This window comes from the organism of the source record quoted next, unplaced genomic scaffold (assembly GCF_019419815.1).
Source record: "Pyrus x bretschneideri cultivar Hongxiangsu unplaced genomic scaffold, Pyrus_bretschneideri_v1 Contig76, whole genome shotgun sequence".
Classification (NCBI taxonomy): domain Eukaryota; kingdom Viridiplantae; phylum Streptophyta; class Magnoliopsida; order Rosales; family Rosaceae; genus Pyrus; species Pyrus x bretschneideri.
The window spans coordinates 370803-442891 of record NW_025999816.1 but is presented as its reverse complement, the minus strand read 5'-3'; the positions used below and the strand labels follow the sequence as shown (position 1 = coordinate 442891).

The 72089-nt window shown below is 38.1% G+C and overlaps 4 protein-coding genes and 2 pseudogenes across 9 annotated transcripts; 2 read left to right on the top strand and 4 right to left on the bottom strand.

Moving 5' to 3' along the window:
- The first annotated feature begins 485 nt into the window (after positions 1-485).
- LOC103961759 (heavy metal-associated isoprenylated plant protein 44-like) lies at positions 486-1547 on the top strand. Its single transcript, XM_009374350.3, has 3 exons — positions 486-645; positions 947-1019; positions 1164-1547. Exons 1-3 carry the CDS (start codon positions 640-642, stop codon positions 1367-1369), a joined length of 285 nt encoding a protein of 94 aa, XP_009372625.1. The 5' UTR covers positions 486-639; the 3' UTR covers positions 1370-1547.
- Positions 1548-9528: 7981 nt separating this feature from the next.
- LOC103961761 (short-chain dehydrogenase/reductase family 42E member 1) lies at positions 9529-12556 on the top strand. 2 transcript variants are annotated; one of them, XM_048574885.1, is made up of 5 exons: positions 9529-9865; positions 10018-10357; positions 10720-11000; positions 11202-11398; positions 11933-12556. In XM_048574885.1, exons 1-5 carry the CDS (start codon positions 9676-9678, stop codon positions 12377-12379), a joined length of 1455 nt encoding a protein of 484 aa, XP_048430842.1. In that variant the 5' UTR covers positions 9529-9675; the 3' UTR covers positions 12380-12556. The 2 variants fall into 2 exon arrangements, with proteins under 2 accessions (XP_048430842.1, XP_048430841.1); XM_048574884.1 differs by having other exon boundaries at positions 10018-10360; positions 10723-11000.
- A 250-nt stretch (positions 12557-12806) lies between these two features.
- Positions 12807-17316, bottom strand: LOC103961760 (AT-hook motif nuclear-localized protein 10). Its single transcript, XM_009374351.3, has 6 exons — positions 17160-17316; positions 15934-16543; positions 15228-15280; positions 14356-14487; positions 13639-13800; positions 12807-13458 (listed from the first exon to the last, which is right to left on the bottom strand). The coding sequence occupies exons 2-6, from the start codon at positions 16460-16462 to the stop codon at positions 13219-13221; spliced, it is 1116 nt and encodes a 371-aa protein (XP_009372626.2). The 5' UTR covers positions 16463-16543; positions 17160-17316; the 3' UTR covers positions 12807-13218.
- Positions 17317-40114: 22798 nt separating this feature from the next.
- On the bottom strand, positions 40115-45010 carry LOC103942319 (RNA-binding protein 24-A). 5 transcript variants are annotated; one of them, XM_009352509.3, is made up of 11 exons: positions 44634-45010; positions 44268-44480; positions 44011-44134; positions 43554-43683; positions 43326-43372; positions 43185-43242; positions 42852-42888; positions 42493-42730; positions 41820-41927; positions 41590-41686; positions 40115-40657 (listed from the first exon to the last, which is right to left on the bottom strand). In XM_009352509.3, exons 1-9 carry the CDS (start codon positions 44634-44636, stop codon positions 41833-41835), a joined length of 945 nt encoding a protein of 314 aa, XP_009350784.2. In that variant the 5' UTR covers positions 44637-45010; the 3' UTR covers positions 40115-40657; positions 41590-41686; positions 41820-41832. The 5 variants fall into 5 exon arrangements, with proteins under 5 accessions (XP_009350784.2, XP_009350783.2, XP_048430869.1 ...); XM_009352508.3 differs by lacking the exon at positions 44634-45010 and having other exon boundaries at positions 44268-44507; XM_048574912.1 differs by lacking the exons at positions 41820-41927; positions 44634-45010 and having other exon boundaries at positions 44268-44507.
- A 752-nt stretch (positions 45011-45762) lies between these two features.
- LOC103942320 lies at positions 45763-50181 on the bottom strand (annotated as a pseudogene).
- Positions 50182-50867: 686 nt separating this feature from the next.
- On the bottom strand, positions 50868-62967 carry LOC103961803 (annotated as a pseudogene).
- Positions 62968-72089: the final 9122 nt, after the last annotated feature.

Genomic DNA, 72089 nt, shown 5'->3' with positions numbered 1-72089 from the left:
AAAAAAAGAAAGAAGACAATATTCAAAGAAAACACGAAAATGACAACCAGTTATCATATGGTTAAATAGATTTAAATTCAAGTGTGCTTTTTAAGATAATCTTTAAAAAAAGACTTAAAAATTAGACAATTCAGATTATTGAAATACTATGAAAGCTCTCCAAACATTGTATATGCATGCCGCAGGATTTCACTGGTTGATGATTTTCCCTTGAGACAATCCCCATTGTTCCTAGTTCCTAATCCCTAATTCCTATGTCCTATAAGCGAAAGAAAAGAATAAGGGAAAAAAGAAAGGTAAGTTGGACGGTCAAAGGCAATAATTCCCTAGAAGCTTGAGCTTCTTGTTCTGGGATGAGGATGGGGGTTAATTTTGAAAAAGCAAAGCAAACAAAGCAGATGATGGTTTTGTGGGGAGTACTAAAAACCAGCATCACTCACTTTATTACTGTTTCCCTGTCCCCCGGCCCTCGCCCTCCCCCTCCTCCGGGTATAAAATGCCCTGCGCTCTATCTCTATTGATATTTAGGTTCCCCATTCTTTCCTTCTATACCAATTGAAAATATTATATATTCTCAAGCATCATATACATACATCATCAGTTAATCATTTCCAGTCTGCAAAAGTATCTCTCTCGACAATGGAGGTAATTACATAACAACGTATTTTTATTGCTCGATACTCGGTTATTGATCTAATCATCTAAAAAATCTGTTCTTGCCCACCATTTGGTTAATTTTAAGGAAACCATAACCACACACATTTTTGCACCCCTTACGCACTACTGGTTAATCCTGTTCATTTTATTTTTTTTGTTGATTTATTCAATCACACTGTTAAAAATAAAGAGGTGTGTAGAACAAGAAACGACTTGTACGGTTATCATTTCACTTATAAGGTTATTCCCCTTCAAGTCTTGTTAATTTTACAGTAATTTGACTTTGCAGACAGTGGAATTGAAGGTGGAGATGGTTGGCATACATGAGAAGCGACTTAGAAAATGCCTTTCAAAATTGAGAGGTAGTCCATCAACCTTCATGCATTGCATTACTCATACATATAGTGATTACGTAGGTAGTTTATAGTACAATTAATATTTAATTGACTTATTAATTACTTGGTAATATTAGTGGTGAATGTGATTCATTTGATTGCATGGTGCAGGGATAGAAAAGGTGGAAGTAGACGCATACAGTCAGAAGGTGGTGGTAACAACAGCCGCAGGATATCTGCACAGAAACAAATTACTGAAAGCGATCAAGAGAGGAGGACTGAAAGCCGATTTCTGGTCTCCACAAAACGAGCTCCTCTCTGCTTACGCCAGCGCCAGTTATGGAAGCTTGATCAGATTCAACAACTTCAACTTCTAGAATTTACAACTTCCTTTTCTTTTTCTTTTTCTCTTTATTGCAAGTTAAGAAAAGGAGTGCCTATATATAAATATGGGTGATACATTTAAATAGATATAGATCGAGCGAGTGAGAAATTATATTTAGGTTAGTGCTATTTACACAAAAAATTTAGCTCTTACACGCTTTTGTTAATTTATATCATTTGATCTTATTTAATTTATTCGATTTAACAGTTGAAAATTAAAAAAATGTGCGTGGATAATATATCCTATCTTTATGCATTCAAAAATTAATTATAATACATAGCTTTTTTCTTCAACTCTTTTTCATTAACAGCGAGCACGATTATAAAAATACCCTGACGGTAAGCAAGTCGAAACAAAGAAAAAGTAATAAGCCACCACTTCTGGGCACGATAACAAATAGAGAGAACCAAAAGCATCATCCATCTGTATTAGCCGAGGAGTCCCAATATAAAAGGTAAGCTAGGAAGATTAAAATTTTAAATTAAATTTATAAATTAAATGATGTGTTATTAATAGAAAATAAGTATGTTAATCAATATTTAAGTAATAATCCAATCATCAACAACCACATCATTTAGTTTACAAAATTTAATTTAGAAATTAATTTAGTCTCACTAGCTTACCCCTACATAAAATGCACAACAAAGTTGAAAAAACAAACACAAGTAAGAATAAAAAACATCATCCAGAATCTTCCACTGCGAACAAAATTTAGGTGAGATGTAAAGGAAAAGTGAAATTAAGGAAAATAATATTAATAAAAGCAATTAATAAACATACCAAAGGAATATAGTGCTTTGTAGCAACAAAGCAAACTGCCAAATATAAGAATACATTACTCCGGTAATAAGTATTTGAGTGAACAAAAAAATGTTGAAAAATGAGTAATTCCAAGTTCCAACAACCTTTTAATTCAATTGAAATGATATGTTTTTGAACATTTTTCTGTTACAAATTATTGTATAGAGCATAATTAGCATCTTATAGTTATATATTGGTTGCCAATGTACTAGAAAGTCTCAGTGGCTTTCTTATTCCAGATCCACGATAAGACTTGTTATTGATAGGCTTTTGTTCTATAGCAGCACCTTTGAAAGGGATTTTTTTTTTCATTTGAAAGTTAAAAGGTCTAGGTAAGTAATTGGAATAGTCATAATTCAGTGTTACATTTAAAATTGAATTGTAATTTTGCGTCTCGTTTCATAAACTCTATTTTCCAATGTTATAGGTTAAATAATGGAAGAAAAATATCATGACTGTTCCCTACTTGATTTTCCATTCTTGCCGGGATGGGATGATCATATTGGTTCTGTAATTGAAAATGAGCTTGTTTTTGTGGTTAAAGAGGTAGTCACTACCCTACTCAGATGGATTGAGGAGCCACACAACGACATTTTGGATCCTAACTCGGGCCACATGTCTAAGATACTTAAGTTTTTTTTTATTAGGATGTTCTCATTGGTTGTTCGTATTTAGAGTCCCAAAACATCTTTGACTCTCCATGGAACACCAAAAATGTTTTAAAATTTTAAATACGAACAACCAATGAGGACATCCCTAATAAAAAATTTAAGCATCCTAAACATGTGGCCCGAGTTGGAATCCAAAATCCCATTGAAGTAGAGTAGTGACCTTTGTCGCCACAAATACGAGCTCATTCTTAGTTACGGAACCAATAACCTTTAAAAGGTTCTCATGGTGACATTTGCTACTATATGATCATCCCATCCCTGCAACTTGCAAGATGGAAAATCAAGTAGGGAACAATCACAGTCTTTTTCTTCGATTCTTTAACCTATAACATTAAAAAATACAGTTTATGAAACGAGACAAAAATTATAATTCAGTTTTAAACGTAACACTGGATTGTGACTATTCCAATTACTTACTTAGACCTTTTAACTTGCAAATGAAAAAGAAAAAAAAAATCCCTTTGAAATGTGTTGCTATAGAACAAAAGCCTATCAATAACAAGTCTTATCATGGATGTAACATCCCATATCGCCCAGGGGAGTGATCCTTAAATGTATATTCACATCTCTACCTAGCACGAGGCCTTTTGGGAGCTCACTAGTTTCGGGTTCCGTAGGAACTCTGAAGTTAAGCGAGAAGGGGGCTAGAGCAATCCCATGATGGGTGACCCAATGGGAAGTTGCTCGTGAGTTCCCAAAAACAAAACCATGAGGAAATAGTAAGCCCAAAGCGGACAATATCGTGCTACGGTGGTGGAGCGGGCCCGGGAAGTGATTCGCCCCGGGCCGGCATGTGACAGTTTGGTATCAGAGCCAATCCCTGGCCGGAAGTGTGCCGACGAGGACGTCGGGCCCCTAAGGGGGGTGGATTGTAACATCTCACATCGCCCAGGGGAGTGATCCTTAAATGTATATTCACATCTCTACCTAGCACGAGGCCTTTTGGGAACTCATTGGCTTCGGGTTCCGTAGGAACTCCGAAGTTAAGCGAGAAGGGGGCTAGAGCAATCCCATGATGGATGACCCATTGGGAAGTTGCTCGTGAGTTCCCAAAAACAAAACCGTGAGGGAATGGTAAGCCCAAAGCGGACAATATCGTGCTACGGTGGTGGAGCGGGCCCGGGAAGTGATCCGCCCGGGGTGGGATGTGACAATGGATCTGGAATAAGAATGCCACTGAGACTTCCTAGTACATTGGCAACCAATATATACCTATAAGATGCTAATTATGCTCCATACAATAATTTGTAACAGAAAAATGTTCAAGAACATATCATTTTGATTGAATTAAAAGATTGTTGGAACTTGGAATTACTCAGTTTCAACGTTTGTTTGTTCACGCAAACACTTATTACCGGAGTGATGTATTCTCATATATGATAGTTTGTTTTGTTGCTACAAAGCACTATAATAATTTGGTATGTTTATTAATTGCTTTTATTAATATTATTTTCCTTAATTCCACTTTTCCTTTACGTTTCTCTTAAATTTTTTTCGCAATGAAAGACTTTGGACGATGTTTTTGATTCTTAATTGTGTTTGTTTTTTTTTCCAACTTTGTTGTGCATTTTCATGGCATACACAAGTTTATAATAAAAAAAAGTTATTAGGAGAAGAATTTAAAGGTAACACCAATTTATTTGTCTTTTACCTTTTTTGTTTCTGATTTTAAGTCATTGTTATGTGAATGTGTTGCTATTTGCAGGTCACCAGACACCTAAATTTTGCAAGCAGGCAAGCTGATGCACATTATTTTTGAATATCCGGAGTACCAAGGGTGATGCGCGAGGGATTTGGGCGTAATTGTTGTCTTCTCGAGGTTTTGGGATCATCAGCTTGTTACTCGAGAGGACAACAATTAAGCCCAAATCCCTCACACATCACCCTCGGTACTCCGGATATTCAAAAATAATATGCATCAGCATGCCTGCTTGCAGATTTTAGGTGTTTGGTGACTACAATCAACAACACATTCACATAACAATCACTAAAGTTCAGAAACAAAAAAGGTAAACATAAATAAATTGATGTTACCTTTAAATTCTTGTGCTAATAACTTTTTTTACTATAAACTTATGTATGCCATGAAAATGCACAACAAAGTCGAAAAAACAAACACAAACACAAGTAAGAATAAAAAACATCATCGAGAATCTTCCAATGCGAAAAAAATTTACGAAACACGTAAAGGAGAAGTGAAATTAAGGAAAATAATATTAAAAGCAATTAATAAACATACCAAAGGATTATAGTGCTTTGTAGCAACAAAACAAACTGTCAAATATGAGAATACATACAAACAAATGTTGAAAATGAGTAATTCCAAGTTCCAACAACCTTTTAATTCAATTGAAATGATATGTTCTTAAACATTTTTCTGTTACAAATTATTGTATAGAGCATAATTAGCATCTTATAGGTATATATTGGTTGCCAATGTACTAGGAAGTCTCAGTGGCATTCTTATTACAGATCCATGATAAGACTTGTTATTGATAGGCTTTTGTTCCATAGCAGCATCTTTCAAAGGGATTTTTTTTCATTTGTAAGTTAAAAAGTTTAGGTAAGTAATTGGAATAGTCATAATCTAGTGTTACGTTTAAAATTAAATTGTAATTTTACATCTCGTTTCATAAACTGTATTTTCCAATGTTATAGGTTAAATAATCGAAGAAAAATACCGTGACTGTTCCTTACTTGATTTTCCATTCTTGATGGGATAGGATGATCATATAGTAGCAAATGTCACCATGAGAACCTTTTAAGATTATTGGTTCTGTAATTGACAATGAGCTTGTTTTTGTGGTTATAGAGGTAGTCACTACCCTACTTAGATGGATTGATAAGCCACACAACGACATTTTGGATCCTAACTCAAGTCACATGTTTAAGATACTTAATTTTTTGTTAGGATGTCCTCAATGGTTGTTCGTATGTAGAGTCCCAAAACATTTTTGACTCTCCATGGAACACCAAAAATGTTTTGAAACTTTAAATACGAATAACCAATGAGGACATTCCAAATAAAAAATTTAAGCATCTTAGACATGTGGCCCAAGTTGGAATCCAAAATATCTAAGATGCTTAAGTATTTAAAGTTTTAAAACATGTCTACTAAAAAATTTAACAATATTTTGGATTCCAACTCGGGCCTCATATCTAAGATGCTTAAATTTTTTATTAGACACGTTTTAAAACTTTAAATACTTAAGCATCTTAGACATGTGGCCTGAGTTAGGATCCAAAATGTCGTTGTGTGGCTCAACAATCCATCTGAGTAGGGTAGTGACTACCTCTATAACCACAAAAACAAGCTTATTGGAAATCTATCCTCAAAGATTCTAAATCAACAGTGACACGTGGTGCGACAACATTAGTTAAAAATCTTTTCTAAAATCTATCCTTAACGATTCTAAACTGGTAACGACATGTGGCTCGAAGGAATTGGATAAAAATCTTATCGAAATCTATCACAAAAAATTGTACTTTCAGATAAAGACATTTAGCATGACAAGATCGATTAAAAATCCTATCCTAAATTACAAAATAAAAATATTTTTTTTATTATTTTATAAAATAAAAAATACTAATATTTTAATATGAATTGATTGAGCTATTCAGTATAGGGATGAAAATGCAGTAGGTAATTACTGTTCATTAAAAGCAGTTATTATTCACTTAAGGGGATTGAAGTACCTACCGCTAATGAGAACTTTTACGCATTGTAACTGCTCTTAAAGAAAAAACATGGGGAATGCTTTCCCATAAATTGCTTTTCGCAAAACGAAACGGAGCCTAAGAGCTACATTCAACTATATTTCATTAGTTGACGCGATAAACACTATTTTAAAATTTGTTAAACTATTTATTTTCTTAATAAATTTTAAAATATAATTAAAATTAGCATTAGTTTTAGTTCATACAACTGTATAGGAAAATGACAGATTAAACAAAAATAAAAAATGAAAACTATTGAAAGTGTTACGGTTTTTGGGTAAATAATCAATGAAGAATTGAAAGCGTATCTACTAATGTGATACAGCTGCCCACATCAATTTCTTACTCTTTTACTCCTACGTCACAGAAATATTTGCTAAACAAAAATAATAACAATATCAAAGACCCAGAACAAAGCAGATTCCAAGTGCACCCCAGCACTAAAACAAAATAAAATATAAGATTCATAGGATATAAATAAAACCCAATTAAATTTATTTAAGAATTTAAGAATTTAGAATGGAAAAGGAAGGAAAGGTTACCCAAAGCATCCAATTGTTGCTTCTTGGAAAAACCAGGTGGTCTGCCTCTTGATTTCTTGGTGGAAGTGGAATTGGGTGGTGGTGAGGCAGAACCTCCTCCAAAAGGAAGGGCAGGAGCAGGAGGAGAAAATGCTCCACCACTGGGCTGGGTGACGGTCACAGGCGGGGCTCATGGTGATAGAGCCAATGACATTGTGCCATCTCGCCCATACTTCCTGGGCCTCCCTCTCTTCTTCTTCATAGGCTCAGTACCCATGTTCATGTTAAGCCCAGCAGCAGCAGCAGCAGCAGCAGTGGCCATAACTGCACCCTCTCCGGCGCCCCCTGCACAACAGCACCTCCGCCGGAAGCGGCGGCTGAGGACTGATAAGCAGGTGAGGTGGCAGCGGCGACAGGTTTGTAGAGAGCGGAGCCGCCGTCAGGACTGAAGTTCCACCGCATGCTCTGAATGGCGGACTCTGACTGAAGAGGACTTTTCTGCAGAAACGGCTCCCTACTGGTCATCACTCCCGTCTCAGATCCTGACATTTTTTCTTTTCTTCTTCTTATTTTATTTTATTTTATTTTTAAATTCGCAATTTTCGCTTGTACTAAAATTCCATCAAACCAAAATCCCTGAAAAAAAAAAGCAGATCAGTACAAAGAAATTTACCATTTCCTTATCACCGCAATTTACAAACCCTAATCTACATTCTACACACATAACGAATAAATAAATAAATAAAAGTTTTCTTTCAAACAGAAATTAGTATTATTCAATTTAGTATCTGAATTCTTCAAGAACCAGTAAAACAAAATGGAAAACCAAAGTAGAAGCAGAAGAAGAAGATGGTGGTAGATTCGAAGTAAGCTCATTCTGCCAAAAGTATCTAAACCCTAACCCTGACAGCAACTACCCGTCAATCTGGGAGTAAAAACCAAAAGCCCAACTTAATTTACACAACCAACAACAAACCCTAATAACTTCCAGAATTACAAGACCTGGAAAAAAAATTACATTTGCTTTTTTTTTTTTTTCAAATATCAGCACAGATCAAGCAAAATTCAGCATTTTACTTCCACCACAATTTGTTTTTTTAGAAAAATAAGATATATTTTTTGCCAATTTACAGTGAAAGAATCATTAAGAAAATTCAGTAAAAATTAAGGAAAATCGAAAACTAAGCCCAAAAAATACTTTCGACTTACCAATAATTCAGAAAAATTAGGGCGACACGCAAATAAGCCCTTTTTCTAAGAAATGCGAATATTTGGTTATATTTTAATTTGCATATTTTCTTAAGGAATTGTTATTGACATCCTAAAATTTTTATTCTATACTCCAAACTTTCTATATTTAGAAATAAAAATACACCTGTGAGGAGTATAGAATGAAAATTTGGAGTACCTAAAACTTCCCATTTTTTAAACTATGAAGAAGGATAGAGAGATAGATTTGAGAGATTTTGATTTTAGTATGTGATTTCTTAGGATGGATGATGGATTATATGGAGAAAAAAGAAAGAATTAAGTTATAGATAATGTCACGTGACACGCTGTGATTTGTTAAAAATATTATCGAAATCTATTCTCAAAGATTCTAAACAGACAATAACATCTGGCGCGGTGGGATTGGTTAAAAGTCTTATCAAAAATCTATGTTGAACAATTCTAAAAAGGTAATAACACACGGCTTGATGGAATTGGATAAAAATCTTTCGAAATCTATTTGAACTATATATACTTTCGGATAAAGACACATGACGTAACGAAATCTATTAAAAATCCTATCCAAAATTACAAAATAAAAATATTTTTTATTATTTTATAAAATAAAAAATACTAATATTTTAATATAAATTACATGAGCTATTCAGTGTAGGGTGAAGATGCAATAGACAATTATTATTCAATAAAGTTAGTTATTCACTTGAGGGGATTTAATTACATATTACTAATGGGATAAGGATCCCTGCCGAATCCTCTTTGTGGGGATCCCGAAGATCAAATAATCATGTCTGTTCATTATACATCGTGCGATCAAAAATTATTTCAAATTCAAAATTTAATATAAATAGTACCTAACGAAAACTGATTACGATGAATTGACATAATTACTTGATCCCATGATCCCCAAAAGAGGATTCGACGGAGATCTTGATCCTTGCTAATGAGAGCCTTTACGCATTGGAATTGCGCTTCAGAAAAAACATGGGGAATGCTTTCGCATATTCAGCTATATTTCATTAGTGAAAAACACTATTTTAAAATTTGTTAAACAATTTATTTTCTTAATAAATTTTAAAATATAATTAAAATTATCATTAGTTTTAGTTCATACCACTGTATAGGAAAATGACAGATTAAACAAAAATAAAAAATGAAAACTATTTGAAAGTGTTTTTGGGTAAATAATCAATGAAGAATTGAAAGCATACAGACTCGCCACATCAATTTCTTTTGTTGTGATCTGATTTCTCACTTTTATTGTGATCTGAGTTGGGAGTTGGGAGTTCTGATTCGATTAAACAATCTTACTCATTCACTCTTACAGAAGAGAGAGAGAGAGAGTGAGAGTGAGAGAGAAGATGCACCTGAGCGAGAACGAAGGCATAGAGGGCAACACTTTTGTGGTCAGCGGTGGGTTGGGCTTCGTAGGCTCCGCACTCTGCTTGGAGCTGCTCCGGAGAGGTGCTCACCAAGTCCGAGCCTTTGATCTCCGCACAGCTTCTCCTTGGTCCGATCGCCTCCGCCAGCACGGCGTCCACTGCGTCCAAGGTTTAGTCTTCCTCCCAATTCTAATTTCGTTTCTTTTTCCCTTCTCTTTTTTCTTAATCTAATAACCATTTCGTTTTCAGTTCCTGTTTTCACTTTTGGGTTTTATTGGAAGTTTTTATATTTATGAAAACGTATGAATTATGAATGTGTAGGGGATGTAACCCAGAAAAAGGATGTGGAAAAAGCTCTGCGGGGAGCAGACTGTGTGTTCCACCTTGCTTCGTATGGCATGTCAGGAAAAGAAATGCTGCAGTTCGGTCGTGTCGATGAGGTCAACATAAATGGAACCTGCCATATCTTGGACGCGTGTCTCGAGTTCGGGATTCAAAGGCTTGTTTATGTGAGCACATATAATGTTGTGTTTGGGGGACGGGAGATTGTCAATGGGAACGAGGCCTTGCGCTATTTCCCTATGGACAACCATGTCGATCCATATGGCCGGAGTAAATCAATTGCCGAGCAGTTGGTCTTAAAGTACAATGCTCGTCCTTTCAAGTAAGTAAGTATTTTCAATTGCAATCGTTCTTAATGTCTTATTCCAGTAAGTGTTCGATAGTGTTTGTTAGTAAGGACACTCTAGTGTACTTGGAATTTGTTTGTCTTAGGTTCAGTGTACGAGAAACGAGCAAGAGATGGTGTTGGTTACTTTATGGTCATTCTAGTGTGATGGGAATTTGTGTCTTAGGATATGTGTGTTAACGAAAGAGTGTTGTATTCGCGACACAACCTTTTCTGTGCGTGATGAATTTGTTTAACTTAGGATATGTGCGCGAAGGAGTGTTGTATTCGCTTCTCCCATAATTATTTTATCGTAGCTTGATTATATATTGAGGACTGGTTGTTTCAATCTCATATAGGAAGAAGACTGGGAAGTGTCTTTATACCTGTGCAGTTCGTCCAGCTGCTATCTATGGACCAGGTGAAGAAAGGCACTTTCCAAGGATAGTGTCTCTGGCAAAGTTAGGCCTGATTCTGTTCAAAATTGGCGAACCAAATGTGAAAACAGACTGGATTTATGTGGATAATCTAGTACTTGCGCTGATAATGGCAAGCATGGGACTTTTGGATGACATTCCTGGGAAAAATAAAGAAGGGCATCCCATAGCTGCTGGCCAGCCCTATTTTGTGTCTGACGGTAACAACGCAGCCCTTACATTATCTCTATTAATTTAGTTGCTTTTATTTCTCATCCTGTTAACTGGTTTGCCAATACGGATAAGTTTAAAAGTCTTAAGAGTCTAGATACATATTATTGTACTAAAATCTCTCTTTCTTAGACATTATGAGTAATATTATTATCTGAAATGTAAAAGGAAAAAACCAACCTTTCTTACAGGGTCTCCAGTCAACAGCTTTGAGTTCATCCGACCTTTGCTGAGAAGCTTGAAATATGACCTACCTAATGCTTCTTTGTCTGTACCTCGTGCGCTTCTTTTGGGAAGGGTTTTCTGGGCAGTCTATACTCTATTATATCCATGGTTGAATCGATGGTGGCTTCCGCAGCCTTTCATCCTTCCTGCTGAAGTTTACAAGGTTTGCTTATTCCTTCCTTTTCTAGTGTTTGGCTGAATAGATTTGGTTAATGCATATATCCATTCAAAATTCTACCCTCTCAATTTTCAACAATAAGGTCTGCAATGGAGAGGGTTAATATAATTTTGGTTTAAGTCGAAAAGACTGTCCATCTAGCACACATGACTTCCCTCGTCTTAATTATAATTTCTGATTCACCGGACCGTATTTACTTGTTCACTGTTTGAAGTGATACCGTGGTTACGTTCTTTTATCTCAAGGGCGTGGCAAGCTTCTATATCCTGATTATCAGTTTCTCTTGGCTATATTGGTTCATCCCGAGAGAAATCAAGCTCTAAGAAATAGCGTGACTCGAATCATATGAGAAAACCATCAATTGATTAAAGGGACACCTCACACTCAGATATTTTTGTTAGTTTGGACGTGGTATTATTGATTGAGACTGTACATCTATATCGTATGTAGACACGTGTTGTGAATCCAATTATTTTTATTCAGTCACTGCCAACATTTGCTGAATTCGTTATATTACAGGTTGGCGTTACACATTACTTCTCTTTCCTTAAGGCTAAGGAGGAACTTGGATATGTCCCAATGGTGACTCCTCGAGAGGGCATGGCTGCTACAATCTCGTACTGGCAAGAGAGGAAACGGAAAACTCTGGATGGCCCAACAATTTACACATGGCTATTTTGTGTGATCGGAATGGCCACGCTGTTTTGTGCTGCTTATTTGCCAGACATTGGGCCAGTGCCACTCTTCAGAGCTATTAGCCTCTTCGTCTTCCGGTCAATGCGAGTATTAAGGATTGCATTCCTTGTAGCTGCAGCACTACACATCGTAGAGGGTGTGTACGCGTGGCACCTGGCCAAAAGGGTGGACCCAGCTAACTCAAGAGGATGGTTTTGGCAGACATTTGCGCTTGGGTTTTTCTCCTTACGTTTTCTGTTGAAGAGAGCCCGGAAGGCAGGAGCTCCTTAATCAGCAGCATGCCTGCAGTGTAGTACAATTGTATGACGGTGGTTTTATGTATGTGTTGTGTAAAAGAACATGGCCTCCATGACTTGAGAGGTAGAAAAACAGCTATGTTTCCGAAGAAAGTTGAAGCAATACTATTCTCTTCGTTTCCAAGTTTCCGAAGCCGGAAACAAATGCAAATGACTCTTGTTTTTGGTTCCTTTAAGCATTCACATTTGTTTCTCGTGGTAGGAGAAAATAAAACTGAAGTTACTTAGGAGCAGGGATTGGATAGAAATTTCAACAATTTTAAGTTCATGACAAGGACATGCGCGGACGACTCTTAATCGTTGATTCAGGTGAAGCTCACAATATGGGCAATGATCATTTCTAATAACTTCACACGACGTGTAAATAAAATTAAAGCAAGAAAGGGATAGAGGGGAAAAAATAAAATTAAAGCATATTACATTAGAGAACAGGTCGAAGTTGAGCAGGATAATCCAAGGGTCAACAAAGATTACAACAAGCGAAACGCGTGATAAACTAGATCACTAACTCATCCTAATTAATCATTAATCTTAATAATTAAGTCCTACAATCACAAGACTTAATCTACTTTCTAATTCACACACACCTCTTGCTACCTGGTTGACACTTTTCAGCCGGCCATTTCTCCTCTATAAGGTCAAGCTGCAAAGTATTCTACATTCCTTATTCTACTAGTCATACAACACACGGCGCTGAAACTACAACGGGTTCCTGCCCTATAGACTCGAATAAAGTTAAGAAAAACAACATCCGCTGATCATGCCTACTGCACAAATTAGTGAAAAGGCCTGCCTCGAGTTTTACCAAACCGTTCACTTCCATGGCATGCTTGACATGCCTTGCGGGTTATTGTTATTGCAGGTTCCTGTGCTCTGGTTAAGCGGACTTCCAGGCCCGCCTGAAGATTCACTGAGAGTTCCACGTGACTGGGAGCTACTTGCCCCTGTTGGCCCACTGCCCGGATCAAACTTCGGTGCTACAGATGAAGGCTCCATTTGGTTTGCCGTCTTTGATTCTTTCCGACCATCTGCAGCAAAACTTCCGACTACCACCTGCAATGGATTGGGAATCCCCAAAATCACTGATTCTATTATGGAAAATAAAATATGGCTCGTACTATGTCTAGATTCAAAATTTATAAACCCACACGTCATGGAAAATCTTCCAACATGCTCCATTTCCTTCAACTATTAATTTTCACATAACAAGTACAAACTAAAAATAAAACATACCTGAACAGGGCAGGCAGCAGTCAGAAGACCTGCCACACCCCCACCTAAAACTCGGCCATCTGGGCCAGATAACGACACACTTAAGCCCCCAGTTCTACTCCGTTGACCACCAATTTCAGATAGAAGAAACGAGCCTGAGAGTGACAGAATTTCAAACCTCCCCTGCATATGAAAATTCATATGATAAAACGGAATTAGCAGGAGAGAACTCATAGGTAGAAATTATACAAACGATGAACCCAATCCCCATGGTAATTACCAAATGATTAACAGAAATTTAATGATAATTACTCATGGAAAAACAATAACTTTGGCGTTTAACTCAATTTTGTGACGAATTGTGACACATACTGAATCTTACATCTGACTGAAGAGCAAACAAGCTTTTAATTACATGCTCCTAGAGGGGAACCCAGATAGTAACTATTTCATTAATTTAAACCTTCGGTGTTCCAAAGTTCTCAAACCAAACTTAAATAATCATGTCAGAACATGGCGACATAAACTCATCAGTATAGGCGTAGTCATGTATCGTAACATAAACACAACTGTTCCGAGAGAGACTTGGAATATTAATCCACAGTAAATGCTCCCAGAGAACAGCTATTGAGGCCCAGCATACAACAAAACTGTATGAAAAAGTCAACGTATCATATGTAAAGGTTCAACTTGGATACAAGGAAGGGCCAACAGACAAGACAAAGCAATCTTACAAACCTCATATGTTACAGTTCCACCAGATGTGGCCGGTTGGCGAAGAGTCACATTAGAGATGGCTCCAGTTGCAGACAAGATGCAAACAGCTCTAGGACCATTCTGAGAGAATGACATTATTTTTGACCATACATCCTGAAAGGTTAAATGCATCAAAATTTAAATTCAATATAGTGTAATCAACTAGAAAAATGACGAGTATGCCATCCAAACAATAAAGCAGGTGCGCATGTAAAATTAGCGACATTCAATCATATTAGCTGCTAGCTCACTGATGATGAGCTCTTGAGGTGGGATCTGACCATGACATGGCAAATGATACCCTCAGGAGAACTTTGTGATTAAAGTTCTAAATTCCCAGAAAATTGTGAAGGAAAGCATAATACTCCGATGGCCCAATTACTCCCTAAATAGTAAATCTAGATGTTCAGTTCCTATGTTATGCAAATTTAAGAAACCGGAATTATTTGAATTTGGAACTAAATATTTGAATTAAATGTACCAAGCATTGCCAACCATTGGAACTAAATATCGTTAATTGCAACAGACGAAGCAGTCAGAACTTCAGTTGACAGAAAAAAGGAGCTTAACAAGATTCAGTGAGTGATAAATCACACATGCATTTACCGTATCGAAGGACATGCATAATCAGTCAAATAAAGAAGTTCATAATAAGAAAGAGATCAGCTACTCAGGATATAGAGAACATGGAAACTGTAAGGACAAGAACTAGTTTAAAGTCGCAGAGAGATATATTATGCAATCAAATAAAATTTCTAGCTCAAAAACTACTCAGACTAAGCATGGATGCATTGATGATCAACCAGGGAATACGAAAACAAAGTTATTAAAGAAAGAAAAGGGCAAGTAGAAACCTCCCCAGCTTTTACAGTGATAACATGTGGCGTAAATCCAAATCCCGGAGATCCTACAAACAGTAAAACAAAGTAAACCATAGTACAGTAATCATTATATAGTTATTTGCAGCGAAAAAGCAACATTAAAATTGGCCTTAGAAAGGGAAACATTAAAACAAGATCCATAGCCACTGGATGCATGCATCTATAAGTTATATAATGAACCAGTAAAACAAATTTTGTTTAGTTGACAATACAGCAATCCAGGGCAGATAAGTAAATTTGATATATAAGAATCTCAAGCATACCACCTTTGTTGTACCCCTTTCTATTTATTAAAGGCCATCCGCAAATATATCCCTTATTATTAAATCCATTCATTTGCTGTCAGAAACCCAAACGGGAACAACTTCCAGATTTCCATACAGATGATATTAAGTAAAAAATTACAAAAAAGTACATACAACTAAGTTTTTTCGTATCTGGATACATAAAACCAAGTCAAAGCCACTGTAAAGTTGGCTGAAACCCCAACCTACGTCACAGAAAATTTGCCAAACAAAAATAATAACAATATCAAAGACCCAGAACAAAGCAGATTCCAAACGCACCCCAGCACTAAAACAAAATAAAATATAAGATTCATAGGATATAAATAAAACCCAATTGAATTTAAAATTTTAAGAATTTAAGAATTTAGAATGGAAAAGGAAGGAAAGGATACCCAAAGCATCCAGTTGTTGCTTCTTGGAAGAACCAGGTGGTCTGCCTCTTGATTTCTTGGTGGAAGTGGAAGTGGGTGGTGGTGAGGCAGAACCTCCTCCAGGAGGGGCAGGGGCAGGAGGGAGAGGAGGAGGAGAAAATGCTCCACCACTGGGCTGGGTGACGGTCACAGGCGGGGCTGATGGTGATAGAGCCAATGCCATTGTGCCATCTGGCCCATACTTCCTGGGCCTCCCTCTCTTCTTCTTCATAGGCTCAGTACCCGTGTTCATGTTAAGCCCAGCAGCAGCAGCAGGGGCCATAACTGCAGCCTCTCCGGCGCCCCCCGGCACAACAGCACCTCCGCCGGAAGCGGCGGCTGAGGACTGATAAGCAGGTGAGGTGGCGGCGGCGACAGGTTTGTAGAGAGCGGAGCCGCCGTCAGGACTGAAGTTCAACCGCATGCTCTGAATGGCGGACTGTGACTGAAGAGTACTTTTCTGCAGAAACGGCTCCCTACTAGTCATCACTCCCGTCTCAGATCCTGACATTTTTTCTTTTTTCTTTTAATTTAATTTTTTTTATATATTCGCAATTTTCACTGGTACTAAAATTCCATCAAACCAAAACTCCTGAAACACAATTAAAAAAGAAAAAGAAAAAGCAGATCAGTACAAAGAAATTTACCATTTTCTTATCACCACAATTTACAAACCCTAATCTACATTATACACACTAAATGAATAAATAAATAAATAAAAACTTTTCTTTCAAACAGAAATTGTTATTCAATTTATCTGAATTTTTCAAGAACAGTAAAACAAAAATGAAAACCAAAGCAGAAGCAGAAGAAGAAGATGGTGTTAGATTCCAAGTAAGCTCATTCTGCCAAAAGTATCTAAACCCTAACCCTGACAGCAACTACCCACCAATCTGGGAGTAAAAACCAAAAGCCCAACTTAATTTACACAACCAACAACAAACCCTAATAACTTCCAGAATTACATGACCTGGAAAAAAAATTACATTTGCTTTTTTTTTCAAGTATCAGAACAGATCAAGCAAAATATTTTAACATTAAAGCTTAAACGAAACAAAATTCAGCATTTTACTTCCACCAACGAACAATTTGTTTTTTAGAAAAATAAGATATATTTTTTGCCAATTTACAGTGAAAGAATCATTAAGAAAATACAGTGAAAATAAAGGAAAATAAAAAAATAAGCCCAAAAAATACGTTCGACTTACCAATAATTCAGAAAAATTACGGCGACGCGCAAATTCTAGGGTTCCGGACCGAAAACACAGAGGGGCTCCGAAGCCCTTTTTCTAAGAAATGCGAGAAATCTGAATATTTGGTTATATTTTAATTCGGATATTTTTTATTTTCTTTTTATTTCGTGCCTTTTCCTCTACGGACTTTTATTAGAAATTAGTCACTTGCACACGCCAAAACGTGTGTCAATTGATCTTTTATTTTTATGTTAAATTATATATTTTTATTTTTAAATTAAAATATTTTTTCCTTATTTCAAATAATAGTAATAAAATAAAGATTATTTCCAACTTTTGAATTAATATTTAAAAATTCAATATATACTAAAACTGAAAAACAACTGAAATGCTGTTCATAAGCACAATGTTCGTTCAATTTTGCCCTCACATACTTAACCAAATTTCGATTTTGTCCCTCGGATTTCTTTTTTATTTTATTTTTCTTCCTTCTCCCCTCTTTCGCTTCCCTCTCGCTCGATCCTTTTTGCTTTTGGTCATTCTTTATCTCCTCCTTCGCCAAACCACAATGCCGTTTCTTCTCATCGTCGACGTCCCCCACCTCGGCGACCTCGCCATCACCCGACGAGCTTCCTTTCACCGTCTCGACAGCGCACCTCACCCAGCTCGATTCACTAACTCTGAGGAAGACTCTCAGAAATCCAAAAGAAAAAAATTAGCTTGGTTTTGATCTCTTAATTTGGGTTGTGTAGATTTGGTTTGATCTCTTAATTTGTGTTGTGCAAATTTTGTTTGAACTAATTTGGGTTGGGCAGCGGAAGCAAATAATTATTTGAATGAATTAATTTAGCTTGGTTCGTGCATATTTCGTTTGAATTAATGTGGATTATAGATATTTCGTTTGAACCGACTGTCACTAGATTTTGTTTGAAATTAATTTGGGTATTTTCAAAGGAACGAATGTTAGTTGGTGGCTGTCATGAGATCATGGATTTTTCTTTATTTATTTATTGGTAATATTTATACTTCCTAAGATTTGGATTTATGTTTGGTAGTTTTCTGATTCATGTTTGTATTTTGATTTTTGAATTGCAATTTGTAGGTATGTGAATCGTAAGTTTAGCATTTCAAGGCATATAGGATACGAACTTTATGTTGATAAATAGTTAGGTGGGATTAGAGGAGACAGTTGGTGAAGGAAATTGGGATTGAATTTGGTTCGCAGCGAATCAAGTCGTTTTTAGTGAAACCCTTTTCTTGGTTTGCTTATACTTTTCATTGGAAAGGTTTTTACTATTTTTATGTGTGAGTTCAATTGTTTAGATTTACCCAAATCATATATTGCAAGGCGGCTTCCTTATAGTTTGTGTTAGGCTAACTATTTGAACTGTCTACCAAATCTTTTGCATGTAAATAGTATGTACGTACACATCAATTATTATCTTTTGTATGAAAATAGTACTTTATACAAAAAATTTATATGATTTTTAATCTTGCAGCATCGCGTGGGTATCATTTGCCAGTTTTAATTTAAATACAATTTGCTGCTTCAATGGTGTTGGGTAAAACTTTTAGCCCTAAATTATTAAGGAATGAAATTTATGCTAAATTATGTCCATTAAAGTACTTTAAAAAAAAAAAATTAGGTAGGCCATCATAATTTAACTTTATGAATGTTTTAAAGTAATGTTTAATTTTAAAACATTTAGATTTCGATAAATAATGAAAAATTACTAAATTGATTTTTTTTAGTACGACGATATATTTTACACTCAGGGAATGGTGAGTTGATTAAGTCACACAATACGCAGCTTAATTTGACATCAAATTAGGTCATCTACAATATTTGAATCTAAGACCCCTTACTTACAAATTAAGAGTAATACCACTAGACATATGTATTGAGTGGCAAAGAGACTATTTTTAGAAACAAAGTGTTGCACTTCGCCGTTGATTAACTTTTGGACCGTTAGATTTTATTTTTTTTACCTTTAGATTTGATCACATTTGATATCACCCCTTGAATTCAATGTACTTATAAATTCAAAATTTAAAATTAAATACTTTTTAATCTGAGTTGTTAGAGCATCCAACGGTCCAAGAATCTATGACGTTCAATCAAAATAAAGCAATCAGGATTGCACATGGGTAGTGAAAACACCTTCATGCTGGGCCCCACTTCCCCTCAACGTTGTCCCCTTTTCCTTGCATTTGGCACGTTTTCTTGCTTTTAGCGCGTCAATCTTTTGCACTCTCTCTTTGTCTAAGTGCGTCTATGCACACATTGGGTCAGACTTTTATAACTAAGCATCTTTCTTGGGTTAAATTTGCCAAAAAATTAAAAAAAAAAATCAAATTTTAATCCAAAATTTATTTTTGGCCGAAAGTTGGAGCAACCTGGGGGGTTAACATCTAAATTTTAGGTTTGGTGAATTTGTTTGAAAATTATTATTTTAGACGTAACTAATTAATTTTTTTAAATTTTAAAGTTCTAATTAAGAAAAAGACAAAATTTAATATTTTGAATATTTTATTATTTTTGTCCTTTCCCTTAATATACAGAGAAGCAAGTAAAAGCCAAGGCCTAATTTGCAGTTTTGCATTCGTACAAAAATAAATAAATAATTTAATTTGCATTTACTCTCCAACGCCTTCATTGCCATCTGCTTTTTCTTTGGTTGACCATCCATCAATTCCTTTTGAAATTGAAATATTTGTTTACTGCCTACGTGGTCCTTCAAATCAAGCGAGTATCTTGCATTTCTTGCACTCCACTATCAACTCTCAACCTATTTGGATGTCTTCTTTTTTTCTTTTTTCTTTTTTTTTATTTGTTGGCAAATGTGACTTCATCAACAACCCAACATCTATACAAAATAGGAGGCTCAATTACAAGTCCAGGACAAAATAAAAATAAGACCTCCAAGCAAAACAAAGCCCAAACAGGAAACAAAAAATGAAAAACTAATGGAAACACCCTAGAAAACTTTCATTTAACCATAAGAACAAATAATTTTAAAAATGGCAAGGTTGCCCTTGAAAACCTTTTGACAGAAAAAGGCAAAACTATCCCAATCTCCAACATCCATTGAAAGGCACATGCTCTTCATCAAAGCAAATACAAATGACAAAGTTATGGGCTCCAGGAAACAAGCTGACACACCCCGATCGAGATCAGGACATGCTGACTTTCACGTGGAAGTGACGTAACTATGTGCACAGTGCGGAAGCTAATAAATAATAATAAAAGTACGAAAAAAAAAAAAACCAGCTATGCACAACGTAAGAACATACATGTGCAAGCGTAAGTGAAAAACAAATTCAGAGCACGGAAGACCTAATGCAGTCCGAGAGAAACAATACTACATAGACACACCCAAAGGTGGTCCTACACTGGTGATAATCTGTCAGATATGCAGGGGAAATCCTCTGGGGAGCCACCAAAATTGCTAGCCAACTAGAACCTGGAGGGGCGCAAAACAAAAAGCGTGAGTGGGCAAAAACAAAGCTTTCCAAAAACCATTTCATAAACAAAGTTCTAACCCCTTGCCATAAAACCTGTATACTTCCCAGAAATATAATATACATATATATAAATCATGCTCGGAAATATGCCATGTCAAATGCCTCTAAATAGAATGCAAGTGCTCAGGAAATGTCAAATCAATGCCATGTAATCTGTCAGCCAGAGTCACCTAACGTGACTTGTACGGCTGAATCTAGAGCTCAAATATCCATCTCACTAAATATACCTGCACACGAGTCGGAACCACCTAAAGTGTTTTGTACGATAGGACTGGGTGTAATATAAGTACGCTCAAGTGCTACGATCACGTGAAGGCTGGACGAATAATCGCGGGTCACCTACGAGTCGGAACCACCTAAAGTGGTCTATACGACAGGACTGTGCACCTAACTTGGATCCAAGATGAGCGTGTGGTGCGGGAGGTGAACTTCACGTGAAGGATTGTGACCAACTCTGGGTGGGAGCACTAACACCGGGGGTGCAGGTTATGAGCTCTCTATGCATCTCAAATCACTACTGAACATAAGCATAAACCATACTCACCTGGCACTTATCTGTGCGCCCACAACACCAACATACAGATATATATATATATATATATATATATGCTACTAATAATGGATAAACAAACGGCAAACATAATGCATGGCATATAAATGTATAAACGTTTCCATTCACTTTCTGGGAAAAACGTAAGTATATAGGTATATACGGAAAACCAAAAGCCCACTCACTGATATGTAGAAGGGTCGTAACCCCCTTACCTCGAGTGACCGCGCTCGTCCTCGGGATAGGTCTCACCTATATGCGTAACAACTATAAAAACGTTAATTTTAAAGTACATAACCAACATCACGAAATAACTTCTCATACAATACTCAAATGGGGTGTATGAATACACCAACGTGATCTACTTAACCTCAGGAACATCCCCATATTTTTAGAAAATTTTTCCAACGCCGCACGCGCCGGCCAAGGCACGGCCACACACGCCGCCCACGCGCAGGCACGTGCCTGGCACACTGACGGCGTCAGTTAATGCCGTCAGGAATATTCTGTTAAATCTAACTGATGCTGTTAACGCCGTTAGGAATATTCCGTCCAAACTGACGGAATATTCCGTCATCTTCTCCGGCCAAACTCCGTCGCCGTCGCTGGCGCTGGAAAACCGGGAAATTTTTAAAACCTTGTATCTTCGTTTTTCAACCAAATTTCACAAAATTGGTACCAAAATGAAGCTTACAACAAGAGGAACAAATCCATACCACTTTCAAGCACTAAAACCCACTGAATCTCGCCAGGAACACCACCAACTCTGGCCAAACTTGTAACTCACGATCCCGACGTCCAAAACCTTTAAACGAACCACCCTGAGCCTCCTAAGGACCTCACCAAGCTTCCTACAAGCTTGAAATTTCCAAAAACGCAAGAATTAACATGTGCATGAACAGTGACCAAATCGGGGGATCCCGAGTTCGACGTGAAAACGAAGGTATCCTTACTTGAAATGGGTATGGTTGAACTTCTAAGGACCTCACGAGCACGAATATGTAATTTATTTCCTCGATCTGTGAAGGGTTCAATGGTTTTGGGTGTCGTCCGTACAAAAAGAATAGGAAAAGGAGAGAAAGAGAGCTCGGGACAGGGCAGAGGGAATAGGGGAGATGGGTGATGATGATGATGGATGTGTGGCTGGGATGCAACCAACCAAAAACCCAAAACAACCACACAAACAACAATTATCCATTAGGGGCAAAACCGTCATTTCACTCATACGGTTCGAAAAATCCGGAACGGGCTGTCACACAAGCCATGCACAAGTTGACATGCAAAAAGAGGCAACCAAATTCACATGCAGTCATCAAAACAAGGCAAAAGAAGACAAATAAGTTAGACCACATTTCAGAAACAGTGCTGACAATTTCAGCAACAGTAGAAGCAAAGTGACAAATGACAAGTACCAAAGATACGTCTACACCATTCATTTGTAAAGAATTTTAATACCATAGTATTCTCATTCAGTATATATAAGGGGAATTCCATTCATTGTAAGGACACACCTCAACACCAAATACACACCATACACACACCATATACTCACACCATTCTTCAATCTTCATACACTCAAGCATCTGTAGCCTTCTTAGCATCCTTTGTAAACACTTTTCTTTGTAAACATTTTATATATCAATAAAAGTTCAAGTATACAGATTCAACTAATCTCTAAGTCTTAAGTAAGTTTTCTTTCTTTTTAGTGTGTTTGTTTAATTAGACTTTTAGTCCAAAATAGGGAAACACTATTGTAGTTCTTTTATTAACCTGCCAAGACAATCATACTTTGTTCGAGCACTCTGTTATAGTTGAATGCATGCCATACAAATAACTGGACATTCACCAAGGTATCTCTAAGTTCTTCGTACTTCTGAGTTCAACCGTTAAGGCCTTATACATGCATTGTGAATGGCCGTCATACTAAAACATGTCAAGTTCCATATGCAAGGTTTTATGTCTAGTTGTTATAATGGTCATTCGACTATTTAACCGGGTTTGCTTAACGAATTTATTATCAGAGCCAAGTTTAGCATTTTAACAATATAATTATAATACTAAAGTACTTTGAGAATGGAAGTCATTAACACAACTGATATTACACTCTTTTATTTTGTATGAACAACATGTATTATTGTCCTTGTCTTGTCAACCACAATCACCAGGTATTTATTGTCCTAGACACCCAACTATAACTAGCATAAAGAGAAGATTAGCATATATATCCAAAAGAATTAGCAAGACTTTGAATAAGCAGAAGTTTTATCTTGGTTATCTTGAACATCCTTCATTTATTAGTAAATATAATAATACAGAAGTGCAACATAAAATTTTAGAAGAAAAAAGAGCAACATATCAAGTTTTAGGGACTTTGAGAGAAGAAAGAGAGTTTCCAAGAAACCAGTTAGCCGTAACTTTAGAGAAAGGTGGACTGTAGTTCATGATAAATTACCTTAATTTAGAAATTAGCGAACCACAAAAAAGAAAAATAACCTTATTCCAAAATAGTTTAGTTTGTTACTTTCCATTAAGGAAACGTAATCATAATTGCATAGTGAAGAAAATCCATAAGCCAATAATATTGTATATCTTATTATCAGTCAAGCAGAAAATATAAAATTAGAAAATAATAAGCATAATCAATTGTTAAACCAGTTGTTAGAGCATTTTCAGAAAAACTCCATAAAAACAATTAGACAAAATTTAGATTATATTACATCTCAGTTAGAAGATAATAATAAAAATATTCAAAGGTTTCCTAGCAAAAGAGAGATAAAAGAGATTATTAACCTCATAGATAGTAAGCCTAAGCAAGTAGAACTTAGATCATTAGAAATAGTTGAGCATTTAAAATTAGAAGTTCAAAAAATTCAATTAGTGCAAAAAAAGTTGAGTGAACAAGTTGATAAGTTGCATAATAAAACAGATAGATTATTAGTTTAATGACCGATTCTAGAACTGGTAGAAAATATATCCAAGTTTTGAAAGAAATTAGTAAGTTAGATAAAGAACCAATAGGTTTAACAGATTTTTCAACACAAGTAGCTAGTAGTAATATTCCCATTATGCAAAATCATTATTCAATTAGTTTTAAGTTTGACTAAAAAATTAGATCAAGTTGAAGAACAAATAGCAGAAATAAATCAAGTTTTACATAATGCATCTTCATCACTTCACAAACTTTGTTAGAAAAATTAGAGCATTTAAATTTAAGTACAAATAATCATATTAGAAGACCTAAGATAAATCATTTTGATAACAAAAAATGGAACTCTTTAGGAGAAAAGGAAAAGAAGTAGTTAGAGCTAAATATATTTATCCAAATAAAGAGGAAGCACAAAAATTTATTAGAAGAGGATTTGAGAAAACACAGAAAAATAAATATAATTTGTACCAATTAGGTTTATTTGAAAATAAAAGTAGAATTATAAATAATATCAGTCAATATGAAGTTAGTTGTATTGATAAAGAAGTTACACTTAATTTACTTAGTAAGGAAGCAGTTATGCATTTGAGAAAATCACATTTCAGTCAGATTCACAAAGGGACAAAATTAATTGCAATAGCAGGATTAACTAGAGCACAAGTAGACACAAAAGCTTTAATATAATATATGATGATAGATGAGATAATCACCAGCAAGCAGCAATAATAACATCTGAAGTAGACTTGAGTTCAAATTTAGCTATCATAGGATGTATTCCAAATTATGTTATGACAATAAACGAATTTAGTACATATAATAAAGTAAGCATAAGAACAAAAAATTATAATATGAAAGGAGAGTATAAAACTTTATATATTAGTTGAATGTATATTGGAAAAATGTCTAATAAATATAATCATAAGTTTAATTTTGAATTTCAAATTTTAGTTCAAACATTTGGTAGTAACTAGTAAGCATGTAAATATGATAGAAGCAAAACCCGTAGATAATAACTTTTTAGAAGGAACTCAGTGGACATTACCTAATTTACAAGTAGCAAAAAATAGACAATTAGATAGAGTACAAATATATGAAACTAGTACAAGTAAAGCAACAATTAGGTTTAGTAATTACAAGTACAGGTAAAGCAACAATTAGGTTTAATAATTACAAGGAATTAGAAAATATAGAAGAAGATGTGTGACAACCTGTTCCAAATTTTACGTTTTTATTTTATTTTAAAAGCGTGAATTTACGAAATTGCCCTAGACGTAAGGACTTTGACTTCCGTTGACCATCGACTTGAGAGATGTGGGACTTATTCTTTTAGCATATCCTCGTAGTACTCATTGGTACGAACGTATAGGCGAAAGCCGTTTGCGAGTCCGGATTATAACGGTATAGTTATGGACGTTTGAAATTGATTATTTAAATATTTGAATTCCCACCTTGTGGGATTAGTGGACCAATTAAATTAAAGGGACAAGGAACCAATTAGAAGAGAGAAGTGAAGCTTGCAGTCAATCAGAAAGAAAGAAGAAAAGAAAAGGAAAAAAAAAATGGGAAAGCTTCCCGTGCACCCATACCCGACATATGTGACCACCCATTTTCCAAGGCCGATTCCGGCCAACTCTGGTGGAGTTTTTCGATGCCACCACCACCAACTTGAAGCTCTCATTCCCCTCTACAAAACCCACCCAAGAACCACCTTGATTAACCATGGTATGGGGCGGTTTGAGGTCACAAAAGTTGACGAAAATCAATGGTGCTCTGGCCATCCTTTTCGATTTTCCGGCAAATCGGCAAAGCGATGGCCGATGCCACCACTTGGGCTTTGTAGCCCATCATCCCAGGAGCAAAACCCAACCAACCTTGACCCCGTTGGACCACCGTAGACGATGAATCGACGTCTTTTTGGCACCCACCGGCTTTGTGGGAAAAATTGACCATCTTCCATCCACTTTTGGACTTCGTGGCAGGTATGAAAGTTGCTCCGCTCACTGAGATCTTCATTTATGTGAAGTTTGAGGATTTTTGGAAATAGTTGGATTTTCCGACGAGTAGGGGCGGACGACCGCCACCCGCGGCGGCGCGTGGCCAGTGGACCGCCAATGCTATTTGTAGGCTATGTCAAATGTCTTGAATTCAGTTTTATCATTTGAATGACGTAGGTTGATAGTTGGAACCTAAATTTGTTACGATACGTTACTTGATAAAAATGTGAATCGATGATCCGACCGTTGGATCGTCACCAAAATTGGATATATTATAATACGTAATATTTAAAGATAATAGGAATTTATGGATCAGGAATCCGACTTACGGATCTTCCTGAATTGGATTTGTAAGTTAGTAAAATAAATGTTCACATCCACTTGTTTTAGGCAATTGATGGAGATCTGACTGTTGGATCGTAATGAAATTTTAATATGTTATTCTAGAAACATATTGTGGATCGTTGGGAGTTACAGATTGGAAATCTGATATGCGGATCTTCCGGGTCAAGTTATACAGGGTTGTAAACCCTACCGTCGATCTTTGATCGACAGTTGACTTGTGGTCAATGAGTCCCAAACTATTTTAGAATGTCGTTGAGGTTGTGTTTCATGTGAATTACGTATTCTTCGGATAAGAGTTATGAGATGTGATTTGATAATTAGTCACAAGGACCAATCATTCAGGACGCCTCGATGTGTGCGCTAGAGAATCATAGCGTGGGCTCCAGGTAAGTGGATTTTTCCTTTTTATCGTACATATTGTTGAGAGTTCTATCGACACTTTTAAATTGATTAGATATATTACTTTCATATATAATTATTGTGAATGCTTGAAGTACTATATGAACTACGAATGGCTTGATTCCTGTTTAGGGTACGTAGGCAGTCTAATGAGACGTTAGATGCAGCCATAAAATATTTGAGACAAAAGCCTTGCTTGGGAAATTGAGTAATGCGAAGGAAATTGGTAAATGCAAGTTTTAGTTTTATGAATTAGTTAGCTAAATTAGTGTTAATTGGGTCGTCATGGATAATTATCCTTGAAAATAAGTAGTTCAGAAGTAGGGCGTTATTGATTGTACACTTCACACCGTATTGTTTATAATTGAGAATGTTACGACATGGTTGAGTATTAGATTGCATCATGGTATTCAAAATGTATATTACTTGCATATAATTATTGGGAATGTTTTCAAGTGCAAAGGTGAACTCAGGACACCCAGGTAAGTTCAGGTGAGTTTATGGTATTAGTTGAATCGATTGAGTTATAGCATGACTACAGTTATGTGTTAGGCAACTTCGATACTGTCGTACTGGTTGCCATGAGTTCCACATGTTATATTGAGATGCATTGAGAGCTCATAAACCTGCACCCCGGTGTTAGTGCTCCCGCCCTTGGCCAGGGCACAGTCATTCACGTGATGTTTACCTCCCGCACCTTACGCTCACCTTGGATTCAAGGTAGATGCACAGTCATGTCATACAGACCACTTTAGGTGGTTCCGACTCGTAGGTGACCCGCGATTATTCGCCCAGTCTTCACGTGATCGTAGCACTTGAGCGTATTGATTTACACACAGTCCTGTCATACATACCACTTTAGGTGGTTCCGACTCGTGTGCAGGTATACTTATTGAGCTATTGGCTAGCCAGGATTGATGATATATGGATAAGTCGTACAGGTCACTATAGGTGACTCTGACTTATATGCTAGTCAGGATTGATGAGATATGGATAAGTCGTACAGGTCACTATAGGTGACTCCGACTTATATGCTAGCCATGATTGATGAGATATGAATAAGTCGTACATGTCACTATAGGTGACTCCGACTTATATGCTAGCCAGGATTGATGAGATATGGATAAGTCGTACAGGTCACTATAGGTGACTCCGACTTATATGCTAGCCATGATTGATGAGATATGGATAAGTTGTACATGTCATTTTAGATGACTCTGACTGATATATCACTTTGTATTGATTTAGTTCATTTGGCCTACTTATTAATGTATGGTGGAGTTGATGGCAAACCGTGGTTTTGGTCATTTCTGAGTATGGTTTGGATATATGTATATATGTTGTACTGTCTTATGGAAAACGATACAGGTTTTACATTTAGGGCATTACTTTTAGAGAGGTAATAACTTTGGGAAGCTTGGTTTTATTGCTTACTCACACCTTCTGTTTGGTGCCCTTCAGGTTTTAGCTGCTGAGTTTGTATCGATAAGAATCTATGGTGAATCTTAGTATTGATGGATATTTCTGAGGGTATGATTCTTACCCACACTACTGTACCTTACTTATGCTCTGACATCGCGTGTGAAATGGGTTCGCTCTCACTCATAGCGCACTCTGGTACTTAGACACTTTTAGATTCAAATTTATTCACTTTTTATACACTATCACATTTTATGGCTTCGTCACCTTCCAGGTGTCGGCCAGCACAGCTCGATTCGGGTCCAAGTGGACTTTCTGGGTCGAGGTGTGTCAAGATGAGAGTGAGAACAAAAATGAGAGTATTCATATGGCTTTTGATAATTTAGATATTAATTTAGTTGAGCAAAATTTTGATCATATTGTAGACAAACTTATAGAAGATATTGATCATTTAGATAAAGAACAATATTTAGAAAAATATAAGACATATGATTTAGAACTACATAGAATTTCAGATGAAGAGATGAAAAAATTAGTCTTAGAAATAGGAGTAGAACATATTTTAGGATCAAAAGAATATAATAATTTATTAGAATTGAAAGTAGAATGTAATCCAGCAGAAGAAAGTAGTACATCAGGAGTAGAAAATCCAGGATACACAGGTAGAACTGATAAACAATTTTTTAGACCAACAAATTAACAATATAAAGAACAAGATGGAGTAGATTACATAAAAGAAAGTATGATAAAACCACCTAGTAAAAATAGGATTCCATATTTGAGAGAATTAGAACAAATAAATATAGCAGGAAATATATTAAATTTAGATGATGTAGATCCACAAGAGTAGGAAAGAACAATTGAGAGATGGGAGAAATGTTGCGTACATGCAGCATTAATGTTAGATTTTAGTAATTCACAAAATATGTTAGATTACTTTGAGCATACTTTAGATGATTTAGTTTTTGATTATTTCCAATCATGGAAAATTCAAAATCTAGAACAACATCAGGTAGCTAAAACACATTTTAATATTGATGGTTTTGTTACTTTGATTAAGGAAGAGTTTTTAGATCATTATATGTTAGATAGCAAAAGCGAACACGAACAAATAAGAGCAATTAGAAATTTAGAACAATTACATTGTGATTTACAGTATATAGCTGAGTATACTACATATTTCTTTAAATATTTAGGAAAAACATGTAGAATTATTGATATTAATTTATTAGATACTTATATGACAAAAATAAAAGGGCCAATAGGTGAAAAGATTTGGAATGAATAACAAAAGCATCCAAAGAAAAACGATATTGCCATAGGACCTGAAATTCAACATGTATATGATATACTTAGACAAGAGTGTAGTCAAATAAAAGTTAAGAAACAAATTAGGAAGCAATTTTATATGAGTTGTAAAAATATAGATTTACAACAACAATATGGTTGCCATAAGAAAAATAAGTATAAGAAAATATACAAAAAGAAATATAGGTCATATAAACCCTACAAACAACAATAGACCTTCAAGAACATATAGGAAGAGAAAATATATTACAAAACAATTTAGGAAAAGAAGTGGTAAACCTTGGATTAAAAAATATACACAAAAAGATAAGAGTAGTTGTAAATGTTATTTATGTTGAGAGATTGGACACATTAGACCAAAATATCCAAAATTAGGAAAACAACTGAGAGAAAAAATATATTTGATGAAGTTGTTTAAGTTAGAAGAAGATGAAGATATTCAGTCAATATACAATTTAGATGATTTAAGTGATAATGAGAGTATTTATAGTATAGAAAGTATAAATATGATACATTCAGACTTGGAAGATTCAAGTAATTTAGACAGTGTTTTAGAAGAATATATGCGTGCATTCATAGAAGAACAACATGAAGAAGAGTATAAATATATAAATTTAGGTTGACCAAAAAAATGTTGTAAGTGTAGCAAGTTAGTTGCAAACAAATATTATAATACATATTCAATATTTGTGTGAAAAGTGTTATAGTAATAGGTTATTAGAAATTAATTTAGCAGAATCACAAGAAAATACTGAAATATTAGAAAATATTGTTTATAGTATAGAAAAGCCAAAAAATAGTTCTTTAATGACCATAAATTGTGAAATAGAAATAGTAAAAGAACACAAAATACAAACAACATCAATGATAAATATAGGAAGTACAAAGAGTGTAATAAGAGAAAAGTTAGTATCAGAAAAATGTAGACAAAAATTAGCAAAACCAGTGAAAATAACACAATTTGATGAGAGACCAGTTTATTTAACACAATGCATTAATAATGAGTTTATTAAAGTAGAAAAACAACAATTTAATTTACCATTAACATGTGTTTCACCAGTAGGATCATACCCATTCATTTTAGGTTTAAATTTTTTGAAAAGTTTGCAAGGTGTTTTTATTTATGAATCTCAACATAACATTTTTCAAACCAATACTATAGAAACATACAAAAGCATAAGTATAGAAGAGTTTAGTGGCCAAGATAGTCATTATTTAGAAAACTTAAAAGAAAATGATGAGCATAATAATATAGAAGAGTTTGATGAAGAAATATATAAGCATGAATATCCAATTTTAGAAGAAGAAACCGTATAGAAATATTACAGTTAGATAGACCAGAGAATTTAGAAGGATTATTACGATTAGCAGAACAAATTAGGATTATAGGAGAAGACCCATAGTTACATTAGAGTAAAAATAAAATACTAGCAAAATTAAATATAATTAATCCAGAATTAACCATAAAGATAACTAATATGCTTTATAGTTTAATAGATAAACAAGAATTTGAGCTACAAATAAAAGAGTGGTTAAATTTAAAAGTAATTAGACCCTCTAAGTCTAAACATAGATCAGCAACATTTATTGTGAGAAAACATTTAGAACTAAAGACAGGTAAGGCTAGAATAGTTTATAATTACAAGAGATTAAATGATAATATATATGAAGATAGTTATAAGTTACCAAATAATGATGAACTTATAAATAAAATTCAAGAGAGTAAATATTTTAGTAAATTTGATTGTAAATCAGGATTTTGACAAATACGATTAGCAGAATAATCAATTGAGTGGACAACTTTTACTTGTCCAGAAGAACATTTTGAGTGACTTGTTATGCCATTTAGATTTAAAAATGCTCCATCGATCTTTCAAAGAAAGATGAACCAAATTTTCAAAAAATATGATAAATTTTGTAGTGTTTATGTAGATGATATTTTAGTATATAGTGAAAATAGAAATGAACATAGAAAGCACTTAGAAATAGTTTTACAAGAATTTATCAATAATGAAATTGTGATTAGTAAAAATAAAATAATATTAGAAAAGCAAGATATAGAATTTTAAGAAATGTATATCAAGTCAGGTACAATACAATTACAAGATTATATAGTTAAAGAAGTCTTAGAATTTCCAGATAAGTTAGAAGATAAAAAACAGTTACAAGCATTTGTAAGATTGTTAAATTATGCAAGATATTTTATCCCTGATTTAGGAAGAAAAATAGCAATATTACATAGTAAAACTAGCAAAACAGGACAAAAATATTTTAATAGTGAAGATATTAAATTAGTTCAAAATATAAAGGAAGAAATTACTCAACTTAAGCTATTAACATTACCATTAGATGATAGTTACAAAATAGTTGAAACAGATGCTTCATCATTAGGATGAACATGTATACTATACCAGAAAAAGCATAAGGAGTCACCAAAGTTTGACGAAAAAGTTTGTAGATATTCATCAGGAAAATTTAGTGATGTATAGTCAAAATTACCATCAACAGATTTAGAAATTTTAGGAATAATTAACTCACTTGAGATATTTTCTTTATTTTTACACAATAAAGTATTTACTATTAGAACAGATTGTCAAAATATAGTTTCTCATTATAACAAAATACATGCTAATAAATAGGTAGCCCAAAGATAGGTTAATTTTATTGATTCAATTATAGGAAATGGTTTTAAACCAATTTTTGAACGTATAAAAGGTAGTGACAATACATTAGTTGATATCTTATTAAACTTAATTCGTTGAACAAAAATAGAATATCGTGGACCGTCATCCTCAAATAGCACAAGACCACAAGGCACAAAAGCATATTTTAATAGCATAATGATGCACAATGAACCTCTATCATTCAATGTATTCCAAAATAGTATAAGTATACCAACATCACCACCAGTACCCACTTTCAACTTTAATGACACTCTTGTTGAAGGAATTAGAAATCCAACTCTGAGGTATAAGTCAAGGGTATCAAAACTCTATGATAGGCAACATGTTCTTTTAGATAATTTTTGGAATATCCAAATCAAATAGCTAAGCATGAGGTTAGGTCATGAAAAAATAATTAGAGCCTTAGAACAAGAGTTTGATAGCTTTAATTTTAATTTCCATCAAAGTCAGCATCATATTCATTCTTTTGAGCACAACCTTCAAGTCATTTCTAGAGATTATGAGTCATTACTTAGTAAGTTTACCAAAAACTTCAATCTCTTAGAATACATCAAAAGGCAAGTGACACCTTGAAAAGAGAATTGAAAATAAGTTTAGAAATTGATCAGCATAATAATGAAGAAAAAAAGGTTATCAAACCTATAGAACAAGAGGCTAATGAGCCTATAGAAGAGATTAAGATTGAGCTCTTAGAAGAAGACATTGAAATGGAGCAGCATCAGCATCTGAATAACAAAGAAAAACAAGAAAGATATGAAAGTTTTCTTAGGAATATATCTTTAGACTTAATAATAGATGATATCCTATTAGAAGAAATTTCAAAAGTAAAATAAGAATAATGCCATCAGATATGCAAAATGAGATCCTGAGCAGATCATCACAGTCCATGAAAGAGTTAGAATTACAATTATAATGTGCTTTGTATCAATCCATTTTTGATCCAAAACCAGAGATGAATATTATTACAAAGATGTATTCACCATGTATTTGTGATAGTACAAAGAGTTGTATTTGTAAACTAGATGTTAGCATATCTATAACTAGGATTAACATGAGAGATTTTAAACCATGACATTTTAGTTATGAGCATCATAAAAAGCATAATGTAGTTGAAGTTAACGTGGCCTTACTATTAGAGTTTAGATATCTTGATAAAATCTTTATTAACCATATTTCCCTACTAAAATCATTTCCTGAAAAACTTATAAAAGTAGCAGAAGATTTTATAGAACAGTGGAAAGAAATTTGCGTAAGTTTTATCAATAGTCCTCCAAATTGGTATGTACATATGCATAAGGAGAAAACTGGCCATATAACCATGATTAATGAAAAGTTCTTTAGACTATCCTCTATCTCCCCACACAGGTGGACTCCTTTATACAAAAATATTTTAAGATTTCGAGGGATCCAAATGCTAGTCTTAGATAAGTTTGAAGATTTTAGGTATGATATGTTACTAGTAGCAGAAGAATAAGAAATGTATAATTACAGTAAGACAAGAATCAATCATCAGTCCTACTGGAAGCCTCAAAATTTCAAAGGAGAAACAACATATGTGTTACAAGGTAAAAGAAGCTAAAGAAGCAAATGCAGAGCTAGTAGAAGGCGCTGAACAGTATTGGAACAATTTGACAGAAGAATAACTGTATAACATCAACAACATGATGGAAGCATTAAGAGCTGGCAGCAAATTAGCATAAGTTGAATAGCATCATGTAAAATAATGTATTTCTAGACAGAAATGTCAATATCATTGTGGACTCCGCTACAATAATGAAATAATGGCATATGAGTAAATAAAGAAAAGAACTTGATCCATTATGGTCTTTTCATACATAAAATGTCATTTTGATTAAGAATGAATAATGATAGCCATTTTATTAAAACTTCCAACAAAAAAAGACAACAAGCCGAAGCAGGCTGCACCACAACCGTCAGCGATCGGAATGGTCTGCAGAGCCTAAATTGAGTGAGACAAAAGAAGGACAAAGCGAGGGTGGATGGATAGGATGGGGAAGAAGAGGGGATCATAGCTAGGAATGCAGGTAAATTGGGCCGAAACAACGAGGACAAAACACAGGCCAACGAGCATGCAGAAAAGAAAAGAAGAAACAGAGAAACGGGAGACAGCCACCAACCCTGGACACAGCTAGGGCCGACGACGGAAGAGGGAGGAATCAGTTAAAAACAAACTCTCACAAGGGGAGAAGTGTCAACTACATTGCAAAAGATAAAGTAGGTAGAGAGGAAGAGGAAGATGATAGAAAGAAAACCAGAGAAATTGTATTGATTGAAGGAAGAAAATGTATACAAATGAACTTAATGAAATACTAGCTATACAATCCCTTATATAGCCATATATTCCAATTACAATAATACCCCTCTAACTATATTTCTGTTATATCAGTTATTACTCCCCCCCTCAAACTAAACTTGGAGTATCCAAGTGAAGTTTGAGCTAACCAGGTATTTGAGACTGATCTGGAGTTGTTGACACTAAGGCACTGTGACTGGACCCTTTTTGGAACCTTTGATTTGCTGCAAACTGGTGGCGTGCTTCATGAATTCCCTTGAATGCATCCAAGAACTCACTGAATACTTGGAGAATGGCACTCCAAGTAACCAAATCAACCAAGGAGAATGACACTCCAAGGACCTAAATCAACCAAGAAGAATGACACTCCAAGAAACCAAATCAACAAAGGAGAATGACACTCCTGATAACTTCCTAAAACTTCCTAGATACCAAAATTAACCAAGGAGAATGACACTCCAATGACCTAAATCAACTAAGGAGAATGACACTCCTGATAACTTCCTAAAACTTCCTAGATACCAAAATTAATCAAGGAGAATGACACTCCAAGGACCTAAATCAACTAAGGAGAATGACACTCCTAATAGCATCCTAAATTTTCCCAGATACCAAAAATTAACCAAGGAGATTGACACTCCTGAGACCTTGAGAGATTGACACTTTATTGAAATTCCAACAATATACCTAGAAACAGCAAGAAATTTCATCACAAATCTTCAAGAATTACAGTATCAAACCACCAGTTCACAATTTGCAAACCACAAAACTATCGTAGAATAAAGAAATGATATATGAATCACCTGATCGGAGAACACCTCTTCGAACATCCACTCATCAAAGAACAACTCCTTCTTCAATCACCAAATGCCCCTTAGATAACAGATACAGAATCGCAGAAATTCACAACAGCAAGCTAAGCAGGTGTAGTCACAGCACTAAGCCAAATATCCCCAATATCACAAATACAGATATGAAAATTTTTGAGATGGGCATTTCAGCAAACACTTGAACTACACAAAAAAAAATCTAAACTTTCTTCCACACCAGAGAGCAGAGCACTGATCAAATTTGTAGACAAGCAATAACTAACAACTTAGATTGCAATTTCCCATGAAATCTTGGGCAACTCCATCAGTTGCAGGAAACCCAGAAATTAAATCCAAAGATACAAGCTTTTCATTTGCAATATTGGGAATTTCTTGAAGGTCTTCAAGATTGGTCCCAAAGACTTGGCCCAAACTCCAAATATATCACCTTGCTGAATTTTTCATTGACGCGTGGGATTGAATTAGGCAAGAACCCATTAGCCAACTGCGTTCAGATCATGCTACGACTCCAAGACCCGTTACGATTTCGAAAACCCAGATATCACTTTATTTCTGAAATCACAGACTACGCATGGAAGATGAAAAACCCAGATGTGATCTTGACTTCATTCTCTCCTTCTTCTTCCCTTATCAGCATCTCTATCAGTGAAGAAGGTTTTAGGGATTTTGACCGCGTCGACGGCAACTGCATTGTCTTTTAGAAATTGAAATTTTATATATGAACCATGGATGGCGAGAGGTCCGTGAGATCTCACGTGAGCTCTGCATCCCCATTAACTCTGCAACCGTCGCAATCAAGGCCGTCGACCTCGACCAATCCACGGCCGATTTCGAGAGCAAGCTACGTGACACCAAGACTCTGTCCGATTTGTATCTGGTGACAAATTTTCGGATTTCGGAACACCCTCAACATCTTGTTCTCTGAGGATTCAGCCCATGCTAAGAATCAGATTTAAGAAAACCCGGAACGAAAGTATTTCTGGCATTCGAAGCAAGAAACGGAGAAAGAACCCATGAACAATCACAGAAGCACCTAAAATCTAATGAAAATTTGGAAGGAAATTAAGCTATATACAGATGAAAACTAATAGGAAATGGAACCACCGGAATCAATGGCGTGAGCCTAGTGGCTCTGATACCATGTTAACTACATTGCAAAAGATAAAGTAGGTAGAAAGGAAGAGGAAGATGATAGAAAGAAAACCAGAGAAATTGTATTGATTGAAGGAAGAAAATGTATACAAATGAACTTAATGAAATACTAGCTATACTAGCTATACAATCCCTTATATAGCCATATATTCCAATTACAATAATACCCCTCTAACTATATTTCTGTTATATAGTGAAACTCTCACGAAGGGATTCACGAAGAGGAGAGAATATTTTTTCCTCTTTTCCTCCTTTTACTCGTACGAATAGACTGCACATTCAATCTCAAAGGCATGTCGTGCCCTTCGTTATTTGTTCTATTTTCTAGTTTTGGCATTGATTTCCAAGATACGAGGAGACAAGTTGTGCTTGGGACGACGCTTGCTGCATTTTCTTTTCCCCAACTTATTTAAAATGCATTGGCAGAGAATGGTAATTCCACATATAATTAGTTATACATCTCTTAGTATTTTGCTTTTTAAGAGTCTCGTTCTCTTGGTCGTTTGGTGGCCAAGGATTTTGTTCTCTCTAGCTTACATAATATATATAGGAGCATTTTGATTTTTCATTGTTTAAAAGTATTGAATTGGATATGTTGAATTCCGAAGGAAAATGTTTTGTTTGAGTGTTTTTTAATTTATTTTATTTTATTTTATTTTTAATCAATTCAGATATACCGGAGGGTTTTTGAATTTACACTGATGATATCACTAAATTCAAGATATTGATTCTCCAAGGTGAATAAATACTGGTTAAATTCCCAGGTGAAATTTGCATTGGGGATTATATACTTAATGGTTTGGTATGTACTTTTACCTTTTGGAGACTGGCAAGTAGGCGCAGGAGAGCCAACTGGGTTTAAATCCGTCGCTGCCTTCTACCCAGAACAAGTGGTTAATCGCTCAAGTGGGTATTCTGAGTCTCAATGCTTTCGATTATTCGATATTATTCGGTTCTGTTGCATACATATGTATAGAATGGCATTCTTTCTGGGGCTGCTGCCTCAGTTAGCGTTGTGATCACGGGGCTTGGTCCGGATTTTACAAAGATGGAATCCTTTGGTAAAGTAGAAGCTTTTGCAGAGACTGGTACTAGCCAGCCTTCATTTCTCCTAATTTTGATTCATTTTATGCATAAATATATTTGACATGGCCAGTGGAAGCTTTTGTTAATTTACTCATTAGTTTTGCATTAATTTTAATTGCATATGGGACTTCAAAGGTTAGTGGATTAGATACGAGCTGGCAAAGGCCTGCAGGAGTGGCAGCAAAAATTATAGATTGCAAAGCATTTAAAGGTAATTCTCCACTCATAGTCATACATACCAACTCAGGATTGTTCATGAGTTATGACGGCTTGAATTTGATGACGATAAGGACGATCGTCAGGGCTTCTGAAATTATTAAATTAAAGAAAGGATGAGATCAATTCAGAAGTACTTTTTTTTATTTAATTTCGAATTACTTCATCGAGTATTCGCTACAAAAACCCGGTAAAAGTTGCAAGCACCTGTTTTCAGCACTTGGGATGGCAACCAACGGCTGGTACAACACTGTATACAGCACCGGACTGGTATCTATTCGACATTGACAAGTTCGTTTCTAAGTTGTACTGTGTGTTCTGCTCTGGAATCCAGATTCTTTATTTCTCATGCCAAATACTGCGATATCTTTGTGCAGTACTTGGAGGAGGAATCAGATAAATACAGTTCCAATGTTAAGGAGGTGAGCTTCAAATTCGACGCTTAAATTAGACAATCTAGATAGGATGGTGCACAAAACTGAATCCCGTTTCGTTTACTGCAAGTGCGAAAGCTGTATTTGGTTTTGCAGGCTGTCAAATCCTTCAGGTTCATTTGAGGGCTCCAGACAGTTTTACGCCGATTTTGATTGAGTCAGTACACTCGGTATTTTGCGGTAATCCAACGAAATAGCTGCCAAAGAGATTGTTAACCTGTGCAAGAAACGCAGATAGTCATTGCAGCAGCATTCATTCCATTGTAAATCCAAGGATTTTTTAAATATTGAAGTTAAACCGGTCTCTAATTTTCGAATCATTAATTTCAAATGGAATAAAAAAATCAGAGTAACTAATTTGGTGGATGTTTGGGAAGAATTGTATGTACATCAGTTCTATTTCCTTTCTTTTACCCCTGCCATTCTTTCTCCATCTGTAATTCTAACACCTCGAAGCAAACAATCTTCTGTTGAATCTCTTTCATCTGCAAAACTTGTGATGGTTAGGACATACTATACAACTTTATAAGATCACAGACAATAACCCAGTATTTCACATACCTGTACCTCTGTAATCCCAGAAATTGCTCTCTCGACATTCATTCCTTCCTTCTCAAGCTGTAAATTTGTATCAACGAAAGCCCCTCCCTGCACGTCTAGTTTGTTGTCTGCATCCAATGGAGCATCAGCTTCTGCAAAAGAAAACAAGTCATTATTCAACTTAAGAGTTTGATGGTCATACAATTGTCTCCTCAGAACGTAAATTTATAGGATTGTCCTCCCATCTCTTCATCGATTCACCGTCCTGAAATCTGAAGAAGTGCCACCAATCTGATAATTCCCACGAAAATAGCAGCTTGAACATGGAGTCGTGCCGTACTGGTCCCAACAAGGAGTGACAAGGTCAGTCGCAGGAGCCACAAATAAGAATGTTATGCATGCAGTAACTGACGAGTATTGTAAATTGTCACACACACACACACACACACACACACACACACATATATATATATATATATATATTTATTTATTTATTTATACGAATTAGACAAATGGTGAGTGCCCAAGTTTCTTTACCAGAAAAGAGTGCCCAAGTTGAATTCAGGGAACGCAAAGACAGCCGAATGACATACCTTTTTAGAAGCAAAGCAGGCAATGCCACAAACAGACTTGCAACCATGGGGCACACTCTTCTTGGTGGCTCTCCTTGATGGGAATGGAAGAGTCCTTGAGAGAACATGCAAGGGCTTCAGTGCCCAGAGAGGCAGCCTCACCGCCCTTGTCCTCCCACCTCAGAAACTTGTTGAGCACGGAGGGGGAGTAATTGATCAAACCCTAGGTCTCATGAAGAAATTTGATGGAGGGATTCAGGGATTACAGTTGAATAAATGAGAAATCTGCCGTCCTTCGCGGTGGTAAGGCCCCTTCGAGTGTAGAGCATCGATGGAGTTGAGATTGTGAGGAATGTGTGCAACGTTTTCAGGAGCGTGCCGGTGAGAGTTTGGTTTGGGGACTTCTAGAGACATTTATTAACAGCTTCTGTGCCTTTGTTTCTAATTTCTCTCTTCAATTTTGTGGTTATGAATCCTTTATGTGTGGGCAATGGGTCTTGATTTCACTCCGTGGATAGTTCCTCCAATTTTTTTCCCATCATTTTGGCAAAGAGGACCATGTCACACTGTTTTTGGGACGAGTCAAACATCGTGTTGCATGATTTGTGAACTCTGGATCGAGTGACCATGATCACCCTTTTTATCTATAACATAACGAGCAATCTTTCAAATGATATACAAACAAGCATATCCTTCAAATCATAAGGATCAATAGGCGAGGCACTGTTTTACCATATATGTATAATACACCCAAAAATTTTTCTTTCCAAATAAACAGAACATGCCTGAAGCTTCTCCCCTTCTGAAGCCAGGCACTCTTAACTCTCTATATCACAGGATTTTCCGAGTTGAATGAAAATCCTATAACTAGTATGCACAAATACCTGAATGACATTACGCGTGTGATGGGCCGCCCACCAACACGTGACACCAGACTATACACCCAAAATGCCGGGACAAGGCAGACTATAAAAGAATCATACGTTGATTCTAACATGTTTTTTCAGACTTGTTTTAGTCCTATCTGGCTGCTAGAAACCTGCTTCTAGCACCCACCAATCCATGACAACCTGCCACTTTTCCTGAGTAACACGGGTTTAGATGCACCGAGGATTAATGTCGCACTGGGAGGGAAGAGCAGCTGGCATCCTCCATCCTTCTATGCCATCTGGAGTGACACTGACATCTGACCTCTCTGGTGACCATGACTATGTATGACCTGCGAAAAAAATGTATGTATAAGACAGAGGGCATAAATCCAGAAACAAAGACTTTGGGATGCCAAGCCTTAAATCATAAAATCATAACTAGACTGAAAGCACATCCAGATCAACACAAAATGAAACCAACAAAAACAAGTCCAGCTATATATTCTTTTAGGCCTTGTTTGGTATCTTGGATTGGATTGGAATGGAACCCTCTAAATACAAGTTATAGCGAAGGTAGAGGAGAACGATTTTTCACTTTCAGGGGATTAGAATGAGATTAGACATGTAGAAAGCTTCTCCCTTCTAATCCTACCATTTTGAGGAGGATTGGAGTGGATAAGTTTTCTACCACATCGGTCACAATTTTTTCATTTCTTCCTCAACATACTTGAAAATTGTGATTTATCCATTCCAATCCCATCTTCTAAACCGAATGAGGCTTAAGGTATTGGTAATTTAATCCAGTATGCAAACAAAATGTGCCAAGAAGAACCACTCTCCCTTACGTAATTATTGAGTAAGCACTACAACGTAAAGTTTATTAGGTGAAGAATCGGAGTGCTACTAATGGCGATGGAAAATCACAAATGAATATTGGAATGAACTGCTACAGGTTAATGAAAACAGCAATCTAGTAAATCATCCCATTAAACTAATTTGCACGCGGACGTCCAACAAAGACAAACAGAACAAATGCATCATAGTTTCTGAGAAAAATGTATTCTCACACTTTGTTGCCACAGCCTCATATAGAACCATTTGCAACTTTAAATGATAATGATATATGCAACCACATTATCATCAGTTAGCTATCAAGGGCCTGCTGAGAATAATATTATTCATTTTGCATATCTTTTGCCGGAAGAAAAGGTTTGTATAATCAGAACTTGCAGTCCTATAGGTAAATCTTGCATATGTACATAGAATGACCAAATATCTTTACCTCTAGAATGCAAAATAAAATTTCCAAGGCTCGACCTGAAGCCTGCCGCTTAATTAGCAGTTTTGCTTCTTTTAGTCCTGCTGCAATCTAAGGATACCTGCAAAGAGTAAATAAAGAATCTCAACACGAACCTAGTGGCGGATGTGTCCCTTTTTTCTTTTCTATTTTCTCAAAGAATAGGTATAGGACTGCAAAGCACACCGTAATCTATTCTATGATGTGGCACTAACCTTAATCAACCCCTCACCCAGCTCTTTGCTCAGAACCACTACCCTGCATATATTGAGGAGGAGCAGATAATATAAAATGTGGTTGTGCCACAACACTTGCTACCATACCTGATTAAAAAACACAGAATTTTGTCGATTAAGTCTTATCTATATACTCCATGGTACATCGATCTAGATGAAAAATCTATCAAATTGTCATTACGTCTCCATCATGAGACTCTGAAGAATGCTTGTCATATTAGGTACGTGTCTGTTCTTTGTCAAAAAAAAAAAAAGTTCTTTGTATTTTATAGAATTGAAAGATAGAAATCAAAGACTTTGAGCAAATCTGTGTTAAAAATAATTCTTTATTAATTAAACAAATCACATGCATACTATTCACTATATCAACAGGGGGTGAGCCTTCTAAGCAAAAAATGTGCATTATAAAGGACTAAAATTTATCATGATCTCACATCCTCATAGGTAGTAATAATTTGATCAAGACAGTGGTCAAGCCCCAGGTTGTGTTGATTTCACATAAATTATGAGTTTGATGAGTTGCATGTTTAGTGGTACAGCTTCACTAATTTATACTGAAAGATGAACAATCATAATTTATCCCCTAGAAAGGGGGACACCAGAGTGTGAAGAAAAAACAAAAGAACAATAGTTTCAGGACAGAGAGATGTACCCGTAGGATATGCTGCTTGAACTTGAGGGACTGGGGAAGTTGTGACTGCATTAACACTGGGTGCACCAAACTGGATTATCTGCTGAGCAGGCATTGCATATCCATGAACTGTTGGATAACCCTGACCACCAGGAATGGTTTGACCCAGTTGTTCATAAGGATAAGGAGAAGTATTAGCTGTCCCTGGAAGTCCGTATATTTGAAGATATTGCTGACCCACATAAGGGTTGTATAAACCCTACCAAAGAAATGGCACGCAAAGTGAGGAAGCAAGTCAGAATAAAGCAACATAATATCTTCACTCATAAACCGAAAAGAAAGACATCCACCTCATGCTGCCATTTAATAGCATTACTGACCTGTGAATAAGTGTAGTCAGGTCCATATGTTGCATACCTGCACGGATAAGACAACCATTACAACTGCTGATATAATAATTTCTGTAGACAATTTGGAAGAGTTAATGTACATCATGAAAATACAATTACAAACAATGCAATGCATGTAAATATACAACACAAGACACCAAAACTAATCCCTTACAATGCAAGAACCAAGGTGTTGAACTAAACTAAGGCTGAAGTGCTCCTACACTTGAATGAGAAATCTCAAGTATGAGATCAATCAATAATGGTGAGACTAGAAAACCCAATTGTTGGTCCTCAATAAAAAACACTAGTCCTAAGTCTTGCCTGTTCAATAAACATTGATCTGGGCACATATCCTCTGCAACTATCACTTTTTCGTCTCCTGCAATTACCAATCATGCCATGTCACATCATCATAGTCCAGACAAAATGAACCCTGAATACCAAGGGAAATGACGAAGAAACCTGATTTTGGAAATCTACATGGCATTGCATATTTTGAATCGCATGCACTACACAAGAAACAATGGAAGAGAACTAAGTTGTTTACTGAGATGTCACCGATCCATGGTTAACCAAATCAAATATCAAACGTTGACAACTTATATACAACACAAGTGGATGCTCAGCAAATATTACACAAGTACAATTAACTCGATGGCTATCACCTAATCCTATAAATGCACGACTCACCCATATGGAGGATAAACTAATCCTTGTTGATAGTTGTAAGAAAGAGGCTGCTGGTAGCCATATCCTCCAATGTAAGCCCCACGGGTAGCTGGCACGCCTCCAATGTATGGAGAAGCTGGTCTTGGACGTCCTGCAAGTAAAAAAAATATCATGCGTAATGTGTTTGTTTGCTATAGTAAAAACAATACATGTAGATTTTGGTACTTTGAAAGGTTAACATGAAAATGTGATGGAAACCAATGAAGATCTTAGTTCTTTTTTTTCTTCAAATCCATATATATAATTGCTGTGTTTAAAACAAAGTCAATAAAACGTTGGAACCTAATAAAAGAAATTGATAGCACAAACACAAACATAACCAGAAAACAATGAACTAGTTGCAATTGAGCATGAAACTGGAAACTACAAAGCAGGACTAAATTGTTAGTTATCAAACCAAGAGCATAAGAAACTATACCATAAGGCAAAGGTGGCCTGGACTGCCGGAGTGAAGCCAAATTACAATTAGCGCGCCTGCCATCGATAATTGGAGTTGGATCAGCACAGGCCCGAGCAGCGGCCTCTGGTTCGCGGAAAGTCACCTGAACCCTCCATGTAAATACAAACAGAAACCAAGTCATTCTAAAAGTTGTGAGTGAGACAGAACAATCCCACTGCCATTGATTCTTTATTTGCAAAACAAACTGGCATAAAGTGAAAAGAAGAAATACTCACAAAGCCATAACCTTTGGATCGGCCGGAGTTCTTATCAATAATAACGACGGCCTCGAGAATCTGGCCGAACTGATCGAAATGGCGGCGCATGGTGTCGCTGTGCGTCTCCCAGGCGAGCCCCCCAACAAAGACCTTGGTGTAGGTGGTGTCACCAAAAGGGGAACTGGAATTGGGGAATTGGAATCCAGAGGGACTAGAACTCGACCCAGAACTCTGATACGCCATCAATCAATCACAAATTATTCAATTCAATTCAATTCAATGTACAAACAGTAGTACTAACCCGAAATAGAAAGATAATGAAAAGAAAGAAAAAACCTAGAAATAAAAAAACCCTAGCTTGAGATGTGGTGGAGATGCATATACCATTGAATTTTGTAGTGAGGTTGGGGGAATCTCGGGTGGTCAATTTTGGTAGGAAAGAATGAATAAAGGTGATTAAACCCCAACACAACCCAGCACCCCAATAAAGCTTAATTAGGCTTAATAAGAAGGAGTTTTGGAAGAAAAAAAAATGGAGAGAAAATGGAAAAGATAAAAAGAAAGAAAGAAAGAAGGCCCCAGCAGCAAGAGCAGCAGATGGGCCAAGAGAAGGACGACCTAGGCCGGTGGAAGTGGTGGGGATAGGCTGGCTGGCTGGCTGGGGACTCGAGAGAGAGAGAGAGAGGGGTTGGTGGATGGTGATGGTAAAACTTAGCACTAGTAAACAGACTAGTAGTAGCGGAGAAATTGACAGCAAGAAATAGATGAAAAGCATGGAGAAGGACGGATTCACAAAGATAAGGAAAAGGGAAAGCGTCATCATTTCTTATTTTCCACACAAAACAACAAAAGAGACACAAGTCCTCGTCAACGTTTGTTTCATTTCTATTTGCCTGCACGTAAAAGAATGAATGCCTACGCGGAACTAACACGGATGTCGGCTTGGCTTTTTCATTTTTTTTCATGGAATCCATGAACATATTAGAGACTTGCCCGCACGCAGTAGAATGCCTACTCTTGTATTCTCCTCTTCTCAAGTCAAACATCATTATATTCAGCAAAAACCATCTGAATAATAAACCCAATCAATTTGTATTCCTAGGGCTGTAAGTTAGCTCGAAACAGTTTGGGCGACATTTTTAAGCTCACTCGAGCTTGATTCGTATAAGAAAGAATTCAAGACTATTAAGTTAGAAAAACTTTAAACATAATCAAACTTCATTCAATTTATTTTGAATCGCTTACAACTATACCATACTCTATATAAGAATGAGACCGTTTGAGTTTGACTTTTAAAGCACTATTGTTTTAATAGTATGAGTTTAACAGATGTAGGTTCTATTATTGATTGTGGGACTTGTCTATTTTTCCCAAACTTTAAATTCATCTTTAAAATGCTTATGCATGAGACAATGACGGATCTAGAATTTTAAAATAGGATGGGCAATCATCAAAGGGAAATTATTCGTTGATCCCGAACCAGACATATATATTATTAAAGGGGCTTGTTCATTTCTCTAATCCAAGACCCTAGCCTTCCGGTATCTTTCAATGGAATCAATAAGAGTATCCTTCAGTGGCCGGTAACTCCAACCCAACCTGTAACATCCCACATCGCCCAGGGGAGTGATCCTTAAATGTATATTCCCATCCCTACCTAGCACGAGGCTTTTTGGGAGCTCACTGGCTTCGGGTTCCGTAGGAACTCCGAAGTTAAGCGAGAAGGGGGCTAGAGCAATCTCATGATGGGTGACCCACTGGGAAGTTGCTCGTGAGTTCCCAAAAACAAAACCGTGAGGGAATGGTAAGCCCAAAGCTGACAATATCATGCTACGGTGGTGGAGCGGGCCCGGGAAGTGATTCGCCCCGGGCTGGGATGTGACACAACCTCTGCAATTTATCCGAGCTCACGTTTTTTTCTTCTTCTTCTGTGTGGCTAAGGCTGCCATAAAACACTAAACATCTCAACATGAATCCTAATAGAGGCGCATTCACAAACACTTGAACGAATTCAATCACCGAAATGATAAACTTACTCGTGGGGATAATTGTAGTTAGGATATGCAACCCTCAGTAGTTGTCCACTAAATCCTTAATTCCAATGGCATATGCTGTGCATATGTATCGTTCACCAGCCTCAGATTTCTTGTATACAAGAAGCACTGCTTCAGCTACATCACGAACATCCACCACCGTCCGATAATTGTATTCAATTGACTCAAACCCGCCTAGGTACATAGCCACATTGCACAAATAAGAAACATATATACCCTCTTAACCTCAGTTAATAATAAGCATTCAATCTAACAGTAGGGATCACTAATATTGGCAAAAATGAGTTCGATAGACTTCCCGGTCATATTCAATTCTAAAGAAATGTGTACATATACGGTGTGGAAAATAAATTAAAGTAGGTATTACCTTTAAGAACCTTTGCTAGAAATCGGCCCCAAATTAAGAGAAGGTAAAACAGTTATGATTTCAAGTCCAGTTCTTTTCCCAAACTCCAAAGCCTCCCGTTCTGCTAACGTTTTTGAAAGAAAATACCATTTCTATACCAGATAATCAATGATAAAAATCATATTTATGCTCAGCTTAAAAATAAAAATAAAATATCCTGCTTCCCAAAATTACACTCAAAACTGACTTATTAATAATGGTAGTGCAACATTGTAACTGATGTATTACTTTGACGTGCTGCTGAATATGGTACTATTTCATTGCTCACTAATTAAGAGTAGACTAATTACCTTGGTTGCTTTCATATATTCGGGAACAGACCAACAAGTCTCGTCCTTGACTTGACCCTTAGGCCAGTCCGGGCTCACAAAAAGAGCGGATATAGAGGACACAACAACAACTCGTTTCACTTTGGCTTCTAGGCAAGCACTCAGGACATTCAGCGTTCCCTTTACAGCTGGTTCAATCAACTCTACCCGCAATTGCACCGCGCAATGATATACTGTGAAATGTGATTGACGTATATAACAATTTGTTAATTGTATTACGGAGTCCTAGCTAGTCCTTTATCCCTTCACATGGGATAGTTCCTTCTGTTCTGTTTTTATTTGATCACTCTTGTATCAGTGAATTAGGTACTCTTGCCTGAGGATTTGTTACACTAGCACTAGGAATTACAGGGCTGGCAACATGGAAAACTCCGCTGCATCCTGCAACTGCTGAACATAGTGAATTGTAGTCCAGCAAATCTGCCTTGAACAGTTTCAGATTCTCTGATGCTTTCTCAAGCTTGCTCAAGTGAGCATACTTGCTATCCCCTGCATTAATTAGTCGTAAAATGAAAACAATTAACATCTGTACGAGTTTATTAATTTTCAGTAATATAACATGTATGAACCATTTTGAACATGAATTATGCTCCATCGGAACTAATTGTCCAAAGTCATCGATTTCGTGCCGATGTTTTGTAGCCAGCCTCACAGTCTGTTTTTTAATACCGTCAGTATGCAACTGATACTACATCGATCGTTCTAGTAGTCAACAAAATGTACCAACATGTTATCATTGCATTATCAACAATATCACTACAACAAAACGTGGCAATACGTCATCGGTGCCTTACCAATAATATTAAAACAATGTAGCTGACATGTTCATCATTTAATTGAACTGAGAATTTCCGGTATACAAAAGCAGTAAGGATGATCATAGTGGCATGCAGTAACAGAGAAAAAAATTATAGTAGACGACCTGGGGGGGTTTCGGACGGTTCCGTGGACAAGATAATCGCTAGAGAGAAGAAGCTTGACAATCCAAGAGCCCACAAATCCTCCATGTTGTGCCTTGGCCCGTTTGTTGGTGCGGAACCGAGATTCAGATTACAACCTCACCAAAATCACACAGAGTTGAACAAAATAAAATACAAGAAATAAAGACACCGAGAAATTTACGAGGTTCAGCAAAAACCTGCCTACGTCCTCGGAGAGATATTGCTCTTCACTATGAGAAAAACAGTACAAGTTACACATGAGTTAAATCGACATAACCCAATCCCATATCCCTTATACACCCACTCACAGAATTTTCCCAAGAGCCTCACTCTACCCCAAGAGTTCTTTCACAAGAGATCTTTCACTCTAGCTCTCTTGATTTCTCTCACCCTTACCCATGGTAGAGCCAAATGCTCTCACCATCTCTTTGGATGCTTTACATCTCTTCATCCCTCTACAACTCTCTCTTCACCCGTGCCCCTTCTTATGCCAAATAATTATGGCTTTGAAAAAGCCACAAAACATGAAGCAATTTAAGCCACAAAACAAGCCACAAAACAAGGAAACATAATCCTCATCATGATGTTCCCTCATCACTATTGTTTTGTTTCCTAGCCTAATTTGGCCACTATCCAACAATCTCCACCTTGGCCAAATTGTACCAAAGTCCATTGGCCTTACGTACCAGCATGCACACTCTGAATCCACCTCGTTGGTCCTGTTCCGATTCAGTTACTGCCAATGCATGTGCAGCTGCTGCAAGCTAAAAATCATCATTTAGCTTCAGACAGAATCTCAACACATCCTCGTCTCCTCCAGCAGGTTTTCCTCCTCTTCATTGTCTGCAACCTGGAAACTCGTCAGCGCGTCTATTTCCAGCAACAACCCATCTAGCCAGACAAAATTCCCACACTTCCTCCTACCTCAGGACCTTCTTATCACCTGTGAATCCCATAGCTCCACCTGGAGAAGTGTTGCTTCGAGTACCTAGAGGGCATACCCACCTTGAGACTAAACATCACCAGGAGAAGTGTTGCTTCGAGTACCTAGAGGGCATACTCAAAGTCTTCCACCACAAACTTGCTAACCCGGCCTTGCACCCGTAGCACTGTGGACCCTTGCCTCCGGAACCGGATCCGAACCTGCTGTCTCTCTCAGATCCTCTTTCCAATTTTCTTCCACAATTTCAACCTTGAATAGCTTAAGCAGTCTTGTGCCCACCATCATCCATGGTCTCTTGTGTGTATCATTCCACACCAAAGAAGCTTGCACCTGCTCCAAACTTACTGTTTCTTTCCTTGCAGTAAAGTTTCACAAGGTTCTTGTACAAATCTGAAAGTGAGGTAAGAAGAAAGAGGCCTTTGTCTTCTTCCTCAACATCAAATTTCGCAGTTGATCCAAGTATCCCTAAACACGGCTTCCATTTCTTCAGGCTTCCATTACTCTCCTTTACCAAGAGCAAAATCGTCTCTCCCTTTAAACTGCTCAACTGAAAATTCCATGTTGAACAACAAATCTGGACCTCCCACGAACCAAAGCCCCCAACGATGCTCTGATACCAATTGTTGTGCCTTGGCCCGTTCGTTAGTGCGGAACCGAGATTCAGATTACAACCTCACCAAAATCACACACAGTTGAACAAAATAAAATACAAGAAATAAAGACACTGAGAAATTTACGAGGTTCGGCAAAAACCTGCCTACGTCCTCGGAGAGATATTGCTCTTCACTATGAGAAAAACAGTACAAGTTACACATGAGTTAAATCGACATAACCCAATCCCATATCCCTTGTACACCCACTCACAGAATTTTCCCAAGAGCCTCACTCTACCCCAAGAGTTCTTTCACAAGAGATCTTTCACTCTAGCTCTCTTGATTTCTCTCACTCTTACCCATGGTAGAGTCAAATGCTCTCACCATCTCTTTGGATGCTTTACATCTCTTCATCCCTCTACAACTCTCTCTTCACCCGTGCCCCTTCTTATGCCAAATAATTATGGCTTTGAAAAAGCCACAAAACATGAAGCAATTTAAGCCACAAAACAAGCCACAAAACAAGTAAACATAATCCTCATCATGATGTTCCCTCATCACTATTGTTTTGTTTCCTAGCCTAATTTGACCACTATCCAACACTCCAACCCCAGTTACACATACTCTTTCCTTCTCCTCCTCCGCCGGTGCCGCCATCATCTCCATTGCAGACTTTTGCAGTTGGTGTCTCGACAAGGAGACTGATCAGTACAAGAAGATTGACTTCTCAATTTCTGATCGAGCACTCTAATCTTCCGAACGAATGAAGAGGGATTATCATGTGAAATGTTAGGACGTGCCAAGTTGAAGGCATGCACAAGTGCGTCGGTACTTGGCATTCTATTGACGTGCCAAATTGAAGACGTGCAACCTATTGCCAACAAAAAGGTAAGAGTCCAACTTTTGGGCCAAGAAAAACACTCCAGCTGTCCCATTCTTGCCAAGACATGGGAACATGAAGCCCTCCGGCGGCTGCCCGAGCACGTCAGCAAGAAGAGCAACCTGAAGGACGTCAACGACATTTTCATTTTTCAAAACAGGCTCGTGTGAAGAAAAAAAAAAAAAAAAAAACCCTTCTCTTACTCGCATAATAAATAGAGAAATTATATTGACACATCCCAAATTATTTCTCTCACACGTTTTTAATTTTTTATTATTTTCTACACACTACTAAAACTTGATAGAAAAACATTAAAAAATTTAAAGGGTATAAGGGAAGTAATTTGGGGTGTGTAAATTTAATCTACTAGTAAATATTTTACAAACACATCAATCTGAAATTAGCCAAGTAAACTTATTATTGGACGCTGATCATACATACTACCGGAGTAACAGAAGGGATTTTTATTTGGCTACTCCAAGACTCCAGCCTTCCCCTAGCTTTCAATGGAATCAATAAAAGTGTCCTCCAGTGGCCGGTAATTCCAAACCAATCTCTGCAATTTATCCGAATTCAGTTTTTCTTCTTCCTCCTCTGTGTGGGTAAGGCTGCCATTACAACAATAACATATCAACATGAATCGCCAATGACGAAAAATTGAGCAATTGTTTTTTCGCTGGCATCTGGCTGATAGATAGATAGACAAACTTACTTGTGGGGATAATTGTAGTTAGGATATGCAATCCTCAAGTAGTTGTCCACCAAATCTTTTATCCCAATCGTCTGTGCCGTGCATACGTACCGTTCGCCGCCCTCAGAGTTCTTGTATACACGAAGCACTGCTTCAGCTACATCACGAACATCCACCAATGTCCAATAATTGTATCCAAATGACTCAAACCCCCCTGCATACAGAGTCACATTGCACATGAAGTAAGAGACATATATACCCACTGTTGATAAGGTTGTTAGTAGTCATAAGCCGTCCTACCTACAAAGTACAAGCCGTCCTATAAGTCGTCCTACCTACAAAGTATAAGCCGTTCTATAAGCCGTCCTACCCACAAAGTATAAGCCGTCTTATAAGCCGTCCTACCTACAAAGTATAAGCCATCCTACCTACACACTTGTATCCCTTAATTTAAGGTGATTTGATCTTGATACTTGAAGTCATGTATATAAATCCTTGTAACCTTGTAGAGAAAGATAATGAGAATCCAAAAGTTTACATGGTATTGAGCCTCTGATCCTCCTTTTTTTTTCATGGCTTCCGCAACTTCATCTTCCACCTTTTCAATCCCCAATATCTCTACCCTCGTTTCCGTTAAGCTTTCTGAAACCAACTATCTTCCTTGGGAAAGTCAGGTTAAGCCTTTTCTGATTGGCCAAAATCTTTGGCGTTTTGTTGATGGAACTCACCCCTGTCCTCCTCTCTTTATCACCACCCCAGCGCCTGCTGCCTCCCCCACTGCTTCTGTTGATTTTGATGTTACTTCTACGGTGGTTCCTCCTGTGGTCACTACGACTCCTAATCCCGATTACCTTGTGTGGTACCAGACTGATCAGACACTTGTGAGCCTGCTACGTGCTACGCTTACTGAGCCCGTTCTTTCTTTGACTGTTGGGCTGTCCACTTCTCGTGAGATATGGGAGCATCTTCGTCAGAATTTTTCTCAGCAATCCCTTGCCAATTCTACCCATAATCGGTTTCAGTTGCTTTCTCTTCAGAAAGGGAACCAAACAATTGCAGAATACTTGGGTCTGGCCAAGCATTTGGCAGATCAATTGGCCTCCATTGGTCAACCTGTTCAGAATGATGATTTGGTTACGTATGTGCTTAACGGCTTGGGGCCTAAATATGAAATGCTTGTCTTGGCCCTGACCAATTTTCCACCTCTGCCATCCTTTAATGATCTGCGTACCCGTCTCCTAGTCTTTGAGTCCAAGCACGCCATGAAACAGGTTGCTGCATCATCCCATTCTGCTTTCTATTTTGCCCGTCATACGGTTGGTGGTTCGTCTAATGGACGCGGTGGTCACTCTTCTTCTCGCCCCAATGGTGCTTCTGGTGGCAATCGGTTTCCCTGTACCCCTAGTGGTGGCCGATCGAATCAACATGGAGGTGTTGGGCGATATGGTCAATGTGGTGCTGTACAACAACGCCTTGGTATTCTTGGACCTGCTCCTGTCAATCGTGGTCCTCAGTGTTGGGCCTGCAACCAATTTGGCCACATTGCTGCATTGTGTCCTCAAGCTACTCGTTCAAATGATGATATCTCTCGTGCCTTTGCTGGTATGCATCTTGCTTCTCCCTCTGATCCAACATGGTATCCCGATACTGGGGCTACTCATCATATGACGAGTGATGCTCGAACAATGACTTCGGCTACTGGGTATGGTTCTCATGACAAGGTGGTTGTTGGTAGTGGTGAGGCCCTCCTTATTGCGCACACTGGTAATATTTCATTTGAGTCTGGGTCGTTTATTTTTCGATTATCCCAAGTTTTACATGTTCCAGCAATTAAAAAGAATTTATTGTCGGTTGCTAAGTTTACACATGATAATCTTGTTAGTTTAACGTTCTTTCCTTGGGGTTTTGTCATCCGTGATTTAAAAACCGGTGTTGTTCTTTTTCAGGGCCCATGTGAGGATGGCCTCTATCCCATTAAGCTTGGTCTTGCCTCTAGGAATTGGTCAGCTCCCAAACGTGCTTTTGTTTCCGTTTTAGCGTCGTCATCACTTTGGCATCGTCGTCTTGGGCATCCATCTCGTCAAGTTCTTAGTGTATTAGCCTCTAGTGATGTATTAGGCTCGTCTTTTTCAGTTTCAAATAAAAATTTTTGTAATCATTGTGCGTTGGCTAAATCCCATCGTCTGTCATTTCATTCTTCTGAACATTATGCTAAGTCTCCTTTTGAATTAATTCATTCTGATGTTTGGATGTCTCCTATTTTGTCAGTCTCCGGTTTTCGTTATTATGTCTTGTTTACCGATGACTACACACGGTATACATGGATTTATCCCATGCGTAATAAGTCAGAGGTTTTTACTCACTTTAATACTTTTCTCACTCTTATTTATAATCAATTTTCGACCATGGTTAAAATCTTCCAAAGTGATGGGGGTAAGGAGTATGATAATTTATCGTTTCGGACCTTGTGTGCGCAAAAAGGGATTCACCACAGATTTTCTTGTCCACATACCCCGCAGCAAAACGGCCTTGCTGAACGCAAACACCGTCATATTTCTGAAATGGGACGCACATTGTTACTTGCTGCCAATCTTCCTCCTAAATTTTGGGCTGAGGCACTTTGCACTGCTGTTTATGTTTTGAATCGGTTACCCTCTCATGTTCTTAAGTGGACCTCTCCATTCCAAATGCTATTTGGACGGTCTCCAGATTATATGGCTTTCCGAACTTTTGGTTGTGCTTGCTTTCCATATCTTGGTGATTATATGACTAATAAACTACAACCTAGATCTTTGGCTTGTGTTTTTCTTGGCTACAGTGACCAATACAAGGGTTATCGATGTCTTCACCCTCCGACTGGCCGAGTATATCTCTCTCGTCATGTTATTTTTAATGAGGACTCCTATCCTTATGGTGCTCTTCCTGCTTCTTCCACGATGCCACCATCAGACTTTGCATTTGTGCCAATTATTCATGCACCTTACTCGCTGCCCTCTGAGACGTAAACTCTGCCTACACCGCCATCTACTAGTTCTCTGCAACCACCTGTTGCTCCTCTCTCTGCAGCAGCTGCTTCAGATTCTGGTACTGGACAGGGTGTTGTGCCTCCCTCTGGTCCTAGCGTCACAGCTCCACCTGCATCTAGTAGCTTACTCCCGTCAGCTAGCGAGCCATCTCAAGCTATTGTTACTGCCCCAGTTCCATATATTGGACCTCAAACTCGCTCCAAATCGGGTATCTTTAAACCCAAAGCTCGGTCTTACTTTGCATCGCGCCATCCCATTCCTCACGCCTTCATTGCTTTGGTTGGGGAAGATTCTGAACCTACATGTTACAGCCAAGCATCTAGGTCCCCTGAATGGAGACAGGCGATGTCAGATGAATTCAATGCTTTATTAAAACAACGTACGTGATCTTTGGTTCCTCCGGTTCCTCGTGCCAACATCATCGGTTGTAAATGGGTGTTTAAGTTGAAACAGAATTCGGATGGCTCGATTGAACGTCATAAGGCGCGTCTTGTTGCCAAGGGGTTTCACCAACAAGCCGGTGTTGATTATTCAGAAACTTTTAGTCCCGTGGTTAAACCTACGACGATTCGCACAGTTTTGAGTTTAGCAGTGCACTTTGGGTGGCCTCTTCATCAACTTGATGTGAAGAATGCTTTTCTTCATGGCTCTCTTATGGAGGAGGTTTATATGCAGCAGCCGCCAGGTTTCGTTGATCCCACTCGCCCTAATTATGTGTGTAAATTGCACAAGGCACTCTATGGTCTTAAACAAGCACCACGTGCTTGGTTTCAACGCCTCAGTGCTTTCCTTGTCCATTTTGGCTTTGTTCAAAGTAGGGCGGATAACTCCATGTTCACTTTTCATCAGGGTTCTACAATTTTGATTTTTCTTCTCTATGTTGATGACATAGTGTTGACGGGTAATGCTTCTTCTCTACTTCAAACCTTTATTGCAGTTTTGGGTAAGGAGTTTGAACTTAAAGACCTTGGGCGTTTACACTATTTCTTGGGTGTTGAAGTCTCCCATCTATCTTCTGGCCTCCGGTTGACACAAAACAAATGTACTCTTGATATTTTGAAACATAGTAATATGCTTGAGTGTAAACCATGCCCTACTCCAATTGCTGCCAAGACTTCTTTATCTGCTACCTCAGGTTGACCTCTTCCAGATGCATTCCTTTATAGACAAATTGTGGGCTCACTTCAGTATCTCACGTTAACGCGTCCTGACATCTCCTTTGCAGTGCAAACTGTTGCTCAATTTATGGGACGTCCTACCACTGACCATATGGATGCTGTTAAACGTATCTTGCGATATCTTAAAGGGACTTTGGGCATGGGAATTACGTTCACACCCTCTGCTCAACCATTTCAGCTTGCTCCCTATTCGGATGCGGATTGGGCGGGGTGTCCAGACACCCGCCGTTCTACAACTGGTTTTTGTGTTTACTTGGGGAATAATTTAATTTCTTGGTGTGCCAAGAAGCAACGGACAGTGTCTCGCTCTAGTGCTGAAGCGGAGTATAGGGCTCTTGCCTTTGCTTGTGCCGATACCATTTGGATCCTCAGTTTACTACATGAACTACGGGTGCCTCTTCGTCTTCCTGTTTTGATGCATTGTGACAACTTAAGTGCAACGTACATGGCTGCTAACCCCGTGTTTCATGCTCGCACTAAGCATATTGCCCTTGACTATCATTTCGTTCGTGAACGAGTTGCTTCTGGTACTCATCGAGTTCAGTTTCTGCCTTCCACATTGCAGCTTGCAGATGTCTTTACGAAGGGGCTGTCTACGGCGCGTTTTCGATCTCTGTGTTCAAACTTTGTCTCCTCCCCGGAGTCAAGTTTGCGGGGGGATGTTGATAAGGTTGTTAGTAGTCATAAGCCGTCCTACCTACAAAGTACAAGCCGTCCTATAAGCCGTCCTACCTACAAAGTATAAGCCATCCTATAAGCCGTCCTACCCACAAAGTATAAGCCGTCCTACCTACAAAGTATAAGCCGTCCTACCTACACACTTGTATCCCTTAATTTAGGGTGATTTGATCTTGATACTTGAAGTCATGTATATAAATCCTTGTAACCTTGTAGAGAAAGATAATGAGAATCCAAAAGTTTACACCCACATAACCTCTATTAATATTAACAACTGTGCATAAATCTAACAATACGGATCGTTAATATTAGCATAAATGACTGCGTACTACAAGAAAAAAATTCCTTTTGTGCCGGTAAAATGTCGTAACAAACTTTTGCGATGGCTGAGCAACTGCAATTGAGGGGGCAAACTAGGTTGCAACACCAAGGGCTAGAAGCCGTCTCTGTATCGACATTTGAAGCATTGGGGTCACCATATAAGTTAATTTTGGGAACTTTATGACTCCTTGGTCATATTTCAATTCTTAAGAAACATATACATATTACCGGATGTGGCAAATAAGTTTAAAGTAAATATTAGAGCGTCTCCAACAAACTCTTCAAATGCATTAGTCACATCAGCAAAATAAGCTCCAAGATACTCTTCAAATGCAAATATCAAACTTAGGACATCTCTCTACAAATTTAGAGACCTCCATCCCACTCTACAACTTAATATAAATAGTGTGCTGCATAGGGAGAAGACAAAACATAAATATAAATAATAACCAAACAATCAAATTTGAAGACTTTGTTAGATTGCAAGGTAACTAATTTTACTCTTCAATTCCCACATAGGTCAACAAAATAGAATTTCAAGAGCGAAATTGAGAGACTACGTTGGAGATGTTCTTACCTTGAAGAACCTTAGCTAGAAGCCAGCTACTCGCATTCATGGTGGGTTGTAAGATCGGCCCCAAAATAACAGAAGGACAAACAGTTACGATTTCAAGTCCAGTTTTTTTCCCAAACTCGAAAGCCTCCCATTGATTCTGCTATTGTTTTTGAAAGAAAATACCATTTCTGTACCAGAGAATGAAAGATCATAATCATATATAGGTTCAGCTTAAAACTGACTAATTAATAACAACAACGCAATGGTGTATCTCTTTGACGTGCAGTTCACTAACGAATAATTACCTTGGTTGTTTCAATACATTCGGGAACAGACCAACAAGTCTCGTCCTTGACTTGACCCTTAGGCCAGTCCGGGTTCATAAAAACAGCGGATACAGAGGACAAAACAACAACTCGTTTCACTTTAGCTTCTAGGCATGCATTTAGTACATTCAGTGTTCTCTTAACAGCTGGTTCAATCAACTCTACCTGCAGTTGCACCACATTTGTATGTTTATGGTTTATACTATATGAGATTTATAACAAGCAATTAAATATTGTGAAATGTGAGATTTAGGAAGTTGTAGTTCATTTGTGTTTGTATTTTCTTTATGCATCTAAATGATAGAATAAATTGATGTGTGAAAACTAAAAAATAACATATTCACGATGAACTGTCAATTTAGTGTATGGTGGACCTCCAAGTTAGAGGGATGGGGTATGGTATTTTTTGTGTGTCTAGCATGCAAAATTCGGTGATCCCAATCTCTCTACACTAGAATTTCTCCTCCATAGGGATGCAAATGTATATTATCCAATTAAGAATGCGTTTAACTTTCACAATTGGCTTGAGGCTAACTCCTGCTCTAATAAGGACTTGGACTTATTATGCTAGATCGGGTCCGACCCCACTAAGTAGGCTGAACTAGGTCACTCTTATTTTTTTTTTTTTTTTTTGAACAATCAATGTTATCTACACTAATAGGGAGGGGGTGGGCTTAGCTTCACACTTACAAGTGAAAAGAAGTACTATTAAACCGTAATACTAAATGGTAGGTCACTCTCATATTTTAGAAGTTCTGTTTACACCTAAATTTATAACCTCATCTTCTCCACCCATAACAAGGCGCATTCTCCACAAGCCATCGCCTTCCATTTTGATATCCATGTTCTCAAGTTAGTGATTTATATTTCCATTGCTACTTTTATCACATATTTGTTTAATCATTTGTATCATCTCTCTTATAAAGATGAGACCCACATGTTTGTGGACCCTATCTTTAATAGAAAGAGTACAATTGATGATAAAAATAAGCAATAAACGTCGCATTACTCATTTTTACTAGTCTTGCTCTTATCTCTCTATAATCTCTGAATAATTGTTTTCATTTGTTTTGATTGATCAATAAACCATATCCTCTGTTTAAACAGGCATAGAAGCTTTTTATTTTTAGGAACTGGTTGAGTTGGCCATATGAGTTAAATAGACACACTTGGACCACGAAAACATAGTCTATGCCCAATGAAGAGAAATTCTAATTTAGCTGCTATTTGCTGCTCGATTTTAATTTTATTTTGCTTTTGTAACTAAAAAATCATAACTTTCCTCCGTGAACTCAAAATTTGTTTTACTACTCTTTTTTCTTCTTGAAACTCAAAGTCGCCATTTGAAACATACGTAAGACCTACCACCCAATAAGACTGTGCCATATGTGCCAATGAATTTGATTATAAATCCCCACCATGCATTAACATTCAAGTTTCAACAATTATAGTTTAAAAGAAGAAATTAAGAATTGGAATTTTTTTTTGGATTCTGTTCTTGAGATGCAAAGATGGGAGAAAAATGATGGGCCTGGTGGATATAAATCAAACTCATATAATGGAATTAAAATAATTAAGGTAATGTGGAGCAAATTTTAAGTTTTATAGAGTAAAATAACGACTTCTAAGTTCAAGGGGGCAAATAGGATCAAAATCGAGTTTTAAGGGCAAAGTGGAATGAATTTTCAGTTTTAGGAAATAAAATAACGGTTTTTGAGTTATAAGGGGCAATGTGAGATTAAAATCGAACTCCAGAGAGCTTAGTTGTAAATAAGCCTAGTTCACACTTGAGCCAAAAACCCCCACCGTGTAGCGTAGGTCTCGGATATTAGGAAATAATTATTGTAGTTATTATAATATTATTATGATTACGATAATGACACAACCCTACTGGAATCGAGACGTGTTGGCCGTCACGTATCTCTATGCTTTCGTGCTGGTGAGGACATTGGGTTGCCCTTAAGTGGGGTGGATTGTAAAATCCCACATCGACCAATGGAGAGAGGGTATGTGCCTTATATGTACATGCTCCTCTCCCTATAGCATGATGCCTTTTGGGAACTCATTGGCTTCGGGTTCCATCGAAACTCCGAAGTTAAGCGAGTTCAGGCAGGAGCAATCTTTGGATGGGTGACCCTGTAAACACGAAAAATTCCTGAAACAAGAAACAAGAATACGTGTACAAAATATATTTTTGTGTTTAATGATTTTGGGGTTACAATCTCTTTGTAATTTGATCCTCTGATTCTATCTTCGTAGGGTGTAGGTTTGTGGATGAGTTGTTGATCCAAAGGGCCGTCGGGGCTTAATCTAAGGATGAACAGTTGATGAACGGATCTTCGAGGGCTTTTGGGCTTGATCTTGAAAACTGGGTGTATGGATTTCTTCAAGGGCTTTTGGGCTTGATCTTGAAGGTTGATGGATGAGCGGATCTTCAAGGGCTTTTGGGCTTAATCTTGAAGAACGATTGGATGTGTGGATTTGTTGAGGTTGTTGATCCAAAGGGCCGTTGGGGCTTGATCTTAGGGATGAACAGTTGATGAATGGATCTTCGAGGGGCGTTGGGCTTGATCTTGAAGAATGGGTGTATAGGTTTGTTGAGATTGTTGATCCAAATGGCCGTTGGGGCTTGATCTTAGGATGAACGGATGATGAATGATGAACACTTTCTTCAAGGGGCCGTCGGGGCTTGATCTTGAGTCGGTGGAAGTTCTTCAAGGGCCGTTGGGGCTTGACCTTGAAGGAGGATTTGACGAAGAACGAAGAGTGCTTTCTTGATCCTTCGGGATTTGCTTGAGAGCTTTAGAGTTTCAAGGCTTCAAGGTTTTGGTGTGATGTAAATTCCCTTCTTTCTTCTTCTCTTCTTTCTCCTCCTCAAAATGAATGCCTTGGCTTCCTATTTATAGAATTCCAAAACTTGATTTTTGGATTTAAATAATCAGATGAAATAAATCATTTCTGCCAGGTATTGACACGTGTCCTATTTGATGACTTTTCCAATTTATTTCGATTTTTCGTTGAGTCACACGCTACATGTAAAATTTATGTGACACGTGAGCGTTGAAATTTTAATTATTGGTCAACATTCATTTCACCGAAATTTTGATGTCTACAGACCCATTAAGAAGTTCTTGTGTGAGTTCTCAGAAACAAAATTGTGAGGGAATGGTAAGCCCAAAGCGGATAATATCGTGCTACGACGGAGCCGGTCTGAAATGTGACAATAATATCTTCCTGATTAAGTCAAACATTAGAAAAATATTATCATAGTTATTATAATCATTATAATTTACATTTTCTAGCATAAGTCAAATATCACAAATTATGGATCACGGCTTGCGTGCCGTAATAGTGGAAGTGTTGTTGATTGTAATATTTGTATATAATACCTTGTACATAAATAATTATTCAATTGAAGAAATTCATTCAAAACCATCACACATTCTATTTTCTTGACATCGGAGGTGTTAGATCCGGATGGAATTTAAAGCGGCCCAAACGTATAGGGTAGGATTCAAGACGAGAGCATAACTTAACTTGCTGCTTATATGAAGCATATGTGTAGCCAATAACTAATGCTGCTGCTTATCATACTTAATAAGCAGAACTATTATTTTGTTGTGATTGTGCACAGCAGTCTGCATATTACAAGTAGCTAGTTAACTAGCTAGGGAAAATACAATACAAATACAGTAGTCTGTCAACTTTTCCTAACCCAAGATTCCAGCCTTCCGGTGGCTTTCAATAGAATCATTAAGCGTTTCCTCAACTGGCCGGAAAGTCCAACCCAACTTCTGCAATTTTTCGGAACTAATGTGTTGTACTTCTTCCTCTGCGTAGGTAAGGCTGCCAATACAACCGGTAACATATATCAATAACATGAACATGGATCAATCGTTAATGTACACAAGCAAACAGAAGGATGAACTGAAAAAAGAAGAAGACCATAGTTAATTATTGAAGGGCTGGTCTAATGGATTAACTTACTTCTTGGGGTACTTGTAATCGGGATATGTAGGCCTTAAGTATTTCTCCACCACATCTCGTATGCCAATTGAGTGTGAATGGCATATGTATCTTTCACCTGCAGCCTCAGACTTCTTGTATGCAAGAAGCAGCGCTTCAGCTAAATCACGAACATCCACGAACATCCAGTAATTGCATGGCAAGGACTCAAGATCACCTACACATTCGTACAGAGTCGTGCGTGTGTGCACACACACTAGCCCATTAATATTGCACAAACAAGAAACATGTCCTGTACCTTGTACTCTTAATATATGAATATGCACAGAGATACCTATTATAGTCATAACAATGAGAAAGCTACTGCATTTGCGAGTGGATTGCAAAATTGGCCCCAAAATGAGAGAAGGACAAACAGTCACAACCTCAAGTCCATTCCTTTTTCCAAACTCCAGAGCCTCGCGTTCTGCTTCCGTTTTCGAAAGATAGTACCATTTCTTGGTTGTTTTCATATATTCGGGAACGGACCAACAAGTCTCGTCCTTGACTTGATCCTTAGGCCACTCCAGGTTCATAACAACAGCGGCTAAAGACGACACAACTACAACTCTCTTCACTTTGGCTTCTTTGCAAGCCTTGAGTACATTCAGCGTTCCCTTTATTGCTGGTTCAAGAAACTCCTGGAACACATTCATTTATTCTACAATTTCAGTTTTTTACTCAAAACTGAAAGGATAATGCTTGTGTTCCTCTCATAAGAGAACTTACTTGTCCCCTAATTATAGTTAACATATTTTCACTAGACGAACATTAAAATAGGAACTGTCTTTTTCTTTATTATCATCTAAAAATCGTATTCAAAATATCATTCAATTTGGAGGTCCTTTAGACATACATGTGTGTCAAAACCAATCGACGATTTTGATATCAAGTACCCCCCTCATGATGAATCTTTTATTTGTTGGATGTATATGAATGACTAAAAGATCTTTAAATTGAATGGTTTTTTGTGGATATGATATTTAGATGATGGTAAAGTGAATAAACAGTTCCCATTATGATTTTTGTATAGTAAAAATACACTAATTATAAGTGTAGAGACAATTATGTTCCCTCATGAAAGGAACACAAGCATTATTCAAACTGGAAGCCAAAATTTGAAAGCTAAAAAAAGTAGCTTTCAATTTTTTTGTTTTTAGCTTTATCTTCAATTTTTTATTTTTATTTTTTTCAAAATAAGTTTTCAAATATGGGGTCCATTAGCCGGCCGAATAGAACAATTATAGTTAAATAATTTAAGTTGAGTGAGGCAGGCATTAATTAATTAACATAACATAATCTGGAAGATTCTTGCCTCAGGTTCTGAGTCTTTAAGATAAGTGGGTATAGGGCTGGCAACATGGAAGACACCGCTGCAACCTTCAATGGCCAAACGAAGAGAGTCGTAGTCCAACAAATCTGCCTTGAACAGTTCGAGGTTCTCTGATGCTTTCTCAAGCTTGTTCAAGTGATCATACTTGCTGTCTCCTGCATGAGCGCACAATATATAAATATATACATATATATATTCTGAGACTGTATATACGATGAGTGATGGGAGTGACTGACCTGGTTGCCTGACGGTTCCATGAACAACATAGTCCTTGGACAGAAGGAGGTTGACGAGCCAAGAGCCAGTAAATCCTCCTGCTCCAGTCACGCATACTTTTTCTTTCTGATCAGTCGTCCCACCCGCCATATCTTTACTTGCTATATATCTTCTTACCAAGTTATATATTCAACCTAGCTAATTTCCTTACTCCTCTCAGTCCCACCTATCTTATGATTGATCTCTCTGCCTGTATCTTCCTAGTCATTCTACTTGTCTGTTTATACATGCGCTGGGGTTTGTCTAATATATGTTGTGACAAAAGATGAATGCCCACGTGGTGCATGTTTATTGGTGAAACAGTGATGTGGGTGATGTAGAGTTAAAAATAATCACAAGACGACGTAGATTTTTGGATTAAAAAGACAAAAATACCCTTGAGGCATACTGGGATTTCTACGCACAAGCAGCAGCCACTCATCAGTACTCAACCAAGTCAAAAGCGCCCAAAATAGGTAAACAATTCAAAACTTATTTCATACATCCTCATCAAATCCTCTCCACAAGGTAACCCCCAAAACATTCTTTTTAAATTATGTTAATTGACTAATTAATGGATTTATTACCTAATTAATCTATTAATGGCCAATTAAATCAGCAATTATACCCAAAAAATACATAAAGGCCGGTCACCTTCTCTCCCAAGGGGATCGGCCATGCACTATATATTCAACCTTATTTCCTCTAAAAACCTAGGTCTTCACTCTTGCTAAAATTCTCCAAATTTTTGAAACACTTTTCTTTCAAAATTCTAACTTTGGCATCAGAGGTTCTTCAGCCAAAGCCCCCCTCATTGATCGTAGATGCGTGAGGCTCTTGGCCTTGACCTAATGTGTTATTTGTTTTGTAGGTGCAATTTTGTCCAAGATCAAGGAGGAAGAAATTTGCATCCACAAATTGGTGCTTTCATTGAGAGAAGAGTTACACACTCGTAGAAGACTCCCTCATCAAAAGGTTCTTCTATTTTCTTGTCCAATTGTAGATTTTTCGTACGTTCTTATTATTAGAATTTTTTATTTGCAAAGATTATTTGATAAACCGTAAAAGAGAAATACAATGGCTAGAAATTTAGAAAACTTCACAAGCAAAAATTCTAATACTCAAGAAATGAGATAGCTGCGATCCACGAGGCAAAATGTGATCATAAGAGTGGCACCACCGCTACGGGGCTCCACCATGGCACCACTACCACGGCCCGGGCCATGCCATCCAAGCTTGCATGGGCCCAAGCCGTACCATCCAAAGCCCACAGCACCAAAGCCACAGCCCAAGCCTCGCACCCGAGTGCATCACATGCCGAGCAGCCTGCTTGCGCAACCCTACTTGCTTCCGTAGACCTGCCTACTTCTGCAAGCCTGCCTGCTTCCATGGTTTCCAAAGCAGGCCACGTCAGCCCCAAGAATATCTCAACCATTTAGACCAACCATCAAGCTGGAGTCATTTTCACCATATTTCTCCGCGGATTTGACATCTCCCAACTCAAATCTTGCGCCCGAAGTCTACCACCCTTCCACTACTCAAGGAAGTGCTTTCCTTCTAAGCTCTTCCAATCCAAATGGCGAACAACACTTGTCTCGACAAGTCATAGAGTTGACGAGCGCCCTTGCACAACATACGACCTTGGTGAATCAACTTTTGCAATGCATCGAGATCCAACGTACCCCAAATGAGGTGTTCTGAAGTAGGACAAGGGTAGACGAGCCTTTCCAGCAGCTTCCTGGTAAGCAATCACTCGACTAACCATGAACCAAGTGTTCGGGTAGTGTACATTCCCAATTGGGCTCCCGAGATAGCGTATACTCCCGTCTTAGCGTGAATCAACTTTTGCAATGCATCGAGATCCAACGTACCCCAGATGAGGTGTCCTGAAGTAGGACAAGGGCAGACGAGCCTTTCCAGCAGCGCCCCGGTAAGCAGCCATTCGACTAACCATGAATCGAGCGTTCAAGTAATGTACATTCCCAGTGGTGCTCCCGAGATAGTGTATACTCCCGTCTTAGTGCACGGATGAGCGTGCACTCTCGACTAGGCCTAAGGGCAAGTATACACTCACAGTTGAGGCCACACTCCGATGGTCAACATGAGCAGCTTTCTAGGCAAAACTTTTATTTGCAGCTAGGCCTGCAAGGAGTATCATTCACATCACATTGGAGCAGGCAACATGATGGATGAAGAGAAGCGATCACTCAATTTGGCTCAAGTTTAACCGATAGTCTGCAAAGAATTCCTTCGCCTACCAGGAAATGACCATATGCCCCACTATATGGGCGTAGATGAGTCGAGAACATAGAAGAGTAGCATAGACCGATCGGCTAAAACTAGGGGTAGCCAAGAGTTCCAATACCCTAACAAAGGCAAATCCAAAAAGAGGTAGAAAGACTCCTCAATGAACGATTTCGTGATTTCCAATGCAACGAAGTAGCCGATGAAGCACTACGGCGGGATAGGACCAACATAAGTAAGTCACCCTTCACGAACGAGATCGAGCAGGTAGAGCCTCCACGTAAGTTTAGCATGCCACACTTTACATCTTTCAAAGGAGATGGAGATCCAAAGAGGCACTTGAAGCATTATCAAAGCACGATGGTCTTTTATCGGAGCAACGATGCCCTTATGTGCAAAAGCTTCGCCACTATTTTACAAGGTGAGGTGCAAGATTAGTTTCACACCTTGCCACCACGATCTATCCAGAGTTTTGATGATCTTTCCTTGGTGAAAGTTTTCACCAAAGAATACTCATCTCACTTCTCGATCAAGAAAAAGTCTGACCATTTGTTCAACTTCAAGAAGAACCCAAAGGAGTCGATCCGCGACTATGTGAAGAGGTTCAAAGCGGCAAAGGCGAAGATCGTTGGATGTGACGACTCGATAGCAAGTGTAGCCTTCCAAAAATGATTCTTAGCAGACCACTCATTGTTCGGAGAGATGAACATGAAAGAATATTTAACTCTAGCAGACTCATTTGCTCTAGCAGAGAAGCATGCATTTTGGGACGAGGCTGGTGAGCAGAGAAGGCACCCGAGCAGCCTCGAAAAGAGTCAGCAGTGGCTCAAAGGAAGGAGGACGAGAAGCAGTCCAGCAAAAGTAGGCAGAAAGCCAAGTGTAGGGACTAACCCATGAACAAAGAAGGCTTGATGACCAAGAACTATTCTAAATTCTCAATTCTAATCCATCAAATCCTTCGCGACATCAAGAACAAACCATGGTTCAAGTTGCCGAAACAATCAAAAGGAGATACTTCCAAGTTGGACCATACCAAGTATTGCGTATTCCACTGAAGTCTTGATCACACAACTGACGACTGTTACACTTGGAAGAACTATCTAGAAAAGCTCATGAACGAAGGCAAGGTCCACAGATACTTGGACAAGCTAGCTGCGCAGCCAAGAAGGAATGCAGACGACGAAGAGCCACCAATTAAGACGATTCGAATCAATGGTATCTTCGCCGAGTCCGAGCACTTGGGGGCCACCAGCAACTCTAAAAAGAAGAAGATCCAGCAAGCTTTACTAGTTTCATAAGTCCAACCAATCAACACTCAACCTGGACCCATTATTGACTTCACCGAGCAGGATGCAGAAGACGTTGATTTCCCACACGATGACGCACTAGTAGTATCTATCCAACTAGCCCATGCTATAGTTGACAGAATGATGTTTGACAATGGAAGTGCAGTCAACCTACTTCAGCTGTCAGTTATTCAGAAGATGGGCCTGGAAAACACAATCATACGCCGAGCAGAGGTACTTACCAGATTCAACGGGCACACCTCAATTGCCATCGACCATATCATACTTGATGTAAAGACATCACCAGTTGTTTCAAAGCAGACATTCATGATTATAAGCGACCTATCTCCCTACAATAGGATTCTTGGGAGACCTTGGTTGATCAAGCTGGATGCCGACACTTCTGTCAAGTATCAAAAAATCTAATTCCGCATCCCAGGAGGAAGAGTCGGAGAGATCAAGTCTGACCAGGTTGCATCCCGATGATGTACTGTGTGAATGTTGAAATAGTCAAAGAAGAAAACCTTTACCCCTGTGGAGGTTACCGAAGTCCAAATGGACGAAGAAGCTACCAAATAGCAATTACAGCAAGCGAATTGAGAAGATGACGCTTAAGCAGACGAGATAGGATGAAAACTTAAAGAAGACGCCAAAAACATCATTCTTGATCCCCAGCAGCCGGAAAAAACGGCTAGAATCAGCTTACGTTTAAGCCCAGCCGAGAAGGAATAACTCACGACTTTCCTTAGGGAAAAAACAGCTAGAATCTGCAACCGGGTGGAAACTTTCAATATCCTTAGAAAGTACAAGATGAAGCTCAACCCCACCAAATGCACGTTTGGAGTATCTTCAGGCTGATTCTTAGGGTACTTAGTAACCCAACGAGGAATTGAAGAACATCCCAAGAAAATTCGAGCAATCCTATAGATGAAGTCTTCAACTACCTTGAAGGAGATCCAAAGCTTAGCTGCCCTCAACCGCTTTCTCTCGCGGTCCACCGATTAATGCAAGCCATTTTTCAAGGCCATCAAGAGGGCACAACGAGACAAATGAGATGAAGAATGTGGAAAAACCTTCCAAGACCTGAAGAAGTATCTCACATCACCTCTTTTACTATCTAAGCCGGAAGCAGCGGAGGACTTATACATCTACTTAGCAGTCTTCAAAGTAGCAATGTGCTCTGCCCTCATATGAGAAGAGCTGGGGGCCCAACTGTCGGTATTCTACACTTCTAAAACTCTTCTCGATGACGAAACTAAATATCCGAGGATCGAAAAATTAATTTTGGCACTAGTTGTTGCGACTCGGAAGCTTAGACCATATTTTCAAGCTCATACAATCATCATCATGACTCAATGTCCTCTACGATCAATCTTACATGGTTCAGACGCTTCTCAATGAGTGATGAAGAGAGTGTTGGAACTTCGCCAATACGGTTTAGTTTTCCAACCCTGCATAGCGATAAAGGCCTAAGCCTTAGCAGACTTTATAGCGGAATTCACGCCAAGCCTAGGCGATGCAACAGAGTGGCCCAACAATGCCCCGGAGGTAGCCGAGCACGCTCTAGCTGCGCCTGTTCCACCCAATGGAGACTTTTGGCATTTGCATGTCGAATGGCGCATCCAACTACAAAGGTTCGGGAGCAGACATGGTCCTTGTCACCCCTGACGATTCGATGCCTGAGCAGGCGATCACTATGGTTTCAAAGCATCCAACAACGAAGCAGAGTACGAGGCCCTATTAGTAGGCATCCGAATTGAAAAAAACTTGGCGGTGAAGAAGCTTACAATTCATTCCGATTCCCAGCTAATCACCAGCCAAATTATTCGAGAGTACACGATAAAACATTTGAGGATAGCGCAATACCTAGAGAAGGTACGTAAGCAGCTTAAGGCATTTCAGACTTACACTCTCACTCAAGTTCTGAGAGCAGACAACACCCACGCAGATGCACTAGCAGGCTTAGGCTCCGCCCTTAACAACCAACGTAAACGCTCTATTCCGGTGGAGTATCTAGATAAGCCAAACATAGAGGCAGAGCCGACTACTAAGGTGTCACAGGTTAGTATAACTCCTAACTGGCAAAGTTCTATTATAGACTACCTGGTCAACGGCACACTCCTCATAGAAAGATTGGAGTCTAGAAAGCTCCAAATAAAGGCACCACGCTACTACATATGGAACGACATTCTTATCCGAAGATCCTACACTTGACCATATCTTCGCTACCTAGCGCCTCCCGATGACTTGAAAGTTCTAAGCTCAATCCACGAAGGTGTTTGAGGAAATCACTTTGAAGGCTGATCTTTAGCACAGAAGACTCTTAACGTAAGCTACTATTGGCCTACCATGCACCAAGATGCTAAAGAGTTAGTACAAAAGTGCGACCGTTGCCAATGCTACAAGCCGATACCAGCCTTGCCTGCCAGCAAGCTACACCTGCAGACGAGTCATTTGCCGTTCATGCAGTAGGTAATCGACCTGGTAAGACCTATGTCGCCTGCTACTGAAGGCAGAGGCATGATGATCATGGCAACCAATTATTTCACCAAATGGGTAAAAACAGAGCCCATGACGACCATGACTCAAACAGACATAGAACGATTCATATGGAGGAACATCATGTACCAATTTGGCATCCCTCAATCCATCGTCACCGACAATAGCCAGCAATTCATAGGCAAAGATTTGGCAAAGTTTTTCCAAAAATATGGCATCAAGCAGTACATGTTCACGCCAAGATATCCTCAAGGCAATAGGCGGGCTGAAGCATCCAACAAGATGATCCTCAACTATCTCAAGAAATCCCTCACCAGCAAGAAGGGAAAATGGCCAGACGAACTCCCTAGATGTCTATGGGCATATCGCACCACCAAAAGACGAGCAACCAGTGATACTCATTTCTCTTTGACATTTTGCTCAGAAACAATCATTCATCCCAATGTCATTAAGACAAGTATCACCACTCTATTACCAAGCATTGAGCATAACTGTAAGGAGATAGCCACAAGCTTAGATTTAGCAGAGGAAAAATGCGAGCAGACCATCACCCGCATCACAGCCTACCAGCATCAGCTCATTTCCAACTACAACAAAAGGGCCAAGAGTCGGCAGTTCCAGCCCAGAGATCTAGTCCTAAGAAAAACCTTTATCACTGCCCACAGAGAAGGCTACAAAAAGAAAGATCCCATATGGGAAGGTTCGTACAAGATCAGTAGAGTAGGCGGCAAGAGTAATTACACCCTTATCACCATGAAACGACAAAAAGATCGAAAAGCAGTGGAACGCCTACAATTTGAAGAAGTACCATGTGTGACATCTCGCTACATCAAAGCCCAAAAACTCAAGCACCTCGACAGGCACCACTTCACAAGCCGATGACTATCCAGTTGTTATGCAGTTTCTACCTTACATCTAAGTTCTCGTTCGTTTCACTTGTTTTTTCAATGAGGAATTCAAAAGTAATCACAACTTAGCTTGGCTATATGTTTACAACAGCTGATCATTCCTGCACTTCAAAAGCAGACCGCTCCCTTCTTAGGGACTCATCGTAATAATTGCGCCCCCCGATGGACCAACCATGCTCTCCAGTACGAGAAGGTAAACCAATTGCTCTCCAGTGCGAGATGGTAAACCAATTCCTTGACACCCACATGGGTTAACTCTCCAAGACGAGAGGATAAACTCTACACTTCGATTATCCAGACGTGGATGAGCCGGGCTGCCCTAGTATAACTAGACGCACAATGGCTTATGTCGGGATTCCAAGAAATAGCCATAATGGTCTTTTTTAAGGCTTAGCTAACTGAAGGATTTTGGGTCTCTTGGCCTAATCCGTGGGGAACTGGGCCCTAGAGACGAAAGGGGCATATTACACAATACATCCGATAAACGGCTACCTTGGAACCCTAAAGCTGCTACCAAGTGCACTAAGGTAACCTACGATTTTCGAAAGACTGTCTACGGCTTAGCCTTCGAGTAGTAAAGCCGCGCTAGACTTATACAACCACACATTCTTGTGAAAGGTTAAACAAGTTAGCGCGCATATATGAAGCTTTATCCACTGCCGACATGTTATGTAGTCGATAAGCTTCACCTCTGCCAAGCGTGGAACAACTTACACCAAGTCCTAAAGTGTTGTGATACTTGCTACGCAACCTACGAAATTGGAGAAAGCCAAGGTTAACAACCTAGTGGTTATGCGGACTTGTCTGTTTCTGTAAGTAAAGCATCCAACTGCCAACCCTATGGCCAACAAATTTGCAAAGTTCTAACACCAACACCTACGGCTACATAGGCTACGTAGGCCTGTCTGCTTATAAAAAGGTAGCACACCTGCCACTGGTATATAAAGGCTAAAGGTTAAGGCATGAACAAAAGAAACGAAGATGAAAAAATGAGAAGAAAGCATGTTATTAACAACTAGCAAAGGCCGAAGGAGTTCAAGAAAAACAAAAGCTACAAGGAAAAACAAAGACAATTCTAAAGGCTACTTAGAAGATTACACTTCAGCAGCTTGGACATCACACGACTACTCGGTTACCACACCTTCAGCAGCCATGACGCTCTTAACAGCAGCATCATCCAGCGTTTCACCCCCGGCTGCCTTAGCCTAGGCACCAACTTTTCCAACTACTTCACCAATAGAAGCCTCAAAAGTAAAAGTAAGCATGTCTTTCGGAGAAATAAAGAAGGTCTAGAAACCTCGAGCTATCCTTCTTACCTTTCAGTTGCTCATCCTCCTTGAGCAGACCAACACGGACGCACTGTAGCTCATCCATTCCTTTCTTCAGACTTTCATTAATCTTCAGTACACCTTGAAGTTCCAATACTTAGGGTTCAAGCCTATCGACGATTCTCTTGAAGTGGATCACTTGATTATAAGCAGAAATCAACTCTTCATCCTTTGCATAAGCAGCAAAACGAATCTCAGAAACTGCAAACTCAAGATCTTGAATTTGAGGTATGTAACATCCAATCTCCTTCTTTGCACTTTCATACTTAACTTGGATCGCGTCAAGCCTAGTCTTCAAGTCAATCATCTCTTGGCGAGCAGTCTCAATTTGCAGAGAAGTGGGGGCAGAAATATTAGACCCCTTCAAAGCAACGAACTCAGAATCCAACCTCTTGATCTCTTTGGTCGAGGAATAAGCTTCAGCTACCATAGTCTTCGCCACCTCCTTGGTAGCATTGCTATATCTGCATCATAGTAAGCAGAGCAGTCCTGTTATGTTGGGTCGTATACTTCGTAAAGGAACTTGGGCAAACAACATTTCTAACACCATTAACAAACTTGGCACAAGTGTCCATATCTTCAAGAAGATCTGGTTTCAAAAGCACATAGATCTTAGTAACCTCCCTAGAAGCAGGCTTAGTGGATTTCTCATAGCTGCCCGCGCGAGCAGTCTCTTCATTCCCAACAAGGGAATCAGTCTCAGCAGCAAAATGAGTGGGCATTGGCACCAATTTAGCAGCACAATCCACCTTATCTCTCTTCATAATATAAAGCCTCTCTAAAGGTGAACCAGACTTAGCTCCCAATGGATGTCATGATACAGATTTTGGCACTGGGGGCATGACATGACCTCTATGTTGAGCAATCCTATCAGTAATCGTACTAGATATTCTTAACATGGTAGGTGCCACATGCTTAGATCTACCAGCCTCATTTTTCTTCCCATTGGAAAAAGTCATGCGAATCACAAGCCTTTCGACAGTAGGTAGATCCTCACGAGCAACGGAAGAAGTCTTCAGTTTTTTCTCAACCGGCATCTCTTGAGCAGGAGTGGAAGATC

What these genes read in the sequence shown, in the direction of transcription:
- LOC103961760 (XM_009374351.3), bottom strand. Translation starts at nt 16,462, where the DNA reads ATGTCAGGATCTGAGACGGGAGTGATGACTAGTAGGGAGCCGTTTCTG. An exon ending in GCAACAACTGGATGCTTTGG is followed by an intron (nt 15,281 to 15,933) that starts GTATCCTTTCCT and finishes TACTGTTTGTAG; the next exon opens with GATCTCCGGGATTTGGATTT. An exon ending in TCACTGTAAAAGCTGGGGAG is followed by an intron (nt 14,488 to 15,227) that starts GTTTCTACTTGC and finishes TTAACCTTTCAG; the next exon opens with GATGTATGGTCAAAAATAAT.
- LOC103942319 (XM_009352508.3), bottom strand. Translation starts at nt 44,492, where the DNA reads ATGGCGTATCAGAGTTCTGGGTCGAGTTCTAGTCCCTCTGGATTCCAA. An exon ending in GATCCAAAGGTTATGGCTTT is followed by an intron (nt 44,135 to 44,267) that starts GTGAGTATTTCT and finishes TGGAGGGTTCAG; the next exon opens with GTGACTTTCCGCGAACCAGA. An exon ending in TCAAGCAGCATATCCTACGG is followed by an intron (nt 41,928 to 42,492) that starts GTACATCTCTCT and finishes TTTTTTAATCAG; the next exon opens with GTATGGTAGCAAGTGTTGTG.
- LOC103961761 (XM_048574885.1), top strand. Translation starts at nt 9,676, where the DNA reads ATGCACCTGAGCGAGAACGAAGGCATAGAGGGCAACACTTTTGTGGTC. An exon ending in CGGCGTCCACTGCGTCCAAG is followed by an intron (nt 9,866 to 10,017) that starts GTTTAGTCTTCC and finishes ATGAATGTGTAG; the next exon opens with GGGATGTAACCCAGAAAAAG. An exon ending in GCCCTATTTTGTGTCTGACG is followed by an intron (nt 11,001 to 11,201) that starts GTAACAACGCAG and finishes CCTTTCTTACAG; the next exon opens with GGTCTCCAGTCAACAGCTTT.
- LOC103961759 (XM_009374350.3), top strand. An exon ending in ATGCCTTTCAAAATTGAGAG is followed by an intron (nt 1,020 to 1,163) that starts GTAGTCCATCAA and finishes TGCATGGTGCAG; the next exon opens with GGATAGAAAAGGTGGAAGTA.